General features: G+C 44.8%; 1 long non-coding RNA gene across 1 annotated transcript; it reads right to left on the bottom strand.

The window, feature by feature from the left end:
• Positions 1 to 30890: 30890 nt before the first annotated feature.
• LOC117521949 lies at positions 30891 to 50716 on the bottom strand. The gene is made up of 3 exons (XR_004564095.1): positions 50706 to 50716; positions 47065 to 47070; positions 30891 to 31016 (listed from the first exon to the last, which is right to left on the bottom strand). It is a non-coding gene; the product is annotated as an uncharacterized LOC117521949 (long non-coding RNA).
• Positions 50717 to 72089: the final 21373 nt, after the last annotated feature.

Below are 72089 nucleotides of genomic sequence, written 5' to 3'. Positions count from 1 at the left end.
TGTTCTGGGAGTATTATTTCATCATCACTTAAGTCTCCCATCAATGACTGTCCCAAGCATTGATCAGTCTGTCAGCTTTTTCACTAATCTAAGCTTTAACTCTTTTGATTATAACCAACTTTATTTATTTAATCCTCTTACAACCCTAACACCTCCTAATGTCTTTGCTCCTGATTTATTTTCCTTCTAATTTTTTTTTTTAACTTTCTGCTTCTCGTCTTTTTCTGCTATGTTTGTTTATTAGTTTTCTCTCTTTGAAATAATATCTACCTTCTCTGTATTTACATAGCACTCTCTCCTGTCTTTTTCTTCACTGTCTCTGTTTCACACTTTCCTCTCTGCCTGTCATGCACCTCCCAAGTCCTCCTGTTGGGTCTAAATACCTCCCCCTCGTACTCTTTCACATTAATCTTGTATGTCAGCCAGCTTGCAAGCCCTCACAGCTTTGCTTGCACCTCCCCGCTTACTCTCCACTCTCCCACACACAATTTTCAACAGCTTTATACACAAAATTATTAAAAACAACTTTCTATATATCTCTATCTAGACTTCTGCCACTTTTCACTCCGCGGCTTTAAACAACCTTTTATTCACTTAACACCAATGTGTTCTGTTTAAGCATGCATCTCTTCTTCACGTTAGACAGCTTCTCCGGCGCTGTCAGCAACTTCATATATTACTTTTTTTAAGCCCTCTTTGAGCGTACAATATTTCATTTACTTCTACGCCTTACCGCGCCTCGCGTGCGTATCCTGTGCTTAATATATTATTTCACCAGCTCCTTTCTGAGCATACAATATTTCATTTACTTCTACGCCTTACCGCGCCTCGCGTGCGTATCCTGTGCTTACTATTATTTTCACAAGCTCCTTTCTGAGCATACAATATTTCATTTATTTCTACGCCTTACCGCGCCTCGCGTGCGTATCCTGGCTTACTATATTATTTTCACAAGCTCCTTTCTGAGCATACAATATTTCATTTATTTCTACGCCTTACCGCGCCTCGCGTGCGTATCCTGTGCCTTTCTGCACTTTCTTCTACCTTTTTTTTTTTTCACTTACTGAGCTCCTCGTGAGCTTAAGGTGCCTTTGCACTGAAAATACTCTTTTTCTTGTCTTATAAAAAACTCATATTACTGTGTACTTAATTACTTATTCTTCTCCCACGCCCCACAAGCGTGTATCTGGTGCCTTACTGCACTATTTTCTGCTTCATTAATTCTCATGTATTCTGCACTAACTCTTCATTCATTTTATTTTTTTTTTATAGTTTTTCTCTTTTCTTAAAAAATGACGTCCTTTATTGAGCTCTTTTACTTACTGTCAGCTGTGCCACTTTGCACTTTTAAATCTCTTTATCACGTACGGTTTTCTACTGCGCCCCCTCAGGCGCTTATCTTGTGCTTCCTCTGCACGTATTCTCTGTTAAACTCTTTTTCTCACTTATTTCACTTCAGTCTCTGTTAAACTCTTTAAACAACCTTGTATTACCTTGTATCTATTTGTCAGTATACTCCCCTAAATTAACCCCTACAGCGCATGCTATCAGCCAGCACGTTAGCAACGAATTTCAACACCAATTATTCTCCAAGCATCCAGGTTAGTTCTTCACGCACTCTTTCCGCACCAGAGTTCATGAACATTCCTGACCTTTCACTCACACAGACATTCTTTTTCCCGGGAACACACACACCTTCTGAGCATTTTATCTACAAGGCCTGATAATTTTCAATCTTATCTTTTTTAGTCTCTTATCAATTTTCTTAGTCCAGGTTCTTTTGGGTAAGAGGCAATTAAAAAATATCACCTGCCAACTTGGGCGGAAATCCCGACTCATCCTCCAGATCGTGCAGAAATTATAAAAGGTTTCTGCTTACCTTTTAGTCGTGATCACTGTTATTTACGGTCTGGAGGGATGAGCTGGACTGCCCCAGGCTGCCGGAATGCCCCTGGACCCTCCTGAAGCTGGCTCGCCAAGTTCTGTCGCGGCTCGTCTTTAGTCTTCTCAGGATGTCGTCTTTTAGATAACACAAACTAATTGCAAGTGATATGCTAGAAAATGACACAACACTTTAGAATAATTCAGCCTTAAGCAAGATAAAATGCACAGAGTTTTTAAGTTTATTTAAGCCTTCGACACAAAGCTTAGACAAACTGAGTCCTCTAGAGAGACTGAATATGACAACCGCGTCTATTTATTGGAGACCCGCGGGCATCGCTCCTCCTTCGACTTTTTTATTTATTTCATTCCCAAGACATGGTTTTCTATTGGAAGCGTCCTCTAGTGAACCCTAAGCAGGTGTTAGGCCATTATTCAATGTGACAAACGCTCCCATTAAAACATGAAGGATTTACAACTGATTTTTTTAAAAGACCTTCAGCCACAGGTGCAGCTGGCCTGAGGCCCCCCCCGCACGTGGCCTCAGCCACACGTGCAGCTGGCCTGAGGCCCCTGCACGTGGCCTGCGGGAAAGCACCTAAAAGGCCTTGGAAAGCCCCTGACAGACTGAATGACTAATAGAGCCCTTTTTTTGGGTTGAACACCTGCTAGTTCAACCAGAGGACATACAGTTCGGATCAGGACACTTGATAGTTCATCACAGTTCAAATATGGACCTAAAAATTCTTCTACAAAACCTTGACTTAATAAGACTAAGCTTAGAGTTAATATGCATGTATGTATGTGTGTGCATGTAGTAAGACTAACGACTCTTATGGCAGGTCTTAAAAACAGTTTATTACACTTTCCGGCTTCAGTGAAATTAAAAATTTAACATATAATGTGATTACTGCTGTATTTGCTTTTCTTGCCAGCACATTGTTCAGCTGCGTATTATTTGGAATGTGTGAAAGTGATACTAGGACACGTAACAGAATTAACATTAATTGCTTCTACGGAGCAGACGTGACTGTGGGGGACGCAGCTCATATTGTTGAGTGACTCCACTGTCTGCTGATCATAAGAGTGATTGTTTTCTGAGTGGGTGTGAAGGTGAAAAAGTCAAGCAGGAGACACTCACACATATTAAAAACTTCACAAGGTGTATGCTGTATTGTGTTTCTGTTGGACCACTGCGAAAAGAATGGAAAGAATCTGGAGTACTGCAGGAGAGATGAGACAGATCGCTTCTTTCAGTGGACATTTTCACATGTGAAAGTCCAGAAAAAGGTCTGAATCAAGGTTCATGTTTGTATACATACGGTTTGGTTAGTTTGGTTTCACAATGCCATGTTGTGGTCACACTGAAGCCCCTGTCACACATAGCAAGAATGTGCTGGAGCCACGCCCAACACAGCAAATATTGCCATAATCTGACGCAGTTTGGAGGAAAAGAGGGGTGGCCAGCTCTGTCAGAACTCAGACAGACTGCCTCGTCCACACCTGTCAGATCGCATCCAAAACGTATGTAGACGACACAGACTGATGTCAGATGGCCATAAAAGGTGCTGCAGACTGTACGATCTTCAAATGTCTGGATGGCAAACACGGGAATGGAGCGCTGTGTTCTCCCTTTGTGCGGGACATGTAATGGACATCAAAGAACAACCACCATATGGACCGGACTCACGCCATATGTGTCCATCCCTGTGGTCACTCACTCACTCCCATTCCATCACTCCTTTGCTCGTCCTCTTTATCCCAGGCTCACTGACTTCACGTGCTTGTGTGTTCATAAAATTGCTGACATAAGGAAATGACCGCTCAGTGTGTGTGTGTTTTCATAATAAGCTGCTACGTGTGCGCACACGCGGTGGACATGTGCTCAGCTGTCAGTGGACAGTTTTACTGCCAGCCAAACATCACTGCGTGTGCGTCCACGTGCATGTGCATGCACTTGCAGCGAACCTTTGCTGACAGTCAAAGGACACCTTTGCTTAAAAAAGTTTGTATTGAGCTTTTCCACTATATTCGTGGCAGCAAACTGTATTTTTTTTTCCCTCACAACACAACTCTACATTGTGATTTCTGGTTGGATTATTCCAAGGTATTTATGTTTGGCATTGTTGTTTCCAGCATTCCACCACAGGCTGTGGTTCTGGCTCCTAACGCACTGCTAAATGCTCCTGGAGATGGGAGTTATGCTTCATAAGTTGTCATTGCAAAAACAGTTCCACGTCATATATACGACAGAATTAAATGTGATCAAGCAATAATTTGTTTATTACAGCGGTGAGATCTGTTCAGGTCTGATGTGATGTCAACGTGTGACTGATGTCAGCTTCTTGTCAGTTTAGTGTATAATTCATTTTGAACACACACAAAAAGAAAGTTTAATTTGAACAGAGAAAATTTAATGAACATATTCTGTAGATCATTTAGAAAAATGACCACTATTTGTATTTATCTGACATGAGCACATCTACATGACTTGTTTTGAGACAGAACAGCGTATAATTCTTGTGCCCAGTGCAGAGCAGGTGGTCTAAATGTATGGCGTCAGATTAGTGCTGAAAGCACTCACACCATAAAACATCCATTCACACACGTAGATATTAACTGCAAGTGCGCAAATTATCTCTGCGTGCACACACTAAGAGGAAACTGCTCCCCGAGTGAATAAAAAGGTGCCGCAAGCGAGAAGGAATATGTGCGCCTGTGCGCCAAACAACCCCTCAAAAACCACCCCACTGTCTCGAAGTTGATTTCTGTCTGCACAAAATATAGATTTCTGCTCTCTCCCTCAAAACGTTTGGCACAATGGGGGAGGGAACTAGGGGATCAATACTAGTTCTGCTGTGATTGCTCAATTCTGAAGAGTGACATTTGATTGGCAGCCCTCTTTTCAGAAAGCCCGGAAAAGTGATCTCCCAGTCCCAGAAGAAGAGGCCGACTTCTCAGAAACATACTGAAATGAAATTTTACACAAGCCATTGTTTTCGTTCATGACAAATGCCCGATTTCAGCCAAGGGTTTCTTACCTGAAGGAACCTCTGCCAAGACACCGTTGTCTTCTTCGTTTCAGCAGATGGGGTGCTGGTCCTACACCTGCATATGTCTGGGTAACGTGTTATATTTCAAAAGATCCAGTGGACATTAACTTTGTTTGACCATGACTTTGAAGTCCAAGCATTCAACACGGTCAAAACTATTCAATTTATTAACCCTGTTTGCTCAGTCAATAATTTGCATCACTTTTAACCTAGATTTGAGCAGTTTTAATTTTGACCCCAGTACAAACTGAAATCGACCTTTGTCACTATTTTTTCTGTTTGTACCCCATAACATTCAGTCATAGCCACAGGTGACGAAATCTCTGTCAAGTCATTCTCAAGTCATCAATCTGCAAGTCCCAAGTCAAGTCCCAAGTCAGCTTGCAACAATTGGTGGTCATTATGACTTGAGACTTGACTTGGGACTTGCTCATTCATGACTGGAGAGTGACTTGAGAGTGACTTGATGGTGATGTCGTCCCACCACTGGTCATAAACTCTACATTCTTAGAATCGTTATGATTATAATCTGATATACTCTTCAATATAAATGGATCTGTAATCCTTCACTGACCCCACCAGGCTACAGCTTTCACCCATATCCACCATACATTTTGTGTATGCCACGGAACACTGATGCTGGATTGTAAGCGTTATTTAGTCCCCTTAAATGGTACTGAAAACCTGTTTGACCCATGGACTATGAAGGGTAATTTTGGGATTGGCCTTCATTTACAATTCAGACTGGAGCGACGGTTCATCTTTCAGCAGGACAATGACCCTAAACACACAGCCACGACATCAAAGGAGTGGCTTCAGGACAACTCTGTCAATGTTCTCGAGGGGCCTAGCCAGAGCCCAGACCTGAATCCAATTGAACATCTTGGAGGATCTGAAAATGTCTGTGCACCGACGCTCCCCGTCCAACATGATGGAGCTTGAGAGGTGCTGCAAAGAGGAATCGACAAAACTGGCCAAAGATAGGTGCACCAAGCTTGTGGCATCATATTCAAGAAGACTTGAGGCTGTAATTGCTGCCAAAGGTACATCAATAAAGTACTGAATAAAGGGTGTGAATGCCTATGTACATATGAAAAGTTTTTTTTTTTTTGTTTTTTTTTACAAGTTTTCAAATTTATGAAAAATAAAAACTAAGAAATCATGTTGTCATCATGGGGTGTTGTGAGTAGAATTTTGAGGGAAAATTAATTTACTTCATTTTGGAATAAAACTGTAACAAGAAAATGTGGAACAAGTGAAGCACTGTGATACTAACAGCTCTTTTGGCAGGTCCTAAAAACGACTTTATTACACTTTCCGACTTCAGTGATATTTAAAAATTTAACATATAATGTGATTACTGCTGTATTTGCTTTTCTTGCCAGCACATAGTTCAGCTGCATATTATTTGGAATATGTGAAAGTGATATACTAGGACACGTAACAGAATTAACATTAATTGCTTCTACGGAGCAGACGTGACTGTGGGGGAAGCAGCTCATATTGTTGAGTGACTCCACTGTCTGCTGATCGTAAGAGTGATTGTTTTCTGAGACGTGAGTGGGTGTGAAGGTGAAAAAGTCAAGCAGGAGACACTCACACATTTTAAAAACTTCACAAGGTGTATGCTGTATTGTGTTTCTGTTGGACCACTGTGAAAAGAATGGAGAGAATCTGGAGTACTGCAGGAGAGATGAGAGATCGTTTCTTTCAGGGGACTTTTTCACATGTGAAAGTCCGGAACAAGGTCTGAATCAAGGTTCATGTTTGTATACGTACGGTTTGGTTAGTTTGGGTTCACAATGCCATGTTGTGGTCACACTGAAGAACTTTTCTTGACGTACTTACGTCCTGACGTCATCTCTGTTGGTTAAATCTGTATAAATGGAGTTTATTGGTTTCAATACTTGCCATTGATTGTGTGATGTGGGATGTGGTCTTGGGGCTACATGCAGTGGCTTGCAAAAGTATTCAGCCTCTTGATATTTCATGTATTTTAATTTGTTTATGGCATTTCAAATGCAAAAAGTAAATCAGGCTTCTCAATATAAAAATCTCTAACATTATCTTCCTTAGACTCAAACTGAAAGCAAATCTCTACAACTTGATATAAATTAATTAAGAATATAAAAGCCAATATGATGAATTGCACAAGTAATACGCCCAATCTGAAAAATTACATTGTCTGATTTTTAAATAATTAATTTGCATTTTATTGCATGAAATAAGTATTTGATCACCTACCAACCAGCAAGAATTTTGGCTCTCACAGACCTGTTAGTTCTTCTTTAAGAAGCCCTTCTATGCTGCACTCTTTACCTGTATTAATGGCACCTGTTTGAACTCGTTACCTGTATGAAAGACACCTGTCCACACACTCAATCAATCAATCACACTTTAACCTATCCACCATGGCCAAGACCAAAGAGCTGTCTAAGGACACCAAGGACAAAATTGTAGACCTGCACAAGGTTTGGATGGGCTACAAGACAAGACAGGCAAGCAGCTTGGTAAGAAGGTAACAACTGTTGGCGTAATTATTAGAAAATGGATGAAACACAAGATGACTGTCAATCTTCCTCGGCTCCATGCAAGATCTCACCTCGTGAGGTAAGGGTGATTTTTGAGAAAGCCCAGAACTACACGAGAGGACCTGGTCAATGACCTGAAGAGAGCTGGGACCACAGCCGCAAAGATTACTTTAGTAACACACTACGCCATCATGGTTTAAAATCCTGCAGGGCAGCCAGGTCCCCCTGCTCAAGCCAGCCCATGTCCAGGCCCGTTTGAAGTTCATCTTTGACCATCTGGATGATCCAGAGGAGGCATGGCAACTCCACTTGTCATGTTAGGAGGATGAGAATAACCCCAAGAACACCGTCCCAACCATGAAGTATGGGGGTGGAAACATCATACTTTTGGGGTGCTTTTCTGCAAAGGGGACAGGACGACTGCACCGTATTGAAGGGAGGATGGACGGGGTCATGTATCATGGGATTTTGGCAAACAACCTTCCTCTCAGTAACATCATTGAAGATTGGTCGTGGCTAGGTCTTCCAGCATGACAATGACCCCAGACACACAGCCAGGGCAACTAAGGAGGGCTCCGTAAGAAGCATTTCAAGGTCCTGGAGTGGCCAAACCAGTCTCCAGACCTGAACTCAATAACAAATCTTTGGAGGGAGCTGAAACTCCAAACCTGAAAGATCTGGAGAAGATCTATATGGAGGAGTGGATCAAAATCCCTGCTGCGGTGTGCAGACTTGGTCAAGAACTACAGGAAACGTCTGACCTCTGTAATGCGCTCGGTGCATGCATCACTTCCTCGTTTGTTGCTAGGATGGTACTCTGTTTCCGGTTTCCGAAGTGTCGGTGTTATGGCTGAGCCCGTGAAGTTCACCCGGTCTCTCTTGGAATTACCGAAGTTCACTGTTAATGATGTGCATCGTATCGTCAGAGCATCAAGTACAACGCCGCAGAATAAACTTGAAAAAGGTTTCAAGTTTTACGTTTTGTCCTACCTCTGCAATTTTGAAGGTAAGTCGCTGACGCTAATTAGCCTGAGGTGGGAGCTAGCACTTGACTGTCACGAACCAAATAACCTGTTGTGTGTTGGGGGGTTTGGCTGGATGTTTTTGTGTTGTTTCTTTTCTTTGCTCTCCAGGTGGTATGCAAACTGGTTTTTGTCTGTGGAGAAGGTGCTGGCAGAAGAATCCTTCACCCTCATCAACATTATTGGCTGCACTTGTGGAAGATGTCCACGTGCAGGCCTAATGACTCTCAGCACCTGTGGATGATGCTCACGTGCAGACTTACGGATTTTCAGCTGAAGCAGATTAGATGGCGTTCTGCATTTAAGCCATGAGTGGTTCAAGCAGAATTGCCGGGAACTCGACCTTGTGACGTTCGTTTGTGAGACGCTGAGGACCGCGCCTGGGTTTGACACATCGTGCCTGTGAAGGAGGATGGGTGAGGGACACATGCTGTCAGCACACATCAGAGGTCATTGATTGTCTGAATAAGTGTTAACAGTAATTTGGTATTTTGTTACGCAGTATATTTGAACATTGATGAGAATTGTGCAGCTCGCTTCTCACGGCCGTGGCGTGCGGACTGATGATCCTCCACCTGTTGTGAGAAGCTGCTCATTTACATAAAGCTTAAAGTCAGACCTGAATGTGTTGCTGATAGCGTGTGGCTTTGAAGGATATTAGTTGTAGCTGTTGACTTACCTCGCCTCTTCTATCCTTCACAGAGTCAGTTTGTCGTGTCCACCTGGGGGGTGTTTGGCGATGAATTTGAGTCCAGAAGCGCCGGGCTTCGATCCCTTTGGGCGCTGGAGAGCGCGCTGTCCTTCACTCCACCAGACAAGCTATATATTATGTTGTACATAATTATTGCACGGAAAGGGAAATAAATGTTTTGTTTTTGGAACCGCTTTCTGGTTACTCAGCGCTGGGTTCAGTCAGATGCAGGTCCGCTCCTCAACCCGCGTCGGCACATAACATAACCATCCTGTTTCAGGTTAACCATGTTTGTAGAAATGCCCATTTTTGTATATTTGTATATTTGATTGAAGTATCAAGCAAAAACAAGGCCAATGAGGTAACGGTGAGGGCCCACTGCTACAGGTCTATGAGGAAAACAGATACGCCACATCAGCTGAGAGTAGGACTGGTTAAAATGGCACAAGTTCTGTTCAGTGTCAACGTTCAAAGTTCTGTCGAACATGTTCAAAAGTTTGTTCAACACAAGTTCTACCTTTTTTACCCTTGCTCTTACTTCACATTAACAACTTTGTTAATCATAGGCAAAGATGTTGGTAGCCAGATGCAGGTGAGTAGCTGAGATGGAATCAATAAGCAGGTGAGGCCATTTGGTCCATTTGGCAAAGCGGTAGAGAAATAATAAACAAATGGGAGGGATTTTTTACATTTCGAGCTATTAGCATCTACTGCTATGCCTCAAAAGCAGAAAATAGTCCACCTCAACTATTAACTATTGTTAAAAGCAGAAAATAGTCCACCTCAGCTATTCTTCAAACTGCATGTTCTAACTTCCTGTCACTTTAACTTGTAAACATATTTCCTACTGTATCAATGAATGTCGTATCTTTTCATGGCTCCAACTCTTAGACTTAACACATTATGATGACACTCTTCATGAAGCAAAATCTGCACTGTTCTGTTTTGGTGGCACAAAAAATAAAATAAAATAAAATAAAATGAAGGGTTATTTCACCTCTGTGTGTAAGTGTTTCATCTGGACTGAAAATGAAGTTCAGATTGAAAAATATGTTTCAGTCATAGACCTGGATATCTAACATGAGCTTGCTCAGTGAACTAGTAATGTGAAGAGTAATGAACAATACAAATGTTACATGAGACAACAGACACCACTAACAACAGGACAGGGCAGGTTTTGCTCCGATTGCCATTGCTGGAGACAGTCTTTTCAAGATAATCAATTTTGCCTCTGTGTTTTTCAGATGACATTGCGTGATTCAAATCCAGTTGTGCTGATCAACAGCAACTGCTCCTGTGTGGCTGGTTGTGGGATCTGCAACCACTTAGTTGCATTGCTTTTCCAGACAGCCCATTATTCTGAATGTGGCATGTCCGTCATCCCTCCTACCCTGTCGTGCACAGAGACAGAGCAGAAATGGCACAAACCCAGAACAATGGTTTGTCTCACTTGAATTTTAATTTATCTTTATTTGTCAGAGGTGCGACACATAGCACACACAACAGGAGACACCATCAAAGACAACAGTTACATTAGCATGCAGTCTTGCCAAGTCCCACACACACAAAAAAATCCGCAGCAACAAACACACTCTTCACAGAAGTGCATCCTATAAATAAAATATGTGTTTACACCACAATTATTGCACCATTGCCCTGATATTGCACAGCCCTCTATCAAAGTTTGGATAAGTCATAAAATGCCTTTGACATTCACATTATCATGTTATGTTGCATTGTTGCCTTATTGCTTAATTGCCCTGTTAAAATATTGCACATCCCTCTAAGAATAAATGAATGAATAAATAAATACAATTTTATTAATTACTCAGCATCTAATACTTGTATCACTTTTTACAATCACTTTGACCAACACCATCTTTTAAATAAACAGGGGGTGAAGCCTGGACCTGTGGATGCAATGGCTGTCCTAAAGCCCAAACCAGGTGCTACTACAGCCAGTGGAATAAGGTATGTAGCACCACATTTAATAGACAGACTACAATGTGTTAAAATAAATGTTAATGACTGTGTACTGTCATTTCAGATCAACACTTTACAAGGCCTACAGTGGTGTGCTTCCACACCCAGCTACCCTCAATCCTGGATCTGCTTATGCTGGAATGGAACAGAATCTCTCCCACTCATTTGCACAATGAACATCTCAGCTGACAAGCCACTTGTAGACTCCATCTTTGGGAAGGTGCAAGCTGGCAGTATACTGTCCTATCAACAACCACCACCTCTATCCGACAGTGTTGTCATACATGGGGATGCACCCCCATTCCCGAGTGTGCCACTAGAGGGCTACCATCTAAGCCCAACTGAATGTTCATTTGTGCCAACACACCAAGAACAGCTACATCTGAACTCGCTGTCTGTGACCTTGTCACAGTCACACCTCATTGAGGAGGCAACAAGATGCCAAAGTGCTTCACCTGAGTGGCATTCACTTAGGAGAGAGAGAGTGACTGCCTCACATTTCAGAGAGGTGAGCTACGTTAGAGGTCCAGGAACTGCAGAAAGCCTGGCAGAAAGAATCATACGAGGAACACGACAAACTGCACAAATGAAGAGGGGATTGGAAATGGAAACGGGGGCTTTGAAGGATTATGCCATTCTGAAAAACTTGAACTTAACAAAGTGTGGGCTGGTGGTCCACCCAGAGGCCCCATGGCTGGGTGCATCGCCAGATGGGCTTGTATATGACCCTTTGGAACACCCATCATTTGGGCTTGTGGAAATTAAATGTCCCAATGTCCAAAGCCATATTGACTGCAAATTTCTGAAGGTGACACAAGGCCTTCACAAATTAAAGGAGGGTCATTGCTTTTACTGGCAAGTTTAGGGGCAATTACTGTTAACTGGAATGCAGTGGTGTGATTTTGTGATCTGTGCACATGATGACATATTTGTGCAGCGCATTTACAGATATACCGATGTATTAGAAGAGTTGAAAAAGAAGTGTGACATGTTTTTCTTTTACACTTACATGCCAAAGTACCTGTCCATGCACAAGTAATTGAAAACGCAATGAAGACATGAACAATTAAAAAAAAAAAAAATTTATTTATTCAATCAATCAATCAATCAATCAATCAATTTTTTTATATAGCGCCATCACAACAAACAGTTGCCCCAAGGCGCTTTATATTGTAAGGCAAGGCCATACAATAATTATGTAAAACCCCAACGGTCAAAACGACCCCCTGTGAGCAAGCACTTGGCTACAGTGGAAGGAAAAACTCCCTTTTAACAGGAAGAAACCTCCAGCAGAACCAGGCTCAGGGAGGGGCAGTCTTCTGCTGGGACTGGTTGGGGCTGAGGGAGAGAACCAGGAAAAAGACATGCTGTGGAGGGGAGCAGAGATCGATCACTAATGATTAAATGCAGAGTGGTGCATACAGAGCAAAAAGAGAAAGAAACAGTGCATCATGGGAACCCCCCAGCAGTCTACGTCTATAGCAGCATAACTAAGGGATGGTTCAGGGTCACCTGATCCAGCCCTAACTATAAGCTTTAGCAAAAAGGAAAGTTTTAAGCCTAATCTTAAAAGTAGAGGGTGTCTGTCTCCCTGATCTGAATTGGGAGCTGGTTCCACAGGAGAGGAGCCTGAAAGCTGAAGGCTCTGCCTCCCATTCTACTCTTACAAACCCTAGGAACTACAAGTAAGCCTGCAGTCTGACAGCGAAGCGCTCTATTGGGGTGATATGGTACTACGAGGTCCCTAAGATAAGATGGGACCTGATTATTCAAAACCTTATTCAGTCTATTGTATTGATATGTATTCATTGTATTGAAGATGTTGGGGAAAGTGTAGTGACACGGACCCACAACAGGGGGCGCAAATGAACGGTCAATAGATGAGCCAAAAGGTAACAATTTAATGTTGTGAATGTGCACAACGATTATACAGACAATCACAGAATCTGATAGCAGTCAATACACCAAGGTGACGTGTGGGCAGGCTCGAGAATAGAAGACGTCTGTCCTGATAAGAGCCAGAACCACACGATTTCCACCGCCACAGAACCTGGTCCCGAATTCCCAGGTGATCACCGTCCCCGACTGTCGGATCTGGTACTCTAATCACATACTCGTGCAGCTCCTGTTAAACCACCTATCTGGTTTGGGTATGAAGCGAAGCCGTCGCTGTTCACACCAAATGCCAATCCAGCAGATAAGGCACACCACAGGAAAACGGCTGCAAAAGAGTTCAGACTATTATTCAGTATTAAGTCAGCAGAGAAGTTACCTTCACAGGTAGATGATATCTCGGCAACGAGGTGGAGATGACGTCCAGTCTTTATGGAGTGAGATGATGAAGTGTAGATGGGTGACAGTTGTCAAGAGATAATGAGTGACAGCTGTCACCCCCGGCTGTGTCCGTGGCAGCAGCGCCCTCTCGTGCCTGAAGCCCGCAATTCAGGCAGGGCGCCCTCTGGTGGTGGGCCAGCAGTACCTCCTCTTCTGGCGGCCCACACAACAGAAGAGTTGTATTCATTTAATTTTCACATTTTAACAGTAAAGGTAAAACAATATACAGTATGTACATATGTATTGTGTTATGTCAGTTTTAACATAAAAGTGAAAAGGTTACATACAATAAATCATTCACCTTATCACACCCTATACTTACAGTTTGGTGCACGCCCTAAAAGAGATTTTAATGTTAGCGAAAAGGTTACAAGTGACTACAAAGATATGAACTATACATACAAGATACATTATCATCTGTCCAATTCTGAATTGAGATCAGCAATTGTTTGCCCAGGCTTTCACCAAGGGACCATTTTGATAATTAACCAAAACGCAAGCAACAGCAAAAAGTTGGTTTATGCTGCCTGTGAATGAAAGGGGGATCACTGTGCTGAATATTTTATCTTCTTTGACCCTGCGAATTGCACGCTCAACATGGACTCTCAGTCTCGCAATGGACTGCGTCTTTCTGATCTCTGGCCCAGACAGTTGAGCTCTCTTTGACAGAAATGAACGTATGTGGACTTTGCATGGAACACAGTCTTCCACAAGGAAACCCTTGTCCACCATGATGGCCATAGATGGCTTAAGAAGGTCCACGATGCCAGACTGCTTTAAGATCTCTTTATCACTGATAGCACCTTGATAAAGAGACGACACAAAGGTCACTGCGCCATGAGGGGCTATCCCAATCAACCCTTTGAATGTACAGTGTGATTTATAAGTGGAAAACACTTCACTCTGGAGGAAAAGGGAATTTGGGGTTTGGCATCGCAGTTCTGTGCAATCTAAAATTATTTGAGTGTCAGCGTAGTCCTGAAACACATCTGGGAGGTGAGCTTTCACAGTGTCCTTTCTAGCCAAATATCCACAGCTCCCAATACATTATAAAGGAAGTTGGCCAAGGTGTTAATAATGCGACTTACAGTTGATCGATGAATTCTAAATCTGTGGGCTAAATCCTTTTGCATCAGTCCCAGTGACAGGTAGTTCATGAACAGGAAGATCTCATCAATTGGTTGAAGAACCTGGAATTATATATGTATTTTATTAGCCTACTGCAAAAAATACAGTATAACTATCAAAGCTTTGTTGAAAACAATGACATAATATGCTTTGTAAGGAATACAAGGAACTTTTTGTCACATTCATATAATTACTGGTGTAAGACATGCAGTGAAATTATTTGTGCGTTAATGGTGGGGGCAGAAGAGGTGTATATACAGTTGGGGCCAAAAGTTTATATACCGTGGCAGAAGTTTAGTTTTTTTGGACATTTTTCAGAGAATATGAATGATAACACAAAAAAAAATTTTCGCTCATGGTTAGTGGTTGGGTGAAGCCATTTATTGGCAAAAAAAACAATGTTTACTCTTTTCAGATCATAATGACAACAGAAACTACCCAAATGAACATGATCAAAAGTTTACATATCCCTGTTCTTAATACTGTGTATTGCCCCCTTTAACATCAATGACAGCTTGGAGTCTTTTGTGGTGGTTGTGGACGAGGCTCTCTGATGGTAAAGCTGCCACTGAATATGTTTTAGACTTTATTTACATCAATTATGTGGAAATACAAACAATATGGCACTCTATGGTAAATCTGTGTGGAGTAGACAGTTCTCAAAAAGTGAGTGACTGTGCAAAAAGGAGAAGAGTGAGGAAAGCCACCAAGACACCCAGACAACCCAGGAGAAGTTATGGGCTTACGTGGCTGTGATTGTAGAAATTGTGCACAGTGCAAGCTTTGCATTTTGTATCACTACTTTAGCCTCATAGTAGAGTAGAGCAGAGTAGGATTTTCTTTCACCAGAACAGATCAAATCCAGGCTTGCATCTCAGATGTACCTTCTGGCAAATTATAGCTAAACTTTCAGGTCTTCATTTAAAGAAAATCCTCTTGGGGCTGTGTCTAGGTTAGAGGGCTGTCTAATAAGTCACTGTGCTGTACATGTGTGGGGGGGGGGGGGGGGTGCTGTGTGTGTACTGTAAGTATGTTGAGGAGACTTACTCTTGATAAGCAGTGTACTGTGTGCATGTGGGAGAGGTGGGTGCTGATCGATTAGGATAAGGGCAACAGGAAAACATTTGCCGTTAGACTGCCACAGTGAGGGACCAGATCAGTCTTTGCTGCACTCCGTGCTCTTGTAACCCGTACAATGTTGGCTGTGGCTGGCTCAATTTGCTTCCAAAAGCCCATGAGATGGGCATGACTTGCAAACCTGTTGAATATATTTAATGTATTGGTTATGTCCAAGGACACATGAGGATGTATCTGTAGAAAAAATAATAATTATTATTTTTATTGCAGAATGGGCATTTGTATTGCTGTAATTGTGTTTGCTGCCATATTCAAGGTTAGGCTATAGGCCTATGACACATACAGAATACAATAGCATAGGAAAGCGATGGTTAGACCTCAATATTGGCATCTCTGATAATGACAAAACAATCGTAACAGATTATACAACTCTTGAATTTCCTATGGGATAAATAAAGTACTATCTTATCTTAGGGACATTTAAGAAATGGGATATGGTCAGTACCTGGACACACACACACACACACACACAAATATTGTTTTAAGCCCTAGCGTATTGCTCTATGGACTCAGACACGGTGGATATTTATTTACCTGGTATAGAATCGTATATCCTCATCAGAGGTAGAAAACCGCTCCAAACCGAACTTGCTGCTAATGGTTATCTCCTTGATTTGTTTCCGGAGCCTTGATATCTCCTTGCGTAGCTCATCACTCTCATTGAGGGAGAGATCAAGCGCGGCAGGCTCTGAAGTGGCGCAGTAGTCATGTCCATGGAGCCATGGGTCATCATCATCAGGTTCAGTCTGCATCTCTGTTGGGTCGGTGTTGAGTGGACGCTCTGTTCTTTCCCATACTCCAGGTCGTGGCATTGGGATAGTATAGTTATTCCAATGGAAAAGCAGAGGAACAGCTCCAGGTCGTAGTCCAGCAGAAGTGGGAGGCTCGATCAAATCAGCAGTGACAAAGTGTCGCGAACACACTCGGGAAGTACTTGTGATAATAAAATCCATAACAAAACACTTTGTCTGACACTATATAGAGGTCATATGAAGCACTTTTTCAGCACACTGATGAACATCAAAGTGTGTCCTTGAAGCAGACAATGACATTTGCAGATATGCAAATACGAAACACCTCTTTCTGTCACCACGGAGTGGACAACCTCTCAGTACTACAACCGTCATCACCCTCCAAAGACAAGAACCTTGGTGCTCTTCTGTGATTTTGTGTTTTCTAGAGGTTACACTCTACAATGCATGCCACACTCGGATGGAAGTCAGCAACAATTACTCCTATGGAGTGCAGAAACAAGAGCTATTCATTGATGGTGTTGTGAAAGTGTAGGAACACGGACCCACAACAGGGAGCGTAAAAGAACGGGCAATGGATAAGCCAAACAGTAACAATTTAATGTTGTAAATTGTGCACAACGGAATACAGACAACAACCAGTTTGGAACTACAGTCAATTACGTTGGGTGACGTGTGGGCAGGCTTGAGGATAGGAGACGCCCGTCCAGAACCGAGCCGGATCCCACACGGTCCTCACCGCCAACGGATCTGAAGAACACCGGAGCCGCCAAGTCCTGGGTCCCCAGGTGGTCACCGTCTCCAGCTGTCAGACCTGGTACTGCTGGCAGAGAACAGAAACAGTACAGGTGAGTGTGAGTACGCACACTCAGTAATCCCACAGCCTGTGTTCTTTTGGGAGGGAGCACCTCCACCTCCAGTCACACACTCGTGCAGCTCCTGTCTAACCACTTATCTGGTTGGGGTGTGAAGCGAAGCCGTCGCTGATCACACCAAACGCCAATCCCACAGATAAGGCAACACCCACAGGAAAACGGCTGCAAAGAAGTTCAGACTATTAGTCAGTGTTTTCGGTTTAGCAGAGAAAATTACCTCCAAGGTAGCTGATTTCTCGGCGAGGAGGTGGAGTTGCAGTCCGGCCTTTATGGTGATGGTGATGAGTTGAATGAGTGACAGCTGGTGCTGATGATGAGTGACAGCTATCACTCCCAGTGGCTCCGGCGCCCTCTCGTGCTTGAAGCCCGCACTTCAAGCAGGGCGCCATCTGGTGGTGGTGGGCCAGCAGTACCTCCTCTTCAGCGGCCCACACAACAGATGGTGCAGAGCTTTGCAAAGGGTTTTACAGCATCTGAAATTTCAGTCTCAGCACCACCAAAACCTGAACTGGGTCATCTGTAGGCTGGAGGACCAATGAAAGTCCCAGGGTCATGTCTATCATACATAAATATAAAAATACTCAACTCAACCTTTATTTCTAAATCACGATTAAAACGACCGCAGTCGACCAAAGTGCTGTACATAATAAAAAAAATGGGCACCAAGTTACCCCACATCATAAAAAATTAACTAGAAATAACAATAAAACTACAACAGGCAATAAAACAGATAAAACACAAAGTAAAATAAAGAGTAAAAAGTAGTATATAGTAATAATAGTAATAGTATTAGTAGTAATTTGATTTAATTGAATTTTATTTTATTTACATAGTGCCAAATCACAACAACGCGGCCTCAGGTGAAACGCATAAGTAAGGTCTAACCCCTAGAGCAAGCACAGAGGCAACAGTGGTAAGGAAAAACTCCCTCCGAAGATACTGAAGAAGAAACCTCAAGCAGACCAGACTCAAAGGGGCGAACCTCTGCTTGGGCCATGATACCGAAAGACTACAAGTAATGTATAATTTGTCAGCATTAAGCAACAGGAAAAACAGAAGAAATACTAAGGTGAAACAGAGATGTAATCACTCATTTAGGAAATGCCAGAGAAAAGAAATAGGTTTTTAAAGAGGCTTTAAAAGTCCCTAGGAACAGGGATGATCTAATATTACAGGGGAGACTGTTCCAGAGAGTGGGGGCCGCCACTGCAAAGGCTGTCTCACCTCTTGTCTTTAATGTGGTTTTCGGCACATCCAGCAACAGTTGGTCAGAAGACCTTAACGCTCTGGTTGGGGTGTAAGGACAGAGAGGCTCTGAAAGATACAATGGGGCCAGGCCATTGAGGACTTTAAAACAATTAAAAGAAGTTTAAAATCAACCTGGTAATGGTAATACACAGCAAACACGAGAAGAAAATTTTAAAATGAAAGAAAATTAACATGAATTTAAAAAAAAATTGATGCCATCCTTTGAAATCCTTTATATTGCATCATTATAATGAATTCTTGTGTGGTTTTATTGTGAAATGCCCTCTGTGTCAGGGTTTGGATGTCTGGATTGTGTTTGTTATTTTTCCTGCTTGGGGTTTTCTGTCTCTATCTCTCTTGTCTGTCTCCTGGTGTTTGGTGGTGGGAGACTCTCTCTGTCTGGCCACGCCCTCGTTCTGGTTCTTTTTCACACACCTGCTTCATCTGTATCTCATCACCTGGGCGTATTTAAGCCTCACCTGGTGCACCTTTCCCCTGCCAGATTGATGCGCCTTGTGTCTTCACTTCCAGCTCTGTTCCTTATGTTTTCTCGTCCTGCCTGCCTCCTTATGTTTTTTGACCATCTGGCTGTTTTTTCGACTATACCTTTGTTCCTGATGAACTTAGTATTTTGCTGATTTTTAACTGCCTTTTGTGTACCGGGCCCAGCTGACAACCACAGTACACTGTCTTAACCCTAAGAGCTTGTTGTCTGAGTGTTGCAGTTGTGCCCAGCCATCTCTGACTGCAAAACCTGACAGATCGATCTGGCCATCCATGGACACAGTAGACTCGAATGCATTCCAGCTGGCGGTACGCCTTCACAGCCAGCATTTATCACAGCAGGAAGACCATTTAGCCACTTTAAGTGCTGGTTTAAGTGACTTATCTAAACATCAGGACTCCTTCATGTCCTCTGTTAGCTCTCAGATGGGACAACTGTTGACCAAGTTCAACTTTCAGGCCAGTTCTGATACGGCTACCGAGACCACCACCAATCCACTATGGGGCCGTCTGCAGCCCCGCTGGCTCCAACAGCTGAACCAGTTTTTTATAATCAGTTTTCTCGATCTGAACGTTTTTCCGGTGAGACTGGTGACATCGAACCATTCATCACTCAATGCAAGTTGCATTTCAAGCTTATGTCATCAATGTTTCTGTCTGAGAGAACGATGATAGCATTCATGATCACTCACCTTACCGGCCGGGCTGTGGCATGGGCGATGACAGACTGGAGCAGGCAATCTTCATCCTGTAACACCCTTCATGCCTTCACAATGGCACTGCAGCAAGTTTTGTAGCACACTTCACCATGGCGCAAGGCGGCATGCTTACTCATGAAGCTGAAGCAGGGTGGACGACGAGTCGCTGATTACGCAATCGACTTCCGCATCCTAGTGGCAAAAAGTGAATGGAATTCTGCAGCTCTTCTCAACGTGTTCTTCCAGGGACTGGCAGATCATATCCAGGACCAACTCATAGCCATTAGCCTCCCAGAAGATCTGGGTGAGATTATCGCATTGGCGATCCAAACGACCGTCGGCTGTCGGACTGATCCCATAAGGAGCTTCGCTTCTCCGCTGAGCGGTCATTTCGAGCTGCATCTCCAAGTCATATCAGCACCAGCCCACCTCACAGCAACTCTGACAAGCCCATGCAGCTCGGGTGCACTAGCCTCTCTGCCAAAGAATGCAGATTACCAAGAGGAGGGCTTGTGTTTCTACTGTGGTCAGTCAGGTCACGTGACGTCCAGCTGTCAGGTCAGGGGTGCCCCAGCATGGACTAAACCAGTATTATAAAATCAAAACTTTATTTCTTCCTCCTTGGCTCACAACATTATTTCAGGCAAATTTATTTCTGATCATTCAAGAGTCTCAGTTCCTGTGTTTACTGATTCAGGCTCAGACATTAATTTGTTACTGTCTTCTCTCACCAGGTCCCTACACCTTAAATTAGATCATCTCATGCCCTCTGGTGGTGCATGCAGTGGATAGCCAAGAGTTTGGTCAAATCACCCATCCCACCCCGCATGATAAGTTCTGAGAATCACTCTGAAGCCATCAGTTTCCATGTGTTTGATAATATGACTCACCCGGCTATATTGGGGTATGCCTGGCTCAAAACACGGCCCTACTTTGATTGGACTAAGGGGCAAATTAGTTCCTGGGGACCCGCATACACTAATAACTGCCTGTTAAAGCTTGTTGAATATCCACCAGACTCGAACCCACATCTCACCGGTGTTCCACCCTGTTATCATGATTTAGCATCGGTTTTCAGCAAAGCTAAAGCTAAGGCTAAGACTCTACCACTGCATCGCGAGTATAACTGTGCTATTGAGCTCCTTCCGGGGGCTAGCCCCCAGGGGCAAACTCTATTCTCTGTCGGTACCGGAATGCTCAGCCATGGCATACATCCAGGAATCACTCACTGCAGGCTTGATTCATCCCTCGTCTTCACCCGCAGGGGCAGGGTTCTTCTTTTTCAAAAAGAAAAATAAGTCTCTCCATCCTTGCATCGATTATCGTGGCCTCAATGACATTACTGTAAAGAACTGGTCTTCCCTTCCTCTTGTGGCAACCCCTACAGGTCACCAACAAAAAAAAAAGAGAGATTCTCAAACTAGGGTAAGAAAAACAAGCAGAGGCGTGGTCCCAAGTTACAATAACTCAGTTTTTATTTTCAAATATTTAAAATGGTCAACTTGTGTTGTGGTTAAAAATGAATTAACAAACAAAGCATGGAGGGATTGGTCAGCAGCAAGGGCTTACCGGTGAAAAGGAGACACCAGCAGTGATGGTCCCTAAAGAAAGAAATAAGCACCCCAGTCACACGTGACACACACACCACAATCACACTGTGAAGGTCCAATCCTGCGAGGTGGATGAAGCACAACACACCAAAATCGAGGGATCCAACACCCTGGGCCCCTACACCACCACCGTTGCCCCACAACTGAAAAACAAATAAAAGAGATCAAAACAATCCCCCCAATGAGACATAGTTAAAAAAAAGATTTAAAATTAACCACAAACTAGACACAAAAAAAAAACACATCAGCCAATATTAAAAATAAACACAATATACGTGCAGTTAAAAGAAAAAGGCTAAAAATAAAAATTGTGGCAGTCAGTAACGGTTACTTTTTTAGACCAAGCAGAGGGAAAAAAATATGGACTCAATTCTGAGGAAAAAATTATGGAATCATGAAAAACAAAAGAACGCTCCAACACATCACTAGTATTTTGTTGCACTACCTCTGGCTTTTATAACAGCTTGCAGTCTCTGAGGCATGGACTTAATGAGTGACAAACAGTACTCTTCATCAATCTGGCTCCAACTTTCTCTAATTGCTGTTGCCAGATCAGCTTTGCAGCCTTGTCATGGACTATTTTCTTCAACTTCCACCAAAGATTTTCAATTGGATTAAGATCCGGACTATTTGCAGGCCATGACATTGACCCTATGTGTCTTTTTGCAAGGAATGTTTTCACAGTTTTTGCTCTATGGCAAGATGCATTATCATCTTGAAAAATGATTTCATCATCCCCACACATCCTTTCAATTGATAGGATAAGAAAAGTGTCCAAAATATCAACGTAAACTTGTGCATTTATTGATGATGTAATGACAGCCATCTCCCCAGTGCCTTTACCTGACATGCAGCCCCATATCATCAATGACTGTGGAAATTTACATGTTCTCTTCAGGAAGTCATCTTTATAAATCTCATTGGAACAGCACCAAACAAAAGTTCCAGCATCATCACCTTGCCCAGTGCAGATTCGAGATTCATCACTGAATATGACTTTCATCCAGTCATCCACAGTTCACGATTGCTTTTCCTTAGCCCATTGTAACCTTGTTTTTTTCTGTTTAGGTGTTAATGATGGCTTTCTTTTAGCTTTTCTGTATGTAAATCGCATTTCCTTTAGGCGGTTTCTTACAGTTCGGTCACAGACATTGACTCCAGTTTCCTCCCATTCATTCGTTCCTCATTTGTTTTGTTTGTGCATTTTCGATTTTTGAGACATATTGCTTTAAGTTTTCTATCTTGACGCTTTGATGTCTTCCTTGGTCTACCAGTATGTTTGCCTTTAACAACCTTCCCATGTTGTTTGTATTTGGTCCAGAGTTTAGAAACAGCTAACTGTGAACAACAAACATCTTTTGCAACACTACGTGATGATTTACCCTCTTTTAAGAGTTTGATAATCTCCTCCTTTGTTTCATATGACATCTCTCGTGTTGGAGCCATGATTCATGTCAGTCCACTTGGTGCAACAGCTCTCCAAGGTGTGATCACTCCTTTTTAGATGCAGACTAACGAGCAGATCTGATTTGATGCAGGTGTTAGTTTTGGGAATGAAAATTTACAGGGTGATTCCATTTTTTTCCTCAGAATTGAGTGAGTCCATATTTTTTTCCCTCTGCTTGGTCTAAAAAGTAACCGTTACTGACTGCCACAATTATTTTTCCTGATTTCTTATAGTGTTTCTTAAAGCCAGAAAGTTGCCATTTGAAATGACTTTAGTTTTGTGTCATGTGTGTGATCTGCTTTTTTTCTACAAAATTAAACAACTGAATGAACATCTTCCGAGGCCGGTGATTCCATAATTATTGCCAGGGGTTGTATTAAGGCTGACAAATGCAAATTCTGTAAATCCACGGTTTCGTTCCTGGGGTTTGTGACTGGTGCGGGAGAGAGCAGGATGGACCCCGAGAAGGTCGCGGCCATGAAAGAGTGAGTGGTGCCACAAAATTGTAAAGAAGTACAATGGTTACTGGACATTGCAAATTTCTACAGAATATTCATCCGCAAATTTAGCACGATGGCAGCTCCCTTACACAATGTGACTTCATCCCTCCAGTCATTCGCTTCAATGCCAGAGTGTGATGAAGGCTTCCTGGATCCTAAAGCAATGTTTCACCGCAGCCCCCATACTGCTCTTCCCTGACACCGCTCAACAGTTCGTGGCTGAAGTTCATGCATCCAACGAAGATGTCGGAGCGGTTTTGTCACAGATGAATCCCGCTGATAATAAATTGCATCTCTATGCCTTTTTATCCAAGAAGCTGACTGCTGCAGAATATAATTATAACATTGTGACCAGGAACTGTTGGCGGTTAAGGTGTCCTTAGAGGAGTGGCCACTGGCTAGAGGGGGCACAAATGCTGTTTCAGATATGGACAGACCACAAAAATTTTGAATATCTTCACTCTGCTAAATGTTTAAATGCCAGGCAGGCCAGATGAGCCATATTTTTCAGTCACTTCGATTTTGTTTTGTCCTATCGACCGGGCTCCAAGAACGGTACACCAGACACACTATCTCGGCAAGGGGACCAGCGACCGTGTCCTCCGGTCCCACTACCATCCTTCCTGCTTCTTGCTTGATGTCAGCCATCACGTTAGATGTCCAGGGTCAAGTCCACCACCGGAAACACTCCATATGGTCCCACTCTGAGCAGAGTAGGACCGTATGTACACTGGCACTGTTAATTTAACACTGTCAGTGTTAGTTTTACACTGGTGTTTACTGTGTACCTCCAGCTACCACCCACAGGCTAACGGACAAACTGAACATATCAACCAGGAGTAAGAAAAGGGACTATGGATACTCCCTCCCAGCACCCTGCAACCTGGTCCATGCACCTAAGTTGGATTGAGCTGGCATACAACAGTTCACCGTCTTCCTCCTCCAGTTAATCTTCCTTTCATGTTGTCTATGGCTGCCAACCTTCCTTGTTTTCCTCCACAGACTTTCAATCCCCTCCGCTTTGGCCCTTATACTGCAGTGCTGACGAACCTAGGAGCGGACGAGACAAGCTCTGCTATTCATTTGCATCTTATGCCGTGTTCGCTGCAAAAATTCGCCCCAGTGTGTCATCAAATAGGAGGAGCTTCCATTCCACTCGCCGGCTCCGGTTGTCAGTCAAGTTAACATGGTGGACCTTGATCACACGGAGCGAGTTGCTGTGCTCTATTTGTTGTGGAAAGCTGAAGAACGTCGCCAGCGTCGCCGTCCCTGGGTTCACAACATCCTCACGGGGAGTTTCATCATTTGCTGCAGGAGCTGCATCTGGATGACGGCCGCTTTCAGCGATACTTCCGCCTCTGCAGGACCCAGTTTGAGGACCTCCTGTCCTGTTCACACGTGCACATGTAAACAATTTAAAAAACAAACAACTGTCCGCTGCCCCTGCTGCAGGGTTGCTGCTCGCTCTTCTCTCAAATTCTGTCAAAAATGTGTTATAAACCAGTCACCATTTGTTTATTATACATCTGTGTAGTTAATAAATAAAATAATCTTCACGGACGATTCTCTTGTACACGCACGTGAAAAGAAAAAACTGTCCGCTGCTGCTGCTGCGGGGCTGCTGCTTGCTCTTCCCCCAAAAACTCTGTCATAATTGTGAAATAAAGAACAAAAGGGACATAAGTCCTGCTCACAGACTGGCTACCAGAGACAGGACATGTTCACATCCAACTCAGTCAAACTCCAGACATCTCCACGTCACTATATATTTAGTCCCTGATTGGTCATCACAGCGCGACAAGATGAAAAAGTTCAGATTTTTCAACTTGGGGAGGAGGGTAACGCGACGCGACGTGATATCGCGCCACAAACACGGCAGTCACTCAAAATCACTTCATTTGCGTCCATTGCGTTGCGTTGCATGGTTTGAACTTTTGTGGCACCACAACGCGTCCTTCCATAGGGATTACATAGCAACTTGTCTCTGCCGTCGCTCGCGTTGTGCCCGGTGTGAATGCGGAATTATAAGACAGATCAAAAAGGACCACAGCGCCAGCCTACTCCACTGGCTAGAGAGTCTGGCTCTCCACCCGGAACCTGGCCTACGGGGACGCCCTGAAATTGCTCCCAGGTTTGTTGGTCCATTCCCCATATCAAATGAATCCTTATCCTGTCTGCCTGATTCATCATACGTTCCATGTCAGCCATGTCAAACCTGTACAGTCCAGCCCTGTGAAATGACGGAGGCACATGAACGCATCAGCAGCAGCTCGTCTGGCTGTCGTGCTCTGATCGCCTCCTCCATCTTTTATCATGAAATAATTCTGAATTTATGTGGAAATCAGTGATGTACAAAAGCTTCAGATATGTGTCACTGAGATAAATGATGACTGGAATACAGTTTAAGCAGAAACGAGGTGATAATCGGTGAACCGCAGGTGATGCACAGAAATGAGGTATGCGCAGGGTGGATCGATTTTTATGGGACCCAGCTGATGACCACAGCAAACTGTCTTAACCCTAAGACCTTGTTGTCTGAGTCTTGCAATGGTGTCCAGCCATCTCTGACTGAAAAACCTGATGTTTTTATTGCTTGTGGTTTTATTTCCTGTTCATAGGTCTCCATATAGTCCACTTCAATGCTAATTTCTTAAGCTTTTTAACCAGTCACCCTTCACCACCTTGCTACCATATTGTCTAGCTTTGTGTTTGACTCTGAGTTACAGGCTTACAGTATGGTTCGTGAGCTAACCCTGCTGATTCTGAATTTGATTCCCTGGAATCACTGATCCCTGTCTCCCGATCCTCTGTCTGTTTTTCTGGAAGGACACAGTTGCTTGTTGGGCTGTTTTTCTGTGTACATTGGTCCCTTGTTTTATCGTGGGAGTTACGTTCTAAAAAATAACCGCAATAAGCAAAATCCGCAAAGTAGTCAGCGCATTTTTTGCAATTATTATAGATGTTTTAAGGCTGTAAAACCCCTCACTACACACTTATACACTTTTCTCAGACAGGCTTAACATTTTCTCACTTTTCTCTCCTGGGTAACACTCTGTTTCTTCTGGACGAGAAGATTATAAACAGACACACGCAGAACGCTCCCTTCACTCACTGCCTCCAGGTACGGATGCGGGACCCGCAAAAAATTCAAGTCCTCTCTTGGTGGCGACGGAGCTCTGCGGCTGCGGTCAACATCCGCATCAAAACAGCGAGCGTAGTCTCTGGACCTGTTGCCAGATTTGGCGCAGCTCTGCACAGTAGACAGAAGGGCGGTGTGAGTGGCCTGCTGCTGCATTTACCAGGCCCGCAGACTCAGTAAGCGCATCGGAGGCAGTGAGAGCAATTGTGGTGATGCCGACCGGTGCCGTGACCGGCACGCCTGAAAAGGACGCAGAAAACAATGCGCTGTAAAAAAAAAAAAAAAAAGCATGCAAAATTGCACTAAAAAAAATCAGCGAAACTGCGAGGCCATGAAAGGTGAACCGCATTATAGCGAGGGACCACTGTACTCAACTTTCACCTGGGTCATAAGGGATCTCCTTGTCTGGTACAAACTGTTCCTATTGTGTGTACTAGAGAAACTAGCTACATTTTTATTTTCTTGTTTTTTATCTACCTCTCTACTGGAGGTTGGGGCACTCTACTGGGTGGTTGGCTCTCACTGCGGTATTGTATCACTTCCTGTACCGGAGCACAGCTGTGTTTTGCTGTATCTGTTAGCTGTTAATCTGCGGTAGTTAGATTGATCTAGATAACTAGATAACGATTTATTTCACAGTGTAATCTTCACATGCCTTAACTAAAGCACTCCCTCTGCTGAATCACCTCTAAATTATTTTTACATTATTCACTTTGTGTGTTTTTAGGAATCCACTAGCTTAGCACAGCTATTAGCTCTTAGCCGGTTTAGCATGTTGCCTTCTCCTGTCTTTCCCGCACGTTTCTGCACTGGGTGTGAAATGTTTAGTTATTCCTCGGCCTCCTTTAGCAGTAACGGTACTTGTAATAAGTGTAGCTTGTTCGTAGCTTTGGAGGCCAGGCTGGCAAATTGGAGACTCGGCTTCCGCACACTTGGAAAATCCTACAGCTAGCCAGGCCCCTGTAGTTGGTGCGGACCAAGGTAGCTTAGCCGCTGTTAGCTGTCCCCCAGCAGATCCCGAGCAGCCGGGAAAGCAGGCCGGCTGGGTAACTGTGAGGAAGAAGCGTAGTTCTAAACAGAAGTCCCTTGTACACCACCAACCTGTTCACATGTCTAACCATTTTTCCCCACTCGTCGACACACCCGCCGAGGAAGAAACTCTGGTTATTGGGGACTCTGTTTTGAGAAATGTGAAGTTAGCAACACCAGCAACCATAGTCAAATGTCTTCTGGGGGCCAGAGCAGGCGACATTGAAGGAAATTTGAAACTGCTGGCTAAGGCTAAGCGTAAATTTGGTAAGATTGTAATTCACGTCGGCAGTAATGACACCCGGTTACGCCAATCGGAGGTCACTAAAATGAATATTGAATTGGTGTGTAACTTTGCAAAAACAATGTGGTACTCTGTAGTTTTCTCTGGGCCCCTCCCCAATCGGACCGGGAGTGACATGTTTAGCAACATGTTCTCCTTTAATTGCTGGCTGTCTGAGTGGTGTCCAAAAAATGAGGTGGGCTTCATAGATAATTGGCAAAGCTTCTTGGGAAAACCTGATCTTGTTAGGAGAGATGGCATCCATCCCACTTTGGATGGAGCAGCTCTTATCTCTAGAAATCTGGCCAATTTTATTAAACCCTCCAAATCGTGACTATCCAGGGTTGGGACCAGGAAGCAGAGTTGTAGTCTTACACACCTCTCTGCAGCTTCTCCTCCCCCTGCCATCCCCCCAGTACCCCATCCCCGTAGAGACGGTGCCTGCTCCCAGACCACCAACAACCAGTAAAAATCTATTTAAGCATAAAAATTCAAAAAGAAAAAATAATATAGCACCTTCAACTGTACCACAGACTAAAACAGTTAAATGTGGTTTATGAAATATTAGGTCTCTCTCTTCTAAGTCCCTGTTAGTAAATGATATAATAATTGATCACATATTGATTTATTCTGCCTTACAGAAACCTGGTTACAGAAGTTATTGTACTTGGCCCACACAAATCTTAGAACATGGTGTCTAACCAGATCCTTACTCTGGATGGCATTACCCTGACCTCCAGTAATACTGTGTGAAATCTTGGAGTCATTTTTGATCAGGATATGTCCTTCAATGCGCATATTAAGCAAATATGTAGGACTGCTTTTTTGCATTTGCGCAATATCTCTAAAATTAGAAAGGTCTTGTCTCAGAGTAAATGGTAAATGGACTGCATTTATATAGCGCTTTTCTATCTGAATCAGATGCTCAAAGCGCTTTACAATTATGCCTCACATTCACCCCGATGTCAGGGTACTGCCATACAAGGCGCCAGTGGTGGGCACACTTCCGATAATCCGATAACAGATAATATCGAAGATAATGTTTCATTATCGGATTATCTTTTTAGATAACTTTAAAAACCATTATCGGACCAATTATATTCCGATTAATTATTGTCCGATAACTTTTAAACCAATAAACAAAGCTGAACAGCGACAAGTATTTTTAAAATTTTAAATCAGTTCAGCACCCACCTGTTAAAAGTTTTGTAACAGACGCACAGTTATAACCTCTACAAACAGAAGACTGCTTGTATGAAAAGCATCTCAATCCTCTGCAGACAAAGGAGAAACGGCCAAAACAAACAAATAAACAAAAAAAACATTTTCTTTAACACCATACCCATATGCTGGCAATATCACCTAAGTCATCCAGAGGCATACATTTTTAACTTATGGTTCAAATTTTAACCAAACTAATTTTGGACAAGTTATTTAAAATGACTGTCATGTCTGAAGTTTTATAAAGTGAAAATATCAGATATATGTTTCAGTTTTAAAGTAATGTGCTAATTTTTAAGGTTTTGTGAGCACATGCTGTGCCGCAGTGCATTATGGGTACGATGATGTAATCTCAGTACATCACGACAGGACAAATGCATTTCAGACACTCTGTTCAGGCTCCACGGACAACAGCATTAAACTCTAGTGCCTAAAACTCTCTTAAATATATTCTCTGCGTTTATAGACGTTGGATTTGTATTTGCGTTTGTTAAATTCCACGCATTTTAAATGTAGCAGACAGGGATTATCTGGAATTTTGTTTCAAGGCCTCTACCCGCCATCTACTGGCCAGTAGTGTTCATGGCAGTATTCTCCCTAAGTACTAAGCGTCTGGGAACCAGTAGAGGGCAGTGTTCTATTTATTTTGACCCCGGTTATATCAGATGATTGTCAAATCAATTTTTTGACTTTACAAATGGCTTTTTTTTTTACAAATGAAGTTTAAAAAATAAACAAAAAAAAAAAGCAAAATAATAATAATAATAATAATAATAAAATAATAATATATAAATAATAATAACATTACAAGCCACCTCTGCAGTGTTTGCACAGGCACAGTGCAAGCGTTTGGATGCTTGTAGCTTTTCAGCAGCAGGAAACCCTCTCGCCGACCACAATAATATATCAAACAGGTTTGATCCTCATTCGACCATGCGATCGGCGATCAGGAGGTGGTCATCAGATGTTGACAGCAGCTTGATACTCCATGTAGACTACACGATGCAGGACACATGATTAACCTGAAACTCGGTCCAAAAAATTCCTGCATGAAAAATCATCTCGCACAGTGTAAAGCACGATTTACAACATCATAAAACGTGCGCACATTCTCTCCACATGCAAAACATTTTGCGATGACACTTCCAGGGCTCCGTAAAAATGCCTGTTTTTACAAATAAAAAAAATGGAATATTTTACAAAAGCACATTTATCTTTAAGCACCAACACGCGACAGACGTCACATTAACGTGTTGGTTTACATAATGAATGACTGAACCAATCAGTGTTTAGCAGAGGCACTTTTACCCAGAATCCTTTGCGATCTGTCTGTTTGTTACAAAACCTCAGAATTAGTGCATTATTCAACATTAAAAGATATATGTTATATTTTAACTTTGTACAAATGACAGAATTGACATTAATGGAGTTATTCTATCGGTATTAATGTTATTTATAAATTAAAACCATAACTCAGCACTCAGCCAAGCACATACACCAAATGTCTGAATTTGCGGTTCCTCTCGTACTGAGCAGGATTACTATTGAAATAACACATCATCAGTAGGGTAAAACTAACCTGTCTCACGACGGTCTAATCCCAGCTCACGTTCCCTATTAGTGGGCGACTTTTACTTCCTCTAGATAGTCAAGTTTGATCGTCTTCTCGCCGCTCTGCCAGGGCCGTGTTCTGACCCCAGTGGGGCCGATCCGAGGACCTCACTAAACCATCCAATCGGTAGTAGCAACGGGCGGTGTGTACAAAGGGCAGGGACTTAATCAACGCGAGCTTATGACCCGCACTTACTGGGAATTCTTCGTTCATGGGAAGTAATTGCAATCCCCAATCCCCATCACGAGTGGGGTTCATCGGGTTACCCGCGCCTCTCGGCGAAGGGTAGGCACACGCTGATCCGATCAGTATGGCACGCGTGCAGCCCCGGACATTGGCTTCTCTTCATTGGCTCCCTGTTAATTCCAGAATAGAATTTAAAATTCTTCTTCTTACTTATAAGGTTTTGAATAATCAGGTCCCATCTTATCTTAGGGACCTCATAGTATCATATCACCCCAATAGAGCGCTTCGCTCTCAGACTGCAGGCCTACTTGTAGTTCCTAGGGTTTGTAAGAGTAGAATGGGAGGCAGCGCCTTCAGCTTTCAGGCTCCTCTCCTGTGGAACCAGCTCCCAATTCGGATTAGGGAGACAGACACCCTCTCTACTTTTAAGATTAAGCTTAAAACTTTCCTTTTTGCTAAAGCTTATAGTTAGGGGTGGATCAGGTGACCCTGAACCATCCCTTAGTTATGCTGCTATAGACTTAGACTGCTGGGGGGTTCCCATGATGCACTGAGTGTTTCTTTCTCTTTTTGCTCTGTATGCACCACTCTGCATTTAATCATTAGTGATTGATCTCTGCTCTCTTCCACAGCATGTCTTTTTCCTGACTCTCTCCCCTCAGCCCCAACCAGTCCCAGCAGAAGACTGCGCCTCCCTGAGCCTGGTTCTGCTGGAGGTTTCTTCCTGTTAAAAGGGAGTTTTCCTTCCCACTGTCACCAAGTGCTTGCTCATAGGGGGTCGTTTTGACCGTTGGGGTTTTTCTGTAATTATTGTATGGCTTTTGCCTTACATTATAAAGCGCCTTGGGGCGACTGTTTGTTGTGATTTGGCGCTATATAAATAAAATTGATTTGATTTGATTTGATTACCTCTGTTGTTCTCTGCATTGGGGTCATCTGTCAAGCCATTACAATGACGAGTGCATGTAAATTTCTGTCCACAGCTATACGTGTATGCAGAGAATGATTGATGTTAAAGTGGTGAAATAAAATCATTGTTTTTCCAAACACAATAAATTATCTAACTGTCAAAGCAGCAATTATCCTAATGCATTTTTTTTAATGGAGAGCAGCTGTGGTTGATATTGTTGGTATGATGACTACAAATACTGCTGCACTATTATCTAATAAATATTGCAAACTCCCAGCACCATGTGTCACCTCAGTACTTTACCTCATGATCCTGAACTTGACCTGAAAAAATAAATAAAGAAATAAATAAATAAAGATAAAACACAAACAGCATTGTCAGAGTTTCTAATTAGCAGTATGTGAAAATGGCAGAGATCCCTGGCACTGACTTTTAGGAGTCACACTGCAATAGTACACCCCCAGCTGTATTTCCTCTGGCACAGGCTTTTCAGTTTTGTTCTCATATTTCGTAATTATAGTACAAACCAAATCACCATTGAAGTCAGTAATTTGGTGTCGACATCGCCTCTGCTGTTCACAGACTTGGCAGCGAGCTGTCTGTTAAGCATGTTTGTATTGTCACAACAGTTATATCTGCATGTTTGTGTTGGAATATCAGTCCTGACTCTCATGATAAAAGTGTTTAATATTTCACAGCCACCTGATGCATCCCGTTATCATGGTTGGCTCACCATATGGGGGGGGGCAGTCATCTCCAAATGAGACAGAGATAATGAGCACAAATGTCAGAGCACTTAGCGATAAAATGAGGAGAATTTTATTCAAACATCCCTCCTCTGCCAGTTCTAAAATCCTCTTTGACTGCCACCACCACCTCTTGACATACAAGATAATTGGAGTTCAGTTTTAATGGCCATTCATCCCATTAGAGTACAAAGAGACAACCATCTACACCAGGCTGTGACTGTGGAACTTCAGACCCAGACTGACCTGGGATTTTTCAGATGGATAACCACAACACCACCCTGTTCATTTTGTGTCAATCTCCAGGTCCATAACAATTTATCAGAGTAAATGACAGGTTATGGCACAAGATGTGGTCAGTAAAGCATTTGACCTGCATTAAGCACCAGGTCAAAGATAATGTCCACACAGGCTTTAGATACATGCACAGGGTTATATGCACATGGACGCATGGACCTGGACACATGCCCCCAGACGTGCACATGGTCATGCACATGGACCCATGCACACAGACAAATTATAATAACTTTATTATATTTATTGCACTTTTTAGCTCCAAGTTGTAAATCACAGTACTTTCACAGCTACAATTACAATTTTATTGTAACAATAAAAATTTAAATGTAAGTTCATAATATAAAATATATCACACTATATAAGCAATGCCAGTTAAATACATACAAAAGATGTCCCACTCATAAATTATATGTTAAGGAGAACAGATATGTCTTCAGTACGCAGGTAAAAGTCTCAAAAGAATCAGACTGCCTTACCCCAACTGGCATACTGCTCCATAAAAATGATGCTCGGTAACTCACATTCTTCTTTCCTTTAGGCACACGCAGCAATCCTGCATTTGAGAGTGAAAGCGCACGGACCAGTATATAAGGATTTACAAAATCTACTACAGGGCTGACTAAACTTTGTTGAACCAAGATCTACTTTTAAAGTTGGGTGTACCAAGCTATATCCAAAGCCATAGCATAGCCACAATTTATTGTGCATCAATATAATAATCACAATTTTCTGGCACAAAGATAAAGTTTTAACAATAATAATACATTATTGAAGTAAATATGCATGGTTCAAAGAATAAGCACAAGTAAGCCTAGAACTGACCCGTAACAACATAATACAAACAATCCAAAAACAAACAATGCTTAATTCAAGTTGGAAAAGTTGTTCCCTACCTTAGTGGGACTTTTGGCACTGAGAGGAGGAAGCTAGTCTCTCATAGTCCAGACAGTAGGAGCTGAGTGCCAGCTGTAAGCAGGCCAGAAGGTGGTCATCAGTCATGGTGGATCTGTATTTTGACTTGATGATTTTCATGTGTGAAAAGGCAGACTCACACTAATATGTTGATTCAAAACTGCAGTCAAATTCTGTGCAAGTAGTCTGAGTTTGGGGTACTTCTCTTTCTACATTAGATTCCAGAATTGGACATTATTGTCAGGTGTTGCTCTGGATTTGAGCTCACTGTCATTTTTCAGTGTGAGGATCTCCATCTCAATAGCACAGCTATCCAGGTTGAAGAGTGATGCCACTTTGGACGATATACAATCCACATCTATATTCTATAAACAGAGAACAGGCTCAATGGAAGCAAAGTCAGTATGGTAAATGGACTGCTTTTCCATCAGCATCAGATGCTCAAAGTGCTTTACAATTATGCCTCACATTCACCCCGATGTCAGGGTGCTGCCATACAAGGCGCTCACTACACACCGGGAGCAATAGGGGATTAAAGGCCTTGCCCAAGGGCCCTTAGTGATTTTCCAGTCAGGCGGGGATTTGAACCCATGATCTTCTGGACTCAAGCTCAACACCTTAACCACTAGACCATCACCTCCCCATCACCTGATCATTTTAATGTGTACTCTCAAGCTCCGCACAGTATTTGCCCTGATGCTTATGTTTGTGTCCATGTGTGGAAATTTCCACAGATCACACTGTTGCAGCCTGCTTGATAGTAGGTGTAACTTGCTTTTAAACATGTTCACAGAGCTGAGCATGTTGATGATGTGTTTGTCTACCCTGCAGCTCTAGATTCAAGTTACTGACCTTGTCAGTCAGATCAGTAAAAAAGGCTAAATCCAAGAGCCACTGACTGTCTTCCAGCTGTGCATATTCAGTATGGTTTGAATGTTTCAGAAATTTTTTAATTTTGGGTAACAATTCAGAAAACCACTCCAGAAATTTGCCTCTGCTGAGTCACCTAACGTCTGTTTGCAGCAGCAGATCTGTGTGCTGCACCTGTCTCCTGCAGCTGTGTATGAAATAATTGCCTCTGCAGATCTGTGTGTTGGGAAAGTGTAGTGACACGGACCCACAACAGGGGGCGTAAATGATCGGACAATGAAAGAGTCGAATATGAACACTTTACTGTTGTGAAAGAGCACAACAAAAACACAGAGGATTACAGAATTTGAGCAAACAGTCAATCCACAAAGGTGACGTGTGGGCAGGCTCGAGGATAGAAGACATCTGTCCTGAGAAGAACCGGAACCACACGATTTCCTCCGCCACCGAACCCGGAGAATACTGGAGCCACCAAGTTCCGAGTCCCCAGGTGGCCACCGTCTCCGAGTGTCGGATCTGGTACTGCTGGCGAGGAGCAAAAACAGTCAGATGTGTTATGTGTCGGACGCAGCTCGGAGAACCGACCAGCGTTTGAAGGACCCAGTATGAAATAAGCAGAGCACGGTACAAAGGCTAACTGAATTTAATACATAACAGTGATACAAAAATAACAGAAAGTGCGGTCTGGCGTGGTGCGCTCCCAGCAGCGCTAACGGTCCGGAGCCAGAAGCTGTTCGGACCCAAGGACCCCGCCGACACCCCCCAGGTGGCCGCAACAAACCGAGTCTGTGAAAGAAGGAACCATTATGTGAGTCCACACTCTACACACAGAGAGAACACTTAAAGGTGTACAAACAGCAAACACTTCCTGGCTTGATTACTAATCAGCTTCCCAACCTGCAGGCATGGAACATCCAGTTCACAAAACTCCACTGCAGTGGAAGCCGATACATGACTAACATACAGCTCAATATAATAAAGGTGTGAGGGACACCACATTTACTGACTGTATAAATGTTAGTCACAAAATCTAACGTACCTCAGGAAGTGTGCTGACAAGCGTGAGACCTCACCCCCTCCTCTTTCACAGACCGTGCATCAAACCCTGGACGTTCTCTGCATCCACTGATGATGAGATGGCTCCCGAGACGACGATCTCACCCGTCTGGTCACAAGGTCGAGTCTCTGGCAAATACACACTGTATACTCCAGTCTTAAATGCCACCATGTTCCAATCCATATAGATGCACCTCAGCTGTGAGTCCTGACGAGCCGCAGGTGATCAGGGTGAGGTCCTGATAACCTCAGCAACACAGCCACTCAGTCCCAAATGCAAGCCACCTGGAAGGAAAAACAAAAGACAGAAACAAAAAGGCAGCCAGGCCCCCCAGCCATACAACAGTACCCCACCCTCACGGGAAGCCTCCCGGCGACCACACAAACCTGGCCCAGGAGAAACACCCCCCTCCAGGGACCATGGCTGGAAACTGCATCTGCATTCGTCTTCCAATAGAATGGTTGATGTCCTCTCCTCTGGCTGCATCCTTGCCTTTGTTTCAGTCAGTCACTTAGCACAGGTGTGGCCAGGAGTTCTTAAACCTGTGCAGTCAGCCTTTATCCAACCATGTGCGGTCAGTCATAAAACAAAAAAGACAAACACAAACAACCAAACCACCCCCCCCCCCCTCCCCAGGGGACCGTGCTATCAAACCCCGGGATGAGGAGAAAAGAAAAACCCCAAACTTAAGCTTACAAATAAAAGCGCTAAAACACCCCCCCCCCCCCCCCCAAATGACATGTAGGGACCAACACCCCCAGAGGACTTCCCGCCAGCTCCAGGAGTAATAACCACAGCCGAGGTCCCTCTGGGATCCAACGTCACCCACGGGGACTCCCAGCGCCTCCCAGAGGACCACTCGTCAACCCCAGGAGACACCTCCCCTCACGACCAATGGACCCAGCCCCGGCCGTCTATGGCTAGATGGACCCACAGCCCTTTCCCCCCCAGAGGACACCACAGTCAAACCCTGAGGGCGGAAACTGGGGGGAAAACACCCCCCCCCCCCCCAGGTGCAGAGGTTACCTGGGAAACGCCCAGCATAACCACACTGCACCACTCCAGCAACGCCGACACTACGGCTCACACGGCTGGAGCCAGAGGAGAAGAGAGGGAACAAAAAGAAAATACCCCAAACCCCCCCTCCCTCCCGGTGCAGAGGTTACCTGGGAAACGCCCAGCACAACCTAACTGCACCACTCCAGCAACGCCGACACTACGGCTCACACGGCTGGAGTCAGAGGAGAAGAGAGGGCATAACAAAAAACAAAACAAAAAAAAGAAAGAAAACAGAACAACCCAAATACCCCCCCCCCATGACCCCCCAGGGGACCGTCCCATCAAACCCTGGGAGGTGAAACTGAAAAAAAAAAATAAAAAGAAAGACTAACAGACTGACATAAGGTTGCTCGGGTCCTTTTTTTTTTTTTTTTTTTTTTTTTTGGCAGAACTGCAAGGTCACGCCCCCAGACACTAAATAGTGTAAAACAAAAAATAAAAACCCACACAAAAACCACCCAAAAAACACCCACACAAAATGAACTAACACAAAACAAATAAGTGATTTATACCGTCAAGCTCAAACAAATGGAACACACCTGTTCCAACTTAAGAGCTTGACGGTAATGTGACTCAGTCACCAACAGAGGGAGCCAGAGTGCTAAAAATAAAAAAACCCCTTTGGTGACAGAGAAAACAAACGAGCTGCTTTTCTGTGCGCAGCTGTGAGCAACACACAACCAAAAATGTGATTCAACTAAATAACACCGGAGCTGATACAACAGACGCAGTAGTTATCTTTATCCGGGGAAACGGGGCTACAACTGTAACACAGGAAGCTCAGCAACCCGTGCCACAGAGCTCCGCCGTGCGCGTGCACCCATTACAGACACACTCTTGCAGCTCCCGTTTAAACCTCTTATCCGGTCGGAGCGTGACGCGAAGCCGTCGCCAGTCACACTCCACCACGACCCACGGATAAGGCACAAACACAGGAACACGGCTGCAAGAGAGCACAAATCAGTATTCAGTAATGGGTCTCAAACACGCACCATCCGGGCGGAGAGCACCCGCAACTGAACCCGGATAACTACTGAACGTCTGCTGCCGCCTTCCCGGCGCGTTACCGTCTCTGCTACCGCTGGGTCCGTGATGTTTGGCCAGAGACTACTGTTATGTGTCGGACGCAGCTCGGAGAACCGACCAGCGTTTGAAGGACCCAGTATGAAATAAGCAGAGCACGGTACAAAGGCTAACTGAATTTAATACATAACAGTGATACAAAAATAACAGAAAGTGCGGTCTGGCGTGGTGCGCTCCCAGCAGCGCTAACGGTCCGGAGCCAGAAGCTGTTCGGACCCAAGGACCCCGCCGACACCCCCCCAGGTGGCCGCAACAACCGAGTCTGTGAAAGAAGGAACCATTATGTGAGTCCACACTCTACACACAGAGAGAACACTTAAAGGTGTACAAACAGCAAACACTTCCTGGCTTGATTACTAATCAGCTTCCCAACCTGCAGGCATGGAACATCCAGTTCACAAAACTCCACTGCAGTGGAAGCCGATACATGACTAACATACAGCTCAATATAATAAAGGTGTGAGGGACACCACATTTACTGACTGTATAAATGTTAGTCACAAAATCTAACGTACCTCAGGAAGTGTGCTGACAAGCGTGAGACCTCACCCCCTCCTCTTTCACAGACCGTGCATCAAACCCTGGACGTTCTCTGCATCCACTGATGATGAGATGGCTCCCGAGACGACGATCTCACCCGTCTGGTCACAAGGTCGAGTCTCTGGCAAATACACACTGTATACTCCAGTCTTAAATGCCACCATGTTCCAATCCATATAGATGCACCTCAGCTGTGAGTCCTGACGAGCCGCAGGTGATCAGGGTGAGGTCCTGATAACCTCAGCAACACAGCCACTCAGTCCCAAATGCAAGCCACCTGGAAGGAAAAACAAAAGACAGAAACAAAAAGGCAGCCAGGCCCCCCAGCCATACAACAAGATGTGGGTGCGTGCACACCCAGAAACAACAATGGTGGGAATTCCACCTCCACCTCTAATACACACTCGTGCAGCTCCTGTCTAACCACTTATCTGGTTGGGGTGTGAAGCGAAGCCGTCGCTGATCACACCAAATGCCAATCTCTCAGATAAGGAACACCACAGGAAAGCGGCTGCAAAAAGAGTTCAGACTAAGACACAGTTTAGTGTTAAGGCTGAGAATAAATAAATGATATCTCGGCAACGAGGTGGAGATGACGTCCGGTTTTTATGGAGTGGAATGATGAAGTGTAGATGGATGACAGCTGTCATGAGATAATGAGTGACAGCTATCACCCCCGGCTGTGTCCGTGGTGGCAGCGCCCTCTCGTGCCTGAAGCCCGCACTTCAGGCAGGGCGCCCTCTGGTGGTGGGCCAGCAGTACCTCCTCTTCTGGCGGCCCACACAACAGGACCCCCCCTCAACGGGCGCCTCCTGGCGCCCGACCAGGCTTGTCCGGGTGACGGCGGTAGAAATCGGCCAGGAGGGCCGGGTCCAGGATGAAGCTCCTCTTCACCCAGGAGCGTTCTTCGGGTCCATACCCTTCCCAGTCCACCAAATACTGGAACCGCGGGCCCATTCGACGGGCATCCAGGAGCCGGCGCACTGTCCAAGCCGGCTCCCCGTCGATGATCCGGGCAGGAGGCGGTGCCATACCGGGAGCACAGAGGGGTGAGGTGAGGTGTGGTTTAAACCAGGAGACATGAAAAACAGGGTGGATCCGCAGTGAAGCCGGGAGTTGGAGCTTCACTGCAGCAGGACTGAGGATTTTGAGGATCTTGAAGGGTCCAATGAATCTGTCCATCAGTTTGGGTGAGTCCACCTGCACGGGAATGTCCTTAGTTGATAACCACACCTCCTGCCCGGGCTGGTATGCAGGGGCCGGGGACCGCCGGCGGTCTGCATGGGTCTTAGCCCTCGTCCGGGCCTTCAATAAGGCAGAATGGGCGGTGCGCCACACCCGACGGCACCTCCGCAGGTGGGCCTGGACCGAGGGCACACCGACCTCTCCCTCCACCACGGGAAACAACGGGGACTGGTACCCCAGACACACCTCAAATGGGGAGAGGCCGGTGGCAGAAGACACTTGACTGTTGTGTGCATACTCGATCCAAGCCAGATGGTTACTCCAGGCCATCGGGTGCACGGATGTCACACAGCGGAGGGTCTGTTCCAACTCTTGGTTGGCCCGTTCTGCCTGTCCATTCGTCTGTGGGTGGTACCCGGACGAGAGGCTCACGGTGGCCCCCAGTTCCCTGCAGAAACTCCTCCAGACTTGAGAGGAAAACTGGGGACCACGATCCGAGACTACGTCAGCTGGTATCCCGTGCAGACGAACGACGTGGTGGACCAGGAGGTCAGCAGTCTCCTGGGCCGTTGGGAGCTTCGGGAGGGCCAAGAAGTGGGCCGCCTTGGAGAATCGGTCCACTATCGTGAGGATGGTCGTCATGCCCTGGGATGGCGGGAGGCCCGTGACAAAATCCAGGCAGATATGGGACCAGGGGCAATGAGGCACCGGGAGCGGCTGGATAAGTCCTTGGGTCCTCTTATGGTCTGCCTTGCCCCTGGCACAGGTGGTGCAGGCCTGGATATACTCCCGGACGTCGGCTTCCATAGACGCCCACCAGAAGCGCTGCCGGACAACTGCCACGGTCCTTCGCACCTCTGGATGACAGGAGAGCTTGGAACCGTGACAGAAATCCAAGACTGCAGCTCTGGCCTCTGGTGGGACATACAGATGATTTTTTGGTCCAGTTCTGGGGTCCGGGTTCCGTGCCAGGGCCTCCCGGATGGTCTTCTCCACGTCCCAGGTGAGGGTAGCCACGATAGTGGACTCCGGAATGTTGGGCTCCGGTGGATCCGACAGCTCAGTTTTGACTTCGTCTTCGTGTACCCGGGACAAGGCATCTGATCTTTGGTTCTTGGTCCCGGGGCGATAGGTGATCCGGAAGTCAAAACGCCCGAAGAACAGTGACCAGCGGGGTTCAGCCACTTGGCGGTCCTGATATACTCCGTGAACGGCACAGACGCTCCCTCCAACAGGTGTCTCCACTCCTCAAGAGCCTCTTTCACCGCAAGGAGTTCTCGGTTGCCGACGTCATAGTTCCGTTCAGCCGGGGTCAACCTGCGAGAAAAGTAGGCACACGGGTGAGAACCTTATCGGTCTCTCCGCTCTGGGATAGCACGGCTCCTATCCCTGAGTCAGAGGCGTCCACTTCAACCACAAACTGGCAGCCAGGGTCGGGCTGCACCAGAACTGGTGCAGTCGAGAACCGTAATTTCAACTCCCTGAACGCGGCTTCGCACTGATCCGTCCAGGTGAAGGGGACTTTTGGAGAGGTCAGGGCTGTCAGGGGGCTAACTACCTGACTGTAGCCCTTAATGAACCTCCTGTAGAAATTTGCAAAGCCGAGGAACTGTTGCAGCTTCCTACGGCTTGCTGGTTGGGGCCAATCTCTCACCGCTGCAACCTTGGCCGGATCAGGGGCGACGGAGTTGGAGGAGATGATAAACCCCAGGAAGGACAAAGAAGTGCGGTGAAACTCACACTTCTCGCCCTTCACAAACAGCCGGTTCTCCAACAACCGCTGCAGGACCTGACGTACATGCTGGACATGAGTCTCAGGATCCGGAGAAAAGATGAGTATATCATCCAGATATACAAACACGAATCAGTGCCGGAAGTCCCGCAAGACGTCATTAACCAAAGCTTGGAACGTCGCAGGGGCATTAGTGAGGCCGAACGGCATGACCAGGTACTCAAAATGACCTAACGGGGTGTTAAATGCCGTCTTCCACTCGTCTCCCTTCCGGATCCAAACTAGGTGGTATGCATTTCTAAGATCGAACCTGCTGAAGATTTTGGCTCCATGCAGGGGCGTGAACACTGAATCTAACAGGGGCAACGGATATCGATTGCGAACCGTAATCTCATTCAGCCGCCTGTAATCAATGCATGGACGGAGTCCGCCGTCTTTCTTGCCCACAAAAAAGAAACCTGCACCCATCGGGGAGGTGGAATTCCGGATCAGCCCGGCAGCTAATGAGTCCCGGATGTAGGTCTCCATTGATTCGCGCTCAGGTCGTGAGAGGTTGTACAGCCTGCTGGACGGAAACTCAACGCCCGGAATCAAATCAATGGCACAATCATACGGATGGTGCGGGGGAAGGGTGAGTGCCAGATCCTTGCTGAAGACGTCAGCAAGATCGTGGTACACTGCTGTCAGATTGGGAGGGACTTTCAGGGACTTAAAAGCCTGTACCACAGGCTTTTAAGGTGGCAGTAATTAAACCATTACTTAAAAAGCCATCACTTGACCCAGCTATCTTAGCTAATTATAGGCCAATCTCCAACCTTCCTTTTCTCTCAAAAATTCTTGAAAGGGTAGTTGTAAAACAGCTAACTGATCATCTGCAGAGGAATGGTCTATTTGAAGAGTTTCAGTCAGGTTTTAGAATTCATCATAGTACAGAAACAGCATTAGTGAAGGTTACAAATGATCTTCTTATGGCCTCGGACAGTGGACTCATCTCTGTGCTTGTTCTGTTAGACCTCAGTGCTGCTTTTGATACTGTTGACCATAAAATTTTATTACAGAGATTAGAGCATGCCATAGGTATTAAAGGCACTGCGCTGCGGTGGTTTGAATCATATTTGTCTAATAGATTACAATTTGTTCATGTAAATGGGGAATCTTCTTCACAGACTAAAGTTAATTATGGAGTTCCACAAGGTTCTGTGCTAGGACCAATTTTATTCACTTTATATATGCTTCCCTTAGGCAGTATTATTAGACGGTATTGCTTAAATTTTCATTGTTACGCAGATGATACCCAGCTTTATCTATCCATGAAGCCAGAGGACACACACCAATTAGCTAAACTGCAGGATTGTCTTACAGACATAAAGACATGGATGACCTCTAATTTCCTGCTTTTAAACTCAGATAAAACTGAAGTTATTGTACTTGGCCCCACAAATCTTAGAAACATGGTGTCTAACCAGATCCTTACTCTGGATGGCATTACCCTGACCTCTAGTAATACTGTGAGAAATCTTGGAGTCATTTTTGATCAGGATATGTCATTCAAAGCGCATATTAAACAAATATGTAGGACTGCTTTTTTGCATTTACGCAATATCTCTAAAATCAGAAAGGTCTTGTCTCAGAGTGATGCTGAAAAACTAATTCATGCATTTATTTCCTCTAGGCTGGACTATTGTAATTCATTATTATCAGGTTGTCCTAAAAGTTCCCTAAAAAGCCTTCAGTTAATTCAAAATGCTGCAGCTAGAGTACTGACGGGGACAGGAAGGAGAGAGCATATCTCACCCATATTGGCCTCTCTTCATTGGCTTCCTGTTAATTCTAGAATAGAATTTAAAATTCTTCTTCTTACTTATAAGGTTTTGAATAATCAGGTCCCATCTTATCTTAGGGACCTCGTAGTACCATATCACCCCAATAGAGCGCTTCGCTCTCAGACTGCAGGCTTACTTGTAGTTCCTAGGGTTTGTAAGAGTAGAATGGGAGGCAGAGCCTTCAGCTTTCAGGCTCCTCTCCTGTGGAACCAGCTCCCAATTCAGATCAGGGAGACAGACACCCTCTCTACTTTTAAGATTAGGCTTAAAACTTTCCTTTTTGCTAAAGCTTATAGTTAGGGCTGGATCAGGTGACCCTGAACCATCCCTTAGTTATGCTGCTATAGACGTAGACTGCTGGGGGGTTCCCATGATGCACTGTTTCTTTCTCTTTTTGCTCTGTATGCCACCACTCTGCATTTAATCATTAGTGATCGATCTCTGCTCCCCTCCACAGCATGTCTTTTTCCTGGTTCTCTCCCTCAGCCCCAACCAGTCCCAGCAGAAGACTGCCCCTCCCTGAGCCTGGTTCTGCTGGAGGTTTCTTCCTGTTAAAAGGGAGTTTTTCCTTCCCACTGTAGCCAAGTGCTTGCTCACAGGGGGTCGTTTTGACCGTTGGGGTTTTACATAATTATTGTATGGCCTTGCCTTACAATATAAAGCGCCTTGGGGCAACTGTTTGTTGTGATTTGGCGCTATATAAAAAAAATTGATTGATTGATTGATTGACTTTGACCTCCTCCTTAGCCTGTAAACCGGGAGGAACCGAGGATCCTAAACACACCCGATGGCAGGTTTCACTCCACTGAACCACCACCCCAGACGGCCAATCAATCCGGGGATTGTGTTTCAACATCCAAGGGAAGTCCAAAATCATGCGGGAGGTAGAAGGAGTCACAAAAAACTCGATCTCCTCCCGATGATTTCCAGACACCACCAGAGTTACAGGTTGTGTCTTGTGCGTGATTAAAGGGAGAAGGGTGCCATCTAGTGCCCGTACCTGCAATGGCGAAGGGAGTGCCACCAGAGGGAGCCCTACCTCCCTAGCCTGTCTAGCAGATTCCCTTCTGACCCCGTGTCCACCAGTGCTGGGGCTTTAAGGGTTAAATCCCCGCTCAGGATTGTAACTGGGAGTCGTGTGGAAATATGTGTATGTCCCACGTGAATGTCTTGGCCCACCCTAAGCCCAGTTTCTAGGGGCGGGCGTTGGTGTTTAACCACTTGGGGCAGTCTCTCTGCAGATGCTCACTCGAGCCGCAGACAAAGCACTCCCCGCGGGCCAGCCTCCTCTGTCTGTTAGGTGGTCTAAATGTGGCCCTGCTCGTGTCCATAGCTTCGTCAGCAGGGGGAGCTGTAGCCACACGGAGCGTTGAGGCTGTGGAGCGTGGGGAGGGCAGAACCTTTTCAGACCCGGAAGGGAGAGGGACGGCGCGTGCCCGGCCACGTCCTTAGTCTCGCTCCCGACGGCGTTCCTCTAACCGATTGTCTAACCGTATAACGAGATCAATGCACCCATCTAAATCCCGCGGTTCTTCCTTGGCTACCAGATGCTCCTTCAGGACCGACGACAGTCCGTTTATGAAGGCGACGTGGAGCGCAACGTTATTCCAGCCGGACCTTGCAGCCGTGATGCGGAAGTCGACTGCATATTCGGCTGCACTCCGGCGCCCCTGTCTCATTGACAGCAGCACAGTTGAAGCAGTCTCTCCTCTATTAGGGTGATCAAAAACCGTTTTGAACTCCCTCACAAACCCAGTATAAGTGGTAAGGAGCCGTGAATTTTGCTCCCAAAGCACTGTAGCCCAAGCGCGTGCCTCACCACGAAGCAAGTTGATTACATAAGCCATCTTACTGGCGTCAGACGCGTACATTACGGGACGTTGTGCAAAGACGAGCGAACACTGCATAAGAAAGTCCGCGCACATCTCCACACAACCTCCGTACGGCTCTGGGGGACTTATGTATGCTTCAGGGGATGGTGGGGGGGGGGGGGGGGGGGGTCGTTGAACGACCAGTGGAACGTCTATATTCTGCACCTGGTCGGCAGGAGGAGGAGCTGCAGCAGTGCTCTGAGCGCGCGCTTCCACCTGCGCGGTGAGAGCCTCCATCCTGCAGTTAAGGATGACGTTTTGCTCGGTCATCAAATCCAACCGAGCGGTAAAGGCGGTGAGGATTTGCTGCAACTCACCAATCACGCCTCCTGCAGACGCCTGTGCACCCTGCTCTTCCATTGGTTGTCCAACAGATGGTTGACGCCCCTCGGGATCCATGACGCTGGCCGAGATATCCTGTTGGGAAATTGTAGTGACACGGACCCACAACAGGGGGCGTACATGATCGGACAATGAAAGAGTCGAATATGAACACTTTACTGTTGTGAAAGAGCACAACAAAAACACAGAGGATTACAGAATTTGAGCAAACAGTCAATCCACAAAGGTGACGTGTGAGCAGGCTTGAGGATAGAAGACGTCTGTCCTGAGAAGAACCGGAACCACACGATTTCCTCCACCACCGAACCCGGAGAATACTGGAGCCGCCAAGTTCCGAGTCCCCAGGTGGCCACTGTCTCCGAGTGTCGGATCTGGTACTGCTGGCGAGAAGCAAAAACAGTCAGATGTGGGTGCGTGCACACCCAGAAACAACAATGGTGGGAATTCCACCTCCACCTCTAATACACACTCGTGCAGCTCCTGTCTAACCACTTATCTGGTTGGGGTGTGAAGCGAAGCCGTCGCTGATCACACCAAATGCCAATCTCTCAGATAAGGAACACCACAGGAAAGCGGCTGCAAAAAGAGTTCAGACTAAGACACAGTTTAGTGTTAAGGCTGAGAATATTACCTTCACAGGTAGATGATATCTCGGCAACGAGGTGGAGATGACGTCCGGTTTTTATGGAGTGGAATGATGAAGTGTAGATGGATGACAGCTGTCATGAGATAATGAGTGACAGCTGTCACCCCCGGCTGTGTCCGTGGCGGCAGCGCCCTCTCATGCCTGAAGCCCGCACTTCAGGCAGGGCGCCCTCTAGTGGTGGGCCAGCAGTACCTCCTCTTCTGGCGGCTCACACAACACTGTGGCTTCCATGAACACTTATTTCACAATCTCACCATCCTTTAAAGTTCTCTTTCTTTTTGCAAAACATGACTAACATGATAAGAAGTGATGGTTGCAGCCTTGCAGGCAGTGTTGAAATGTAACAAAACAGAAATACTTTGTTACTGTAATTATGTAGAATTTTGACGTATCTGTAATTTACTTCTTTATTTACATTTCTGGTGACTTTCACTTACTCCACTACATTTTCTCAGTAAAATGTATACTTTTACTCCTATACATTTCCTTTAACCATCTTCATTACTCATTACTACAATATAAAAGTAGAAGAAATTTGATTGGGTGATGCCTGTTTGCACAAGTCAGCCGTAACGCCGTATCGGGAAGAGATATACAGTCCTCTACAGCCAGTACACAGGGATACGCCTCAGAAGAACAACTTTCACCCCTGCAGCATTAAGTGCCATGTTTGACATAAAACAAGATTAAAAGACAAAAAAAAAAAAAAAAAGATGGCAGGTTGAATCTGCGCCCCCGCTAAGGAAGAGGAAGACTGTGGAGGGTGAAACGGGGACATCTGTGCTCTGGACTCCAAATGCACACACACTAATGCACACACACATACACATGGATCGACTCCCGCTGGAGCGGCACACACCATCTGCGTTAACACACACTTAAGGGTAAAACGTCAGTACCGACAAAATTGGCCAGCATGGCTGTTTCATTTTATTTATTTTATTTGAAATCTTTGCAGAGAAGTGCTGTGTAAAAGCAGTGCCATGTTTTGGATTCGAGATCGCAAACAGCACCACGTTTGGTTGCTTTGCAGTGGTTGGTGGTGGTGATGCTGGCAAAGTTGTTGTTGTTTTTTCCTTAAATTTGGCACAACTGGGTAGCTATAAATGATGACTGTTTTGTTTCACAAGAACCTGGCTTTCTTTTTGTGTCACTGTTTCAATCTCCAATCGTTTTGGATTTTACCTGACAGCAGAGACAGATCATGGGGCACCAGACACGTTCTTGCCTATCTCGGCTTTCAATGCTTACCAGCCCAGTGAGTATAAGAGACATTGTGGAGAGCTGGGCATGTCCCAACTTGTCCCCTGGCACTCCGAAATGGAGGTGTTCCTTTGTCTTGCTCAATCAGCGAATCGGTCGTGACGCGCGAAGCCTCCGTGTGGCTTTCCATGACAAAATCTCTTATTAAAAGTGAAATCTGCCGGAAAATGGCTGATGTCCAGCTCTTGTGATAACCAGAGAAATTGCTCACGACGGTCCCAGCTCCACACAGCGATCCGTTTAGAAATGATGTGGTGTTTTCTGCCTCTCAATGGCGGCTCGGAGCACAGCGCACCATGCGCCATTGTGGGGCATCCTTAAATCTGTAGTAACACTCCTTATTGTCTGTGAAGCCCGTAAAATTTTCACCGAAAGCCAGATAAATTTTTCGAATGGTTTCCACCTGCTTGTCTCTAACAGTTTCTGAAAAAATTCTGATGGAAAAAAAGCCCAAATCATTCCGCCATTTCCTGACAATGAAAATCTGACGAGGGGGCTGGACCACTCCTCCCATAAGGCGTGCTCACAGGCGAATGACGCAACCGACAGGCGTGGAAAAACTCACGCATGCGCACGAGGGTTCAAGCTTGGCTGACATAAAAACATATGAATCAAATCCATATTTTTTTTGAAAAAATAAAAAGGTACGATACTTTTCTCACAGACCTCGTACTTATGTACGTGTGATTTCTTAGTTTTTATTTTTAATAAATTTGCAAAAATCTAAAACAAAACAAAACAAAACTTGTTTTCACATTGTCATTATAGGGTATTTTGTGTAGAACTTTGAGGGGGAAAAAATGAATTTCATCCAATTTGGAATAAGGCTGTAACATAACAAAATGTGGAAAAAGTGAAGCGCTGTGCATACTTTCTGGATGCACCGTATGGCATCACTTCCTGTTGTGCTATGGTTACTACTGTATAGATAGAGTGGGTGTGCATACTTTCTGTCAGTAACTGCATAAAAACTATTTTCAGCTTTAAAATTACATACAGGTGAGGACCAGTCAATGTCTTCTTTTGGGCCATGTTAGTATATTTTACCATGACAATAACATGAAATACAGACAAACAGGACTGAGAGCATGGTGATTAAACACCAAATACTGGCATCTTGCAGTTATCTTGTGATACAGGATACTCGCAGCCACTGGAGGCCACCATTGCTGGTTTAATAATGTGATTAATAATATGATAGCTTGATTGGTCTCTCTGGCACTGTTCTAAAATGGTTTCATTCTTATCTTACCAGTAGAAAATTCTATGACTGTTCTTCTGAAATTTGTATAATTTTTAATGTTTGTATGTTACCACTGGGAAACATAATCAATAGGCATGGCATAACTTTCCACTGTTATGTGTTGTGTGGGCCGCCAGAAGAGGAGGTACTGCTGGCCCACCACCAGAGGGCGCCCTGCCTGAAGTGCAGGCTTCAGGCACGAGAGGGCGCTGCCGCCTACAGGAACAGCCGAGGTGACAGGTGTCACTCATCAACTATGACAGCTGTCACCGATCATCTGCATCTCACCTGAGATAAAAGCAGGATGACACCTCCACCACATCGCCGAGATATCGACTTCTGCGAGAGGTAACATTCTCAGCCTTAATCTGTGCCGTACTGCACTGTGTGTTTCTGATCTTTGTACAGGAGGTTTCAGTCATTTGTGTCAGCGGGAAGCTGAGCTGGTCGGTAACGACAGGGTGACGGATCGCACCCTTCATGATCAGTGAGACAAGTGACTGTTCAGGTTCTGTAAAAGACTGTGTTTCATATTTTCGGAGGTGGAGGTGGAATTCCCACCATTATTGTTACGGGGTGTACACACACCCACACTTGACTGTTTTTGTTCTCCGCCAGCAGTACCAGATCCAACACGCTGAGACGGTGGCCACCTGGGGACTTCGGGACTTGGCGGCTCCAGTATCCCTCGGGTTCGGTGGCGGTGGAAATCATGTGGTTCCGGTTCGTCTCCAGACGGGCATCTCCTATCGTCGAGCCTGCCCACACGACACCTTCATTAATTGATTTGTATTCATTCTGTAATCTGCTGTGTGTGGTTGTGACATTCACAACAGTAAAGTGTTCTAATTTGACTTCCTCTATTGTCTGTTCATTTACGCCCCCTGTTGTGGGTCCGTGTCACTACACTTTCCCAACAGTTATGCTGATGATACACAGCTGTACATTGCTGTGTTTCCTGAAGACCCAGGGCATATCGAGGCCTTTTTTTAAACTATTTTAGATATTAAGTCATGGATGGGAGAGAGCTTTCCACAGCTTAACCAGGACAAAACTGAAGTGCTGGTTACCAGTTCTGAAGCTCAGAGACAGGTAAAGTCATTGCAAAACTGAAAACTCTGGTTTTAAAGCTATGTCAACAAGTTAATAATCTAGGAGTTAGCCAGAGGTGGGCATCACGGTGGCTTAGTGGTTAGTACTGTTGCCTCACAGCAAGAAAGTCATGGGATCGATTTCCACCCTTTCTGTGTGGAGTTTTCATGTTCTCCCCATGTTTGCGTAGGTTCCCTCTGGGTGCTCCGCCTTCCTTCCACAGACAGACTTTCATTTCCTTCCACATCTAAAGACATGTAGGTTAGATGAATTGGAAACTTTAAAAATTGTCTAGGTCCCCCTTGTAAGACCCCCATCACACTTACGAGCCAAGCCGAATCACGCAGAATGTCAAAAAAATCCAGGACTTGTGCCACATCTGGGGGGAATAAGAATTGCGAAGGACAGCTGTCCGAACACCCAGACTGCGCTCCGCCCCACCCAAACGGATTTGTGCATGTGCGATGTGCATGAGCCTCCAGCGCGGTACAAATGTTGATGGAACACATTAGCATCACCCACACAGCTGTCAGAATGCAGTGACAATATGGCGAATGCACTTACATTGCTGTACAAATGAGGTTCCAATTGCGGGTGGAGGAAATACAATTCAGCAGCACTCGAACTGTGCTCATGGTGCATTCAGGCGCATTCGGGACATTCGGCCGGACGTGATCAGAATGTCACAAATGCCTTTTTCACGCCGTCCAACTGTTTAAAATGCAGTCAGACAGCACTTCAACTGCCCTTCGATAGTTTTTCCACTTCTCCTGCGCCACAAATGTTTTGAAATTATTCGAGGTGGCTGCACGACTGGGTCCGACTGTTTAGACTGCACTCAGATTACTATCCGATGGCCGCAATGCACTTCGACACCTCCAGAATGTGGGTGGAATTTTCCTTCAGACGGAATTCGGGCTCCTTCGACCGTCTAGTGTGATGGGGGATAAAAGAGATCTCATCTCAATGGGACTAACCTAGTTAAATAAAGATTAAATGATATTAAAATTTAATCCCAGCTTCAGTGAGTAAAGGTCCTACCACAAATTTGTCCATGCACTGTCTAAATCATCTGATTATAATTTGTTAACTCAACAAGCAGAGCTAATTAGTGAAATCACCTCTTTTAGTAAAATATGGTCGGACTTTACTCACTGAAACTGAGATTACCCACGTCTGAAACTATCTTTGATGCAAATCTCAATTTTGTACAGCTTTAAAAATGTAACGAAAACTGCATTTTATCACATGAAGACCATTCTGTTATGTGTCGGACACAGCCCGGAGAACCGACCAGCGTTTGAAGGACCCAGTATAAAATAAGCAGAGCACGGTACAAAGGATAACAGAGTTTAATAAACATAACAGTGATGTGATAAATATAACAAAAGAGTGCGCGGTCTGGCGGGGTGGATTACGGTGCGCTCCCAGCAGCACTAACGGTCCGGAGCCAGAACCAGTTCGGACCCCAGGACCCGCCGACACCCCCCCAGGTGGGCCGTGACAAACCGAGTCTGTGAAAGAAGAAATCATTATGTGAGTCCACACTCCACACACAGAGAGACCGCTCAAAGGTGTACAAACAACAAACACTTCCTGCTTAATTATAATCAGCTTCCCACCCTGCAGGCATGGAACACGCTGTCACAAACTCCACTGCAGTGGGAAGCTGATTAAACGACTAACATTAGTACAGTCAGTAAATAAGGTGTGAGGGACACCACATTTACTGACTGTACTAATGTTAGTCACAAAAACTTAACGTACCTCAGGAAGTGTTGCTGACGAGTGTGAGACCTCACCCCCTCCTCTTTCACAGACCATGCATCAAACCTGGACCGTTCTCAGCATCCACTGATGAGAGATGGCTCTCAAGACGACGATCTCACCCCCTCCTGGGCACAAGGTCGAGTCTCTGGCAAATACACACTGTGTACTCCAGACTTAAATGCCACCATTGTCCAATCGTGTAGATGCACCACAGCTGTGAGTCCTGACGAGCCGCACCTGATCAGCCTCAGGTGATCAGGGTGAGGTCCTGGTAACTCAGCCACACAGCCACTCAGTCCCAAATGCGCACCACCTGGAAGGAAAACCAAAAGACAGAAACAGAAGCCAAACAAAAGCCAGCCAGGCACGCCAGCCACAACAGCACCCCACCCTCACGGGAAGCCTCCCGGCGACACACAAACCTGGCCCAGGAGAAACACCCCCCTCCAGGGACCATGGCTGGAAACCGTATCTGCATTCGTCTTCCAACAGAATCTTCATTTACCAGAACGGTTGATGTCTTCTCCTCTGGCTGCATCTTTGCCTTTGTTTCTGTCAGTCAATTAGCACAGGTGTGGCCAGGAGTTCTTAAACCTGTGCGGTCAGCCTTTGTCCAACCATGTTCACAGTCTGATTAGTCATAAACAAAAAAGACAAACACAAACAACCAAACCACCCCCCCCTCCCCAGAGGACCGTTCCATCAAACCCCGGGAAGGGGAGAAAAGAAAAACAACCCAAACTTAAGCTTGTAAATAAAAAATGCTAACACCCCCCCCCCCAACGACATGTAGGGACCAACACCCCCCAGAGGACATCCCGCCACCTCCAGGAGTAATAACCACAGCCGAGGTCCCTCTGGGATCCAATGTCACCCACGGGGACTCCCAGCGCCTCCCAGAGGACCATTCCATCAACTCCAGGAGATGCCTCCCCTCATGACCAACGGACCCAGCCCCGGCCGTCTATGGATAGATGGACCCACAGCCCTTTCCCCCCCCAGAGGACACCACAGTCACATCCTGAGGGCGGAAACTGGGGGGAAAAACAAAAGGAGAAAAAAAAACATACAAACAAAACAACCCCAACCCACCCCTTGGCGCAGTGGAAACTGGAAGCACGTCCAGCATTCACCAACCGTGACTATACCCCAGAAGCCAACCGGGAGGAGTGGAACAGCGGTTATGGCAGACGGCACAAAACGGCGCCACTCCTCCGACTTCCAAACCAGCCACCAGCTGCGGGTATATCCCCACTGCCCCCAAACCTCAGCCACACCGATGGCAGACGGCTCAAAGGCGCGCTGAAGCCGGAGGTGGAACAGGGAATCACAAACAAAAACACCCCCCCCCCCAGGTGCAGAGGTTACCTGGGAAACGCCCAGCATAACCAAACTGCAACCACTCCAGCAACGCCGACACCCTACGCTCACACGGCTGGAGCCAGGGAGAAGAGAGGGAATAAAAAGAAAATACCCCAAACCCCCCCCCCCTCCCGGGTGCAGAGGTTACCTGGGAAACGCCCAGCATAACCAACTGCACCACTCCAGCAACGCCGACACACACAGCTCACACGGCTGGAGCCAGAGGAGAAGAAGAGGGGCACAACCAAAAAAAACAAAAGAAAAAACAACCCAATTACCCCCCCCCCCCCCCCCCCCCCCCCAATCACCCCCCAGGGGACCGTCCCATCAACCCTGGGAGGTGAAAACTAAAAGAAAATAACAAGGAAAGACTAACAGACTAACAAACAGTATTTGGGTCCTGTTTATACCCCAGACGACTGCAGGGTCAGGACCCAGACACCAATAGTGTAAAAAACCCCACACAAAACCAAACTCAAAAAACACCCTACAAAAATGAACCAACACAAAACTAATAAGTGATTATACCGTCAAGCTCAAACAAATGGAACACACCGCTCCACCTTAAGAGCTATGACGGTAATGTGACTCAGTTACCAACAGAGGGAGCCAAAGTGCTAAAATGAAAAAAACCCCTTTGGTAACAGAGAACCCAACTCATGCTGCTTTCTGTGCGCAGCTGTGTGCAAACACACAACCAAATGTGTTTTCAACTAACTAATAATGCCGGAGCTGAACAAACAGACGCAGTAGCTATCTTTACCCGGGGAAACGGGGCTACAAGTGTAACACAGGAAGCTCAGTGACCCGTGCCACAGAGCTCTGCCGTGCGCGTCACCCATTACAGACACACTCTTGCAGCTCCCGTTTAAACCTCTTATCGGTCGGAGCGTGACGCGAAGCCGTCGCCAGTCACACTCCACCACGACCCACGGATAAGGCACAAACACAGGACACACAGCTGCAAGAGAGCACAAATCAGCACCCAGTAATGGGTTCTCAAACACGCACCATCCGGGTGGAGAGCACCCGCAACTGATCCGGATAACTTCTGAACGTCTGCTACCGCATTCCCGGCGCGTTACCGTCTCTGCTACCGCTGGGTCCGTGATGTTTGGCCAGAGACTACTGTTATGTGTCGGACGCAGCCCGGAGAACCGACCAGCGTTTGAAGGACCCAGTATAAAATAAGCAGAGCACGGTACAAAGGATAACAGAGTTTAATAAACATAACAGTGATGTGATAAATATAACAAAAGAGTGCGCGGTCTGGTGGGGTGGATTACGGTGCGCTCCCAGCAGCACTAACGGTCCGGAGCCAGAACCAGTTCGGACCCAAGGACCCCGCCGACACCCCCCCAGGTGGCCGCGACAAACCAAGTCTGTGAAAGAAGAAATCATTATGTGAGTCCACACTCCACACACAGAGAGACCGCTCAAAGGTGTACAAACAGCAAACACTTCCTGGCTTAATTACTAATCAGCTTCCCACCCTGCAGGCATGGAACACCCTGTTCACAAACTCCACTGCAGTGGGGAAGCTGGACTTAAATTGGACTAACATACAGCTCAATATAATAAGGGTGTGAGGGACACCACATTTACTGACTGTACAAATGTTAGTCACAAAACTTAACGTACCTCAGGAAGTGTGCTGACGAGTGTGAGACCTCACCCCCTCCTCTTTCACAGACCCATGCATCAAACCTGGACGTTCTCAGCATCCATGATGATGAGATGGCTCTCAAGACGACGACTCTCAACCCGTCTGGTCACAAGGTCGAGTCTCTGGCAAATACACACTGTGTACTCCAGACTTAAATGCCACCATGTTCCAATCCGTTGTAAGATGCACCACAGCTGTGAGTCCTGACGAGCCGCACCTGATCAGCCTCAGGTGATCAGGGTGAGGTCCTGGTAACTCAGCCACACGCCACTCAGTCCAAATGCGCACCACCTGGAAGGAAAAACAAAGACAGAAACAGAAGCCAAACAAAAGCCAGCCAGGCACGCCAGCACCAACACATTCTTTCTCAAGCCAGAGACATTGATTCATGTTTTTTTTTTTTTTCTTACCTGCAGAATTGGTTGTGTAATGCCTCTTCTTTGGGTCTCCCCTAAGAAAATTTTGCTTTTTTACAATTATTACAAATTCAGGTACCCTTCTACAGTACAACCGATTTTAAAGTCTCTGGAATGACTTCCTGCTAGTTCTCAAACTGATTTTATGATCCTTTGTGGACTATCAGACTTTTTAAGGGCTTGGTATATCTATTTATTGTTTGTTGATCAGTCAACCAATATTCAGTCTGTCAACACATATTAGAAAGGATGATTTTATAATCAATACCCAGTACAGTAGAATCAGTACTGTAATGTTATATGTTGTAGGAATTTGGATTACTTTGGTACGTATGTAATATGCAAAAAAAAGCAATCATTGATTCATATAATTGCTTTACTACTCGTGTTCATTGCCGACAATATGAACCCAAGATATTTCATGTTTTGCAAGTTTTGTGTGGTTAACATATCATATCTTTTGTTAATACACTCCATTCTTTTTTTTTTCCAAGAACAGTACTGGACAATTCTGGGCTAATAATGAAGTAAAAAATTAAGTAATGATGTTGTTTCACAACAGGTGATACAACAGGTGATTGTTAATCATGATTTGGTACAAAAGTATTATACAACAGTGCGGCTATGATGAACAAAGATGGGCAGAGGATCTCAACTTTCTACACAAAGTGAGAAAATTCTTGAAATGTTTAAAAGCGATGTTCCTCAAAGAAAGATTGGAAGGGATTTGCATAATTTAACCCTTGCAGTGCATAATATCATTAAGCAATCCAAGGAATCAGGGGAATTCAGTGCATAGTGGTCAAGTCCACAAGCCTAAGATGAACATCATAATCTCTGATCCTTCAGAAGGCACTGCATAAAGACCTGTCATTCATCAATACCTGATTAAACCACAGGGTAAAGAGTTACTTTGGGAACCCATTGTCAAGCACCACAATATAGAGTTACATTCATAAATGTCACTTAATACTTACTGTACAAAAAGGAGCTTGTCCAGAAGCAGCACTGACTTCTCTGGACTAGGAGGCATCAGGGCTGAACCATCACACAGTGGAAACCATGTATTGTGGTCAGATGAATCAGTATTCCAGATCTTTTTTGGAAGAAAAGGGCATCCAGATTGTACTCAGCAACAAGTACTGCAGTCATGGTCCTTCATTGTATGGGGTTGCATCAGTGCCCTGACAAATGTAATTTACACTTCTGCAATGACAGCATTAATGCAGAAAAAATACATTGAGATTTAGATTATATATGACACCTTCAAGATGGTATCATGACACCTCCATGGGTGTCTCTATATTTTTCTGAGGCTGAGCAAGAAGGGGTGGTATGGATACTAGAATGGACCTGCCTGCAGGTCCTGACCTCGCGCACCGAAAACAGATATGTGGTATCATCATTTGGCATCTTCCAATGTCAACCTTTTTAAGTGTTGGAGAAGGAATGGCAACATTATGAAGTTGCAATGCTTTAGTGTCCCCAAGTTTTGAAAATGTGTTGCAGGCCTATGAAATGTAGGAATGGCATGAACCCTGTGAGCTAGTTGCTGCCAGGATAACTCAAGCTGGCCTGGTCTACATCAACTTGAAATGCTTTCATTCTCTCATAAATCTAGCCAAAAACACATACCCACTCATCTTCAAACCGCTTTATCCAACATGGGTCAGCGGGGCCTGGAGCTTATCCCAGCAGTCATACGGTGTTGTGAGGCAGCATGTAGCCCACACTTCCGTGCAAATTGGGATGTGCGATTTAAAGACTACAGTTTTCCCAGCTCTACCCTCTGCCCTCCTGAATGAATGCTTGACCAATGCTGCAGCAACATCACTAGGTTGGAGGCCAACTCAAACTGCTGCTGATGCAATAAAAAACTAAACTAAAAAACTAGTGCCTGGTGGACGAGATTCCACCCTGAGATGCTAAAGTCAATGGATTTTGTTGGGCTCTCATACAATGTTTCATGAAAGTGGGGGACAGTATCTCTGGATTGACAATACTGGGGTGGTGGTAGCATTTTGAATACTGCCCCAAATTTTTCTGATTTGGGGTTGCAGCTTTATCTAAATGACTAAATACACTAGTCAACTTGCTAAAATTCTCTGCTCAAACTTACTATTCCATGGAAAGTTACAACTTATTTTCTTGTTTTCATTGTCAGTAAGTCTGTGACTAATCCTAAAACAACACAACAAGGCAAACACTGACTATTTTATTTTAGTTAATTAATTGTTCTATTAATTGTCAAATATGGCAATTCATAGATGAATGTATGAATGAATGTATGAATGAATGAATAGCACACAAATCAACACTAACCAGTGGCGGCGCCAGGAAATTTTTGTTGGGAGGCTGAGGGGGGGCTGGGGTAAAAGTTGGAAGGGCTCCACAAAATATAGTCGAAATGAACAATATATAGTAAATTGCTTTATAAATATCAAGGTATATGTTTTAGTCACCTGTGCTCCTCTAAAATGTGGTATCAGTGCACACACACATCACTTAGAATGATTGCAAGTTCAATAAACTTGCACATAGGTATACAAACTGAATTCATTGAAATGGTGCTCAAGACAATGCATGGAATCAACCTTACACAAATCGTCTATATCATATATCATATAAATAATAAATATTTAGGAAACATAAATGTTTGGAGTATGGAGTTAAATTTGTCTCATTAATACTTGCAAATGCACAGAGGGTGATTGACAAATATTCTTTGATTTGTACACAAGCTTTGTGATCCACAAACACAAATTTCTGATTTGTAACTGTGTGTGGGTTTTTTACAAATAAATGTTTATTTGCAAACTGAAAATCCTGTTTGTGAAGGTTGATTCAGCATTGGTGGATCACCAAACACACACATTCATCACTTTGCTCAGTTACGCAATATTGAGACATTCTCAGCGCAAAACTGCAGTTGAGATCCACAAATATGTCAGTCACTATTCACGTTATTGGCAGAATTATTGGGGGGGCTGAGGGGGGCTTGGCTCATTATTGGGTGGGCTTAAGCCCCCCCAAGCCCCTCCTTGGCACAGCCACTGACACTAACAAAACTCATAACAAAACAACTCAACAACGTACCATGTGACCAAAAGGGTGTGGGCAGAAGCAAAGCTGAGTGTGAATTCGCAGAGCATTATTCACCACAAGTTTGTACAAAATATAAACCTCAGATCAGAGTGCTGCATTGAATGAAATGTGCAGTGAATAAACATACTGAGCAAGAGCAATCACAGATTTCTGACGTCCACCTTCTCTGGATCCAGATCACCTTCAAAATTCAGTGAAGTCTTCCATGACGTAATATCAGTCTGTGGTGCAAATTGGTGAAATCCGTGAAGTAGTTTTCACGTAATCCTTCAAAGCCTATATAAGGTGAAAACTTGATCCAGAATCCGGATCTGGTTCCATATCACCTCCAAAATTTAATGGAGCCTAATATCTATCTGTGGTGAAAATTACGTCAAAATCCATGCAGTAGTTTTGACGTAATCCTGCTAAAAGACAGACAGACAAATAAATAAATAAACACTGATGATTTTATTACATCCTTGGTGGACATAAATATCATAAAACTTTGTTGTTCTCACATTCATTCATTTTGATCCGCCGGTGAGAGCAAAAGTGAATAGAAAGGGAATAATGAAAGATTTTGTGTGTCAGTGTAAAATGATTAAAGAGTGACCAGAGAAATCAAATGAGTCACAGCTCATAAATACTATGAGCTTGGAAGGCTGCAGCAGAATCTGCAATCTTCCTGGATGGTCTACAGAGACAGATGTGAAGGTTTGGAGAAAATCTCTTGTAGTCTATTGATGACATCACAGTGGCTGGATGCCTCCAGAGGCACTGAGCTGAGTGATGACACCAGCACAACACATCATCATCATATTAGCGCAGCAGTGCTGATGTCACTAACGGAGCCAATAACACCTCTGATAATTTCAGAGAAAAGCAGTGTGTCGTCACTCTGAAGCACTGTGAGAAAGACTAATGACCCCGGCAGTAAGTGGAGATGGTGTAGTTACTGTTCTTGTTTGTGTCTCTGCACAGCAGGATTGTATAGACAGGTGGTGCCTTTCCTGATGCCACAGCTAGAGTTCTTTTTCATCCTCATTTCTAAACTAATAAATTCTGTGTATTCTGCTCTGTTTACTTCTTTAAGTCTATTATTACACCCATGCAAAGTGGTCGCCAGGGTTGGGTAGGATTACTTTGAAATGTAATTCAAAAGTAATCAGATTACAAGTAATCCAAATGTATGTACATACATATATGTAATCCACATGTATTCTTTCAAAGTAATGCTACCCAACCTTGGTGGTCACACTGGGGTATTGTTTTTGGTCCTGTGTGTCTTTCTGTAATTCAGAGTTTTGAACAAATTTCAACCAAACCTGCTAGAATAGTAAAGATCCTTTTTTCTTGTTTTGCTATTTATTATATATAATTCTTGCTTTTTTTAAAAGCACAAATTATTTATTTACACAAAAATGAACCAGCAGTCCTACATCTTTCGGTTGATCTCCTCTGTCTTTGCTGGAAAGACAAAGCTGTGCCTCAGGACATGAGAGTTGTAAACATCATAATTCTCTACAAGAACAAAGGGGCCTGTAGAAATTGTAACATCTTCAAAAGCATACTATCACTTCTAACCACTGCTGGAAAGGTCTCTGCCTCTGTTGTTCTTCTCAAACTACAAATCCTAGCATCATGCATCTACCCTGAAGCTCAGTCTGGCTTCAGAGCAGGCGGATCCACAGCAGACATGATCCTCCAACAGTTACAAGAAAAGCATTGAGAACAGTGCACACTCAAAAAAAAAAAAAAAAAAAAAAAATTGGTGGTGTTGGTTTTTATGTTACATGAAAGAAAGTCCAACATGTAGCTTCTATGATATAGAATCAAGTTTTATGGGTGAACGCATTCAAATCATGTAGGTTTAACGTAACATGCAACAACTTAAAATCTAACTTGCTCAGTGACATAATAAAGTATGGAAAGTATTTCCACCCAAGTAAATGTGTTAACCTAGCCATAAACAATTTTGCTGACTGACCTAAGTGTAAATGTGTTGGGTCAACATGATAAATTTGCATTCCTCTTACGTAATTCCATGGGTCAGGCCAACTAGATTTGTAAAGATAAATGAAAAAAAAAGTAGTCCCTTTGGCTGCTCTCTGTTTGTGCTCGGGGTCGCCACAGCAAATCCAAGGTGGATCTGCATAAATTGTGCTGATCCAACCCAGCAAAGTTAAGTTGACATGTAACTGTACAATTTTAAAAGTAGATGTAAGCACTTACAGGGCAGGGGTGTGTGGCCAAGTGGTTAGTGCACTTGGTTTCAGTACAAAAGGTTCCCAGTCCAAACTCCACCCATGCCACATTTCTCCATGTACTGTAATGTGGAGTTGCATCAGGAAGGGCATCCGGTGTTTGTTACATTTACCCTTACAAATCTAGTTGGCCTAAATCATGGTAATTAAGTAATAGTATCGCAAATTCATCATGTTGACCCCAAAAAATTTACATTTAGGTCTGCGTTTCCCTTTTCAACTCTAGTTGGCCTGAACCATGGAAATTAGGTAAGAGGAATGCAAATTTATCATGTTGACCCAACACATTTACACTTAGGTCAGTCAGCAAAAATGTTTATGGCTAGGTTAACACATTTTACTTGGAGGAAATACTTTACATAATTTTTTTATGTTCACTGAGCAAGTTATTTACAGACCTCTCTACTAGAGCTGGGTATCAAATCAAATTTCAAGAATCAATTCAATTCTGATTCTTAAAATTCAGAATCGATTATTTTGATTCAATCCAATCTGATATTGATTTGGGTTAGTTTTATCAAAGTAATTTTTGAGCTGTTACTTAACTGTCTAGTTATGCCACATAATGCTATTATATTGACATTTGACAGCAAATTAATTAAATATTGATAGTTAATAATGATGGCTATAAGACTGATGGCACGGACCAATTCCCCTCCCAGAAAGATAGAGTAGTATTTTTATTTTACAAACATACTGAAGGGCACCCAAAAGAGAGCACCAGAGGTACTTGGTTCATTGGCCCTGACACAGGTACATTTCTACACCCTTCCATGTTTTGGCATGATGCTTTGTTAATTTTGGCTTTAAAGTAAGGCTGTAACAAAGATTTAAAAAAAAAAAAAAAAAACTATGGCTTTACTTTATACATGCAAAAGTTTGGGCAGCCCTGATCATTTTCAGCAGACAACCACACTGATATTTAAGAAGTGAAATTAAGTTTCTAGTATTTACAGAAAGTGTTTAATAATTATTGAAACAAAATTAGGTAGGTGCATAAATTTGGGCACCCTTGTCATTTTATTAATTTGAATACATTTAGCACTAATTATTGGAACACAAAACTGGTTTGGTAAGCTCATTGACCCTTGGCCTCCTTACACAGGTGAATCCAATCATGAGAAAGGGTATTTAAGGTGGCCATTTGCAAATGTTTCCCCTCTTTGCATCTTTTCTAATGAGTGGCAACATGGGAGCCTCTAAACAACTCTCAAATGACCTGAAAACAAAGACCATTCAACATCATGGTTTAGGGCAGGGGTGGCCAAGTTTGGTCCTCGAGAGCCACATTCCTGACACTCTTAGTTGTCTCCCTGCTCCAACACACCTGAATCCAATGAAAGGCTCATTAAAAGTCTGCTAACGAGTCTTCATTGGATTCAGGTGTGTTGGAGCAGGGAGACAACTAAGAGTGTCAGGAATGTGGCTCTTGAGGACCAAACTTGGCCACCCCTGGTTTAGGGGATGGATACAAAAAGCTGTCTCAGAGATTTCAGCTGTCAGTTTCCACTGTGAGGAACATAGTGAGTATGACTGTGCAATAGCCCTTCTTCCGGGGACTATGCCCCCCCCCGGGGAAAGTTGTTCTCTCTGTCTGCACCAGAACATATACATATAAACACCTATATTCAGGAGTCACTCGCGGCCAGGTTGATACGTCCTTCGTCTTCACTGCAGGGGCAGGATTCTTGTCATAGAGAAAAAAGATAAGACACTCCGCCCTTGCATTGATTATTGAGGACTTAATGACATCACAATCAAAATCGGTACCCTTACCACTTATTTCCTCTGCATCTGAACTGCTAGAAGGATCCAAGGTTTTTATGAAGTTAGATTTACGGAACGCATATCACCTGGTACGCATCTGCCCAGGGGACGAATGGAAGACCACCTTTAATACACCCACAGGCTACTATGAATACCTTGTAATGCCGTTTGGTCTTACTAATGCTCCTGCTGTGTTCAAAAATCTTGTAAATGACGTATTGCAGGAATACCTTAACAAATGTGTCTTTGTTTATGTCGATGACATTCTCATTTACTCACCTGATCTGGTAACCAACACCCAGCAGGTCCAGACCATTCTTCAAACTCTTCTGCAAAAAGGTCTTTTTGTCAAAGCCGAAAAACGCAAATTCCCCCATTCCACAGTATCATTCTTGGGATTGTCATTCTGAGGGGAGATCCAGATGGATCCTGCTAAGGTTACGGTGGTTTGTGGATTGGGTGGTTCCGAGTTGCCATAAGGACGTCCAGAGATTCCTTGGTTTCACCAACTTCTATCGTAGTTTATCCATAAATTCAGTACCATCACAGGTTCCTCTGCATAATGCTACTTCTTCACAACGGTCTTTTGTATGGACCCCCAGAATGCAAGGAGGCATTTCAGAACCTAAAGCATCGTTTTACAATGGGCCCGTGTTACCCCTTCTTGACCCCCGCCCGGCAGTTCGTGATCAAAGTCGATGCATCTGACATTGGAATTGGGGCCATTCTCTCTCAAACAAAGCCCAGCGACAATAATTTGCATCCCTGTGCATTTTGTCCAAGAAACTTACTACTGCTGAAAGAAATTACAGCATTGGAGATCACAACTGCTGGCAGTCAAAGTGGCCTTGGAGAGTGGCACCACTGATTGGAGGGGGCAGAGTTGCCTTTCCTAGTTGGGACTGACCATAAAAATTTAGTCCATCTCCGCACAGTGAAATGGCTTAATGCTCAACAGGCCAGGTGGGCCATATTCTTCAGCCAGTTCAGTTTCATGTTATCTTATCATCCAGGGTCTAAGAATGGGAAGCCAGATGCTCTTTCATGCCTTGGTGACTCTTCTGATTCCGCGCCTAATCCAGAAACTATCCTTCCCGAACCTGTTTTGTGTCTGCACTTACCTGGATGTTGAAGCTAAAGTAAGGTCAGCGCTAGGTAATACTCCAGTTCCCTCGGACTGTTCCTCTGGCAAATTGTTTGTTCCGACCCCTCTTAGGGGTGAGGTAATCCGTTGGGGACACGATAGTCGATTCTCATGTCATCCAGGTATCCAAAGACCCATGTTTGTGTTAAAGCAGAGATTTTGGTGGCCGCACATTATCTGACGTCCAAGAATATGTTAATGCCTGCTCTGTTTGTGCTATGTATATGCGTGGTACCTCAACCCACGCCTAAGCCTGATGATTTTGTTACTGTTGCTTCTTGTGGACTGCTTATCTGTGTACTGACTCCTGCTGACGAACCAAGTAAATGCTTTTACTCCACTGAGCTGTGTAATTGCATCCTGCATTTGTGTCCAGCCTGCTTCACCAGCCAACTCTAATAAGACCCTACTTGTGTGAAGCATCTTGAGGAAACTTTGTTGTGATTTGGTGCTATATAATTGAAAATTGAAATGGATGTGCCAGCACCATCCTCTATCACAATCAATGAGACCAAAATGCAGCTCATGGTAAATGATAAAATGGACTGCATTTATATACCACTTTTCTATCTGAATCAGAAGTCCAAAAAACACTTTACATTGATGCCACGCATTCACATGCACACACACACACACACTAATGTCAGGGTGCTGCCGTCAAGGCGCTCACTACATATGGGTAGTAACTGGGAAATAAGGACCTTGCCCAAGCACCCATAGCGATTTTACAGTCTGGCAGGTATTTGAACCAAGGATCCTCTGGTCTCAAGCCCAACACTTACCTACTACACTATCAGCTAGACCTCATGGAGAGCTTCACCTACCTTGGCTTCACAGTAACTAGGAACCTGTCCCTGGAAAAGGAAATCGGCACGAGTAAAGCTGCAGTTGTCATGTCCAAGCTCAGCAAGATGTTGTGGACAAATGCCATTCTGACAATCCAAAACCAAGTTGCATGTGTACCAGACCTGCATCCTTAGCACCCTGTTATACAGCAGCAAAGCATGGACAACCTACTCTACTCAGGAGAAGAGAGTGAACAGCTCCAACCTTTGTTGCCTCAGATGCATCCTATGTATGTCATGTCAGGACAAAGTATCGAAATCTGAGGTCCTCAGGCTTGCAGGGATGCCAAGCATCTATGCCCTCCTGACCCAGTGATGTCTGCACTGGCCACTTGCATCGCATATATGACTTAGAGTACATATAAACCAAGAGCTGTCCAGGAATAAAGTCCACATTTACACCAAATTAAATCCATTATATTTTTCCTACCTCAAATGTAAAGTCATTGATTTCTGTTTAGCTCAGAGATTAAGTCTGAAAGAGGAATTTTGTTGTCAAGTGTGCTAAAATCATAGGTGGATATGTATTTAGCTTTTTCTATTTGTTGATGACATCCTGTTTCTCTTTCTCCAGAAGAAACTAGAACAATCCAGAATAGATTCAGATGGCCAAGGAATCTCATATTTAGAATGGAAGTTGTGGATTTGTTTGAAAATAAGCTGAAAAGCATTTGAAACAGCTCCACTTCATGGTTTTGTGCTACAAGAGTCTGAAGCAACTATAAACAAAGTGCCAGTTGGGTTTTTGTGTTTAGGCATCTAGTACACGACTGGGAGCTTATGATCATTTTCATTAACTTTCTTACAAACATCTCACAAGATGCAATGTCATTTTTGATCACATCAGTTGGATCATTTAATCATTCATTCATTTTCTGACATTTATCCAGGTCTGGATCACAGCGGCAGTAGACCAAGGACATAGCTGAGGACTTCCCTGTCATTGAAGCATTGAAGGTTCTGGTGCTTCCTGTCTTTGGCTAGTATCTCAGTGGGGCTGCGCAGCCTGCAAACGGCATCCGCAAAGAAATTCACTGCACTTTGGCACGAGGTTCTCAGCTGTTCACCGTTCTCCTCTCCTTCATCGCAGTATGCTGCCCCCTTGTGTTGGATTTTTAAACATACCACAAGTATTGCGTGATAAATTCCTTCGCCAAATCGTCAGGCTGGCGCCTTGTACCCCTCATCAAGCAGTCTCAACATGCACAGCATGTCAGAACATGCACAGCATGTGGGACAACTTCTGAGGGGTTTTATATGATCAGAGAGGAACAGCAGTTCTAGAAGCAGCCAAACATTTACAGCAGCCTCCAGCCACCCACTTGCCAGGCACACATGTTTTTATTCATTTATTTTTCTGAAGACAGAAGTGGAAATTAAGTTTAACGCTGCTGTTCGGTGACCACCCGCCATGCACACATGAACAACTGTTGGACATTAGTGTGCGAGGAATGAGGCCTACACCAGCACTTTGACTTTATTGTTTTATTTTATTTTTATTAAGTTTAAGGCTCAGATCCTTCGTGCGTTCATGGACAGCATGCTGGATGAGGACTACGCCAGTGCTCTGGCTTCATTCTTTTATTTTATTTTATCAGAGCGCTTCTAAGGATGATGGTGCCTATGCTACCCGTCCAGTCATGGAGGAGTCGCACTATCTAAAAGAACTAAGTTTTATGTGTGGCCCGCCTGTGAATGCACAGTTTGTCTGTGCGTGTGTATCAGGCGCCGGACACATCCTGTCTGGGCATGAAGCAGCCGCTCGAACCAGATCTGTTGTATTTCTCCTCTTTATTTTTCTGAGGACCACAGTCTAATGTCGCCCAGCGGCAAGGACAGCGGGCTTCACCTATCTGGAAGATGTGGACGAGGTGATTCGGATTTATAATTTTTATTGTTGTCCTGTGAGAAACAGCAATGGAAGTTGAGAGATGCAGTTTCTGGACATTATCCTGTAATTCCATGAGTGGTTGTTTTTTAAATTATTATTTATTTATTATTTCCGGTGCTTTTTCTGTGTAAAGTCTGGGGAATTTTCACAGCTCAACATCCATCAGAGTGCCGCTCAGCATTCATGTGCAAATCATTGTGCTTGCAAAGACCGCGGCAGTGCCGCTGGACTTTCACGTGTAAGCCATGCGAAGTATGTGCGGACTGCTCGAGATTTGTGGCAGTGTTTTTGCTGCCACTCTTGATGACATTCAGTGGACAGGCGGCCACCATGCCTGCACGTGTGGGGAGGACCAATTCAGTGAGAGTCCACATTAAAAAGTTGTCACCGTTTTGCCTGTTTTCGATGATACTGTGTCTTCACCTACTCTCCACCATTCGCAGCCCAGTGAGATGCTGTTTGCAGTATCTCACTGGGCGCAACTGTGCTTTCACAGACGGGCCACACATAAAACTTAATTTCATTAGATCGTGGGGCTCCTCCATGGCAGGACAGGATGCATGATCTTCTTATGGCCTCGGACAGTGGACTCATCTCTGTGCTTGTTCTGTTAGACCTCAGTGCTGCTTTTGATACTGTTGACCATAAAATTTTATTACAGAGATTAGAGCATGCCATAGGTATTAAAGGCACTGCGCTGCGGTGGTTTGAATCATATTTGTCTAATAGATTACAATTTGTTCATGTAAATGGGGAATCTTCTTCACAGACTAAAGTTAATTATGGAGTTCCACAAGGTTCTGTGCTAGGACCAATTTTATTCACTTTATACATGCTTCCCTTAGGCAGTATTATTAGACGGTATTGCTTTAAATTTTCATTGTTACGCAGATGATACCCGCTTTATCTATCCATGAAGCCAGAGGACACACACCAATTAGCTAAACTGCAGGATTGTCTTACAGACATAAAGACATAGATGACCTCTAATTTCCTGCTTTTAAACTCAGATAAAACTGAAGTTATTGTACTTGGCCCCACAAATCTTAGAAACATGGTGTCTAACCAGATCCTTACTCTGGATGGCATTACCCTGACCTCTAGTAATACTGTGAGAAATCTTGGAGTCATTTTGATCAGGATATGTCATTCAAAGCGCATATTAAACAAATATGTAGGACTGCTTTTTTGCATTTACGCAATATCTCTAAAATCAGAAAGGTCTTGTCTCAGAGTGATGCTGAAAAACTAATTCATGCATTTATTTCCTCTAGGCTGGACTATGTAATTCATTATTATCAGGTTGTCCTAAAAGTTCCCTAAAAAGCCTTCAGTTAATCAAAATGCTGCAGCTAGAGTACTGACGGGGACTAGAAGGAGAGAGCATATCTCACCCATATTGGCCTCTCTTCACGGCTTCCTGTTAATTCTAGAATAGAATTTAAAATTCTTCTTCTTACTTATAAGGTTTTGAATAATCAGGTCCCATCTTATCTTAGGGACCTCGTAGTACCATATCACCCCAATAGAGCGCTTCGCTCTCAGACTGCAGGCTTACTTGTAGTTCCTAGGGTTTGTAAGAGTAGAATGGGAGGCAGAGCCTTCAGCTTTCAGGCTCCTCTCCTGTGGAACCAGCTCCCAATTCAGATCAGGGAGACAGACACCCTCTCTACTTTTAAGATTAGGCTTAAAACGTTCCTTTTTGCTAAAGCTTATAGTTAGGGCTGGATCAGGTGACCCTGAACCATCCCTTAGTTATGCTGCTATAGACGTAGACTGCTGGGGGGTTCCCATGATGCACTGTTTCTTTCTCTTTTGCTCTGTATGCACCACTCTGCATTTAATCATTAGTGATCGATCTCTGCTCCCCTCCACAGCATGTCTTTTTCCTGGTTCTCTCCCTCAGCCCCAACCAGTCCCAGCAGAAGACTGCCCCTCCCTGAGCCTGGTTCTGCTGGAGGTTTCTTCCTGTTAAAAGGGAGTTTTTCCTTCCCACTGTAGCCAAGTGCTTGCTCACAGGGGTCGTTTTGACCGTTGGGGTTTTACATAATTATTGTATGGCCTTGCCTTACAATATAAGTGCCTTGGGGCAACTGTTTGTTGTGATTTGGTGCTATATAAAAAAATTGATTGATTGATTGATTGATGAGCACCGTGATCCTTTGGAAGCGTATGAAGCCAAAGTGCTGGCGTAGTCCTAACCCCCTACACAGGTCATGTCCAGTGCGCTGTCCATGTGTGCACAGCAGGTGTGCCCCGGCCAGGGGCATTAAACTTAATTTCCACTTCTGTCCTCAGAAAAATAAATAAGAGGTAAAAACAATAAATCTGGTTTGTGCAGCTCATCCGTGGCTGGACAGGACACGTCCAACTGCTGAAGTGTGTGCATGGCGGGGTGGACTCATTTGGTCTCTTCCAGAAATTTCTCAATTCCAGTTTCAATTTATTTTCAATTGTATAGCACCAAATCACAACAGAGTTGTGCCCAAGGTGCTTCACACAGGTAAGGTCTAATCTTACTAACCCCCAGAGCAACAGTGGTAAGGAAAAACTCCCTCTGATGAAGAAACCTCAAGCAGACCAGACTCAAAGGGGCGACCCTCTGCTTGGGCAATGCTAAAGACACAAATTACAGAACAATTCACAAAATGAATAAACAGGAAATGATGTTGCTGCACAGGACAGGAGGGTCTCCAGCACAAATACAATTCCCATCTCTGGATGGAGCTGCACCTTAAACAGTGAATAAAAAAACAGAATCAGGCATCAGAAAGACAAGAAATACTGTATAATATGTCAGACTTAAACAACAAGAAAAACAAGAAATACTAAGGTTTCTCTCCGATCATACAAAAGGAAAAGTGTGCATCAACCGCTCAAAAGTTGTCCCACATGGTGCGCACATTCTGAATCACAGAGACTACGTGATGACGGGTACAAGGTGCCTCCATGACGATTTGGCGAGGCAGTTTATCACGCACATTTTTTTGGTCTGTTCAAAAGTCAAGTGATGTGTGAGCGCCGCTTTGCAATTAAGGTGAGGGGAGGGTGAATGGCTGCAAATCTCGCACCAAACTGTGCAAATTTCCTCACGGATGCCATTTACAGGCTGTGGCAGCCCAGTGAGATACTAGACAAGGGCCCAGCTACCCAGCTACCCGGCTGCACGACACATGGCGAAAGCTGAACAAGGAAAATGTTAGAATGTCATAAATTGTTGAGAAAAGGTGGACAAATGTTGCTGCACCTTCCGCATCACCGAAAAGCCTGCAAATCAAGAGCACAAAAAGGAATGAAACAAACCCAAAACTAACAAAATAAAAATGAAGCGAACATCGACTTCCACGCTTTAAACCAAATCAAAACCTAATATTCACAATGACGTGACCGACAGCGGGTATGAGACCAAGCACAGCCAGCCTCCTCTTGTCCATAGTGCTTGGAGGTGCTGGATCTGGTTGTCTTGACAACAGGTGAGAGATGCTGTCTGTCTTCACAACAACAAAGCGTGTGCACAGGCAGGCCAGCCACAAACGGCTGGAACGTGAATAAATAGTTGAAGTTGTAGCTAAAAAGTTCTTATACTGCTATTGTTTCTATAGGACAACATTGCTTTTCATCCCAAACATGGACAAATCAGCTTTAGTTATTGATCCGTTCAGATATCATCAAGGTTCGTGCAAGACGTGGACTTGGGAGGTTGGACAAAGTTGGATGACAGTCAAACAGAACGCTGACGTTACATAAACTACACAAACGAGAAGAAACCATCAAGACAGAAAGCAAAATGAAATACAGACTTATTGAGGTTGTCGTCAGGATTCGTTCACATTTTTCAACAGTTTGAAAATTCTGACGACGCGCCAGCTACAGAAACGAAGCTGGATGATGCTTAAATGATGCCTCCAAAAGTCAACGTAAGTCCAGATTTCTTGTTTCGTTTGGGCTTTGGTGTCCTTCGTTAGTGCCATGTGACCGGCGGCTAACCAGTGACATGATGTTCTTGGTACTAGGTTTCTTGGGAGGATCCTAGCATGAAACTAACTTGCTCCTCACTCACGGTGGCCTCCTCCATTGGCCTTCCCTCTATAATGCAGCTCTGAACATTATCAAGGGGAGCAATCACACTCTTTCTGCACTTGTCAGCAGTTTTGCTGTTTTAATAGATTTTCTGCAGTACGTACCAAATACATATACTGCTTCTTTTCTTAAACTCTTCACTGTAACAGAAATAAATGGACTTGCTAAGCCTAACATGAACACCTTGGGAAAAAAGTAACAAGTTTCTACATTTTCTCCCTCAGATGTTCAAGCTTTTAGAAGGAAACACAACACATAATTCTTGACTATGAAATTGAAAATTACAAAGATGAAATCAGAGAAAGGAGGTCATTTTAAAATGATTTTCCTGTTTGGGCATAAGGTTGTCTGGATTTTTTGCCACAAACTAATTGAAATCTAAATAGTGTCAGATGAGTAACATTTGTCAGCATAAAGCTGCTGCCGGCTCAGTCTGTACAGGTTGTGAGGATTACTCACATTTAGTCACATGACCTTTGCACAATGTTTCATTACGAGAACACAAGTTTATTGTTGGGAAAGTGTAGGTACACGGACCCACAACAGGGGGCGCAAATGAACGGACAATGGAGTAGGTCAAATAACAACACTTTACTGTTGTGAATGTGCACAACAAATACAACAGATTACAACAATGGACAAAAGTCAATTCACAAAGATGTCGTGTGGGCAGGCTCGAAGATAGGAGACGCCTGTCCAAAGCAGAACCGGAACCACACGATTTCCTCCGCCACCAGTCCCCAGGAATACTGGAACTGCCAAGTCCCGAACTCCCAGGTGGCCACTGCCTCCGCGTGTCGGACCTGGTACTGCTGGCGAGGAACAAAAAGCAATTAAATGAGGGCGCATTTGCACCCAGGAATCCGTATAGCAGGAATGCTACCTCCACCTCTCGTTGGAAAAGTAGTCCACACTAACAACGCACAAGTCACAAAAAATACTGTCAAAACAGTCAGCTGAGGTACGTTACCTTCCAGGTAGAACGATATCTCGGCAAAGAGGTGGAGGCGTCGTCCTGTTGATATTCCCCTGTTGATCAGATGATGGGTAACAGCTGTTGCAGGTGATGCGTGACAGCTGTCACCCTGGCTGCTCCTGTGAGGCGGCTGCGCCCTCTCGTGCCTGAAGCCCGCACTTCAGGCAGGGCGCCCTCTGGTGGTGGGCCAGCAGTACCTCCTCTTCTGGCGGCCCACACAACAGGACCCCCCCCCCTCAACGGGCGCCTCCTGGTGCCCCGACCAGGCTTGTCCGGGTGGCGGCGGTAGAAAATCGGCCAGGAGGGCCGGGTCCAGGATGAAGCTCCTCTTCACCCAGGAGCGTTCTTCGGGGCCATACCCCTCCCAGTCCACCAAATACTGGAAGCCCCGGCCCATCCTACGGACATCCAAAAGCCGGCGTACAGTCCAAGCCGGCTCGCCATCGATGATCCGGGCAGGAGGCGGTGCCGGACCCGGAGTACAGAGGGGTGAGGTGTGATGTGGTTTTATCCGGGACACGTGAAACACAGGATGGAGTGAGGCCGGAAGCTGAAGCCTCACCGCGGCTGGACTGATGACCTTAAGGATCTTAAATGGGCCGATGTAACGGTCCTGTAGCTTGGGGGAGTCCACCTTGAGGGGAATGTCCTTTGTGGATAACCACACCTCCTGCCCTGGCCGATATGCAGGGGCTGGGGCCCGCCGACGGTCTGCATGGGCTTTTGCCCTCGTCCGGGCCTTTAGCAAAGCAGAACGGGCAGCACGCCACACCCGACGGCACTTCCGTAGGTGGGCCTGGACCGAGGGCACACCGACCTCTCCCTCAACCACCGGAAACAACGGGGACTGATACCCCAGACATACCTCAAAAGGGGAGAGGCCGGTGGCTGAAGACACCTGGCTGTTATGAGCATACTCGATCCAGGCCAAATGGGTACTCCAGGCCGCCGGGTGCGTGGCAGTCACGCAGCGCAAAGCCTGTTCCACCTCCTGGTTTACCCGTTCTGCTTGCCCGTTGGTCTGAGGGTGGTACCCGGACGAGAGACTCACCGTGGCCCCCAGTTCCCGGCAGAAGCTCCTCCAGACTTGCGAGGAGAACTGGGGACTGCGATCGGAGACGATGTCTGTTGGAATCCCATGCAGCCGGACGACGTGGTGGACCAGGAGGTCCGCTGTCTCCTGGGCTGTTGGGAGCTTCGGGAGGGCCACGAAGTGGGCCGCCTTGGAGAACCGGTCCACTATCGTGAGGATGGTGGTGTTGCCCTGGGACGGCGGGAGGCCTGTG

Source organism: Thalassophryne amazonica, chromosome 12 (assembly GCF_902500255.1).
Source record: "Thalassophryne amazonica chromosome 12, fThaAma1.1, whole genome shotgun sequence".
Taxonomy (NCBI): domain Eukaryota; kingdom Metazoa; phylum Chordata; class Actinopteri; order Batrachoidiformes; family Batrachoididae; genus Thalassophryne; species Thalassophryne amazonica.
This window is presented reverse-complemented; position numbering and strand designations above follow the sequence as displayed.